This window comes from Magnolia sinica, chromosome 17, assembly GCF_029962835.1.
Source record: "Magnolia sinica isolate HGM2019 chromosome 17, MsV1, whole genome shotgun sequence".
NCBI lineage: Eukaryota > Viridiplantae > Streptophyta > Magnoliopsida > Magnoliales > Magnoliaceae > Magnolia > Magnolia sinica.
Genome location: NC_080589.1, coordinates 64,884,724 through 64,948,584, shown reverse-complemented (window position 1 = coordinate 64,948,584; position 63,861 = coordinate 64,884,724). Strand labels below are relative to the sequence as shown.

Sequence of the window (63,861 nt, the reverse complement as noted above, 5' to 3'; positions counted from 1 at the left end):
TGCACATAACTTGAACTTCATTGCAGGAACGTTCTAGGTGAGCATGTCTGTCGGATCAGAATCCACGTGCCCAACCACCTTTGCTTCTGTCTTCTCAAAAGGAAAGACGTAGTCTTCTTACCATCTCACCGCTACCCAATATTGCTTGCTGGGTATTTGCTTACAATATTGATAGCCCGTGAAATAACCGGTCTAATCCAGACCATGACATGCACTGCCAACAACATTTGAATAAGGCACATGAGACATAACCAGCCTTTCCTCATTTGATTTAGGACATTGTTCTGAGGAAAACTTTGAGGAGAGACGCGTCTGAGGAAAACTTTTAGGAGACGCGTAAGGAACATTCTCTGGCTTTGCCTGGTCCATCACATACTTGATTAATACCTACCCAAGGTATTTTGCTTCATATAACCAAAGCCTACTCCTCTTCCAGTCTTAATGTTGGGAACCATCTTTGCAGCTCCCCAATCATTTATCCTGAATGTCCCACTTAACCGAGAGTCTTCAGTATATTGACATCAGACATGTCATAATTGGTGATCTACATGTCATCAACATACAACACCTGACCCACCATGAAGGAATCAAACTTTATACCATTACCTAGGCGACAGGTCGTACTGCGACCTCCTGCAAACTTTTTTCTCAGCCCCTTTAACTTCGAACCGCTCTGGTTGTTTCATGTAGATCTGCTATTCCAATTTTCCGTACAGAAGTGCAGACTCCACATCTATCCTTCCAGCTCAAGATCACATTGGTTAACCAGCGCTAATTAAAGATCTAATAGACACCTGTTATACCGTTGGCGCGAATATTTTTGAGATGTCGATCCATTCTCTCTGAGCATAACCCTTCGTTACTAACCTCGCCCTGTATCTATGCTATATCCTCGTGAAGATTCACCTGCATCCAACCGCTTCCCGGCCTACTGGAAACTCCACCAGCTCTCATGTGTCGATCTGGTACAACGAGTCCATCACATCGCCTATAGTCACCCTCCACTTCTGAGCACCATGCTTACTTAGAGCCATTTGAATAGAAGATGAATCTCCTGCGATATTGGAGTCATCCATGTACTTCGCTGATATCCTACGATTATGTTGTGTGATTCTTCTCATAGGTGGCTGCTCCACCTGCTCTGTATCCCTGTCTGCGCGTATCAGCCTTCCTGTCGTACCTGCTTATGTAGCCATGCCCAGCATGCCACACACGTGCAGAGATGGAATCCGCTACAACCACTGCAGCTCCACCTTTTGAAGTGCTCTCGATTAACCTGTACATGTTACCAAGTCGTTGCGCTTTTATGATTACCCGTGCCCCCTTAGATACCTTAAGAGCACCATCAATACCTGTGAACTTGCAGCCCATTACCTCAAGTACACCAAGAGAAATCAGATTCTTCTTCAAATCAGGAACGTGCCTGACATCAGTCAAGGTACGCTCCACCCCATCAACCATCTTGATGCGCACCGAACCAACAGCCACAACATTACAGGCAATGTCATTGCCCATAAATACCTGTCCACCATCGCACTCCCTGTAACTGGTGAACCAACTCCGATGATGAGTCATGTGAAAAGATGCCCCTGTGTCTAGAATCCACTTATCCTTACGATCATCGTATGGCCGTCTGATCGTAGACACAGATAAAATATTACCATCACATTCACTCGATGCATCTGACGTGGCAGCATTGGCTTCCCTATACGAAGCCTTAGAATCTTCTCTCTTAGATTTATGATTTGTACAATCCTTCTTTACATGTCCTTTCATCCCACAGTTCCAATACTTTATCTTTCCTTTGCCCTTACCCTTGGATTTGGACCTAGAACCTGAAGAACCTGTACCTTGTTTAGAATTTCTATCCCTTGTAAGCAGTGCATCAGAAGATATCCCCATGTTGATATTAAATTTTCTCATAGCCTTCCCTTGAAGGGCTGAGATAATGGTGTCGATACTTAGAATTTTATTCGTGGAGCACATTGTGTCCTTGAATGACTCATAAGACGCCAGAAGAGAATTTAACAATATACATGCTTGTTCTTCATCTTTTATCACTTCCTCCATATTCAGAAATTTACAAACTAATTTATTGAAGTTGCTGATGTGAGCCTCCAGATCTCCACCCTCTGCCATCTTGAAGTTATACCACTGCCGCTTCAAGTGTAGGCGATTTTCAGAGAATTTTTTTGCATAAACATTTTCTAACTTCGCCCATAATTTAGCCGCAGTTTTCTCCCTCATGACATTGTAGAGAACCTCATCTGTGAGACATAAACAGATCGATGATAAAGCCTTCTTATCAAGAGTATTCTATTCATCATCAGTCATAGTAGACTTTCGCTCTTCAAGAGCACCATCTTCACATTTCTTGATTAAGGAACTGATCATCTTGATCTTCCATAACTCAAAATTATTTTTTCCTGAGTACTTCTCAATATCATACCTAGTGCTTGCTATTATTACTGATCTCTTAGATTCAGATCTGTGCTTCAACAATTGCTCTGATATCACTTGTTGGGTATTTGTGCCGCGGAATCACACAGATCTAGATCTAGGATAATAATCCAAGAGCACCAAGCACACACAAGAGAATATGCAGATTTAACGTGGAAAATCCCTGCAGAAAAAAACCACGGCACAAAGCGACAGAATTCCACTATGAAAATATAAATTACAAAGAGAAAGGACTTATTCGATTCGAACAACCTCGAATCTCACCCTTGCTACACCCTTTAGAAACCTTAAAAACTCTTTTAGGAACCCTTGAAAAACTTTTAGAAAGCCTTAGAATGCCCTATAATAGCCTTAGGGACCCCTATTTATAGTTTAGGAAACTCCACTTACGCATCTCTTTGAAACTGCCTCAAATTTCCGCAGTCCGAGCAAAATTCGTGCAGAATCTGCGTAACCCTCGACTAGTCGAGATAAGGCTTCGACTGGTCGAGCAGCGCGGACACCCAAAAAATATACTCGCTGGACTTTGAGTCGAGTGGGCCTCGACTGGTCGAGCCACTCAGAAGATGTGAAGACATCTTTTCTGACAACAATATATACCAAGTTGTGAATTTAATTCTCCTTTAATATACAATATCTTTTAGTTACAGTAGTATACTATATAAGGTACTAACCAAAAGCTGAAATAAAATTTTGGAAGTGGTCTTTTATAAATTTCTATATATCAACTTTTTTTTTATTCATACTATATTGCATGAGACTTCCAATCATGGTATAGGCCATGCCAAACTATCCATTATTTGGAAAATATGTTTTATCACAAAATATATCTTAACAGAAGGTTTGAATTCACGAAATGTAGACTCCATTCCAAATAAGAGAAGAGTTGGTAGGAAACTGAATAAACAAGGGAAGAGTTGATGGGAGAGTCAAATCATTTGAATTTGGACTTCAACTCAACCCATGTTTTAGTTTTTTTTTTTATTCCCATTATTTTAAAGTACTTTTTCCATCTAAAAGTTCCCAATTCCACCAGCCACAAGGTTATGAAAATTGATAAAAAAAAATGAAGAATTTGGATTTTCATTTTGAATCCTTCAATTTGAGATTTTGTATGGATAAAAATAATTGTTCAATATATATAGTTTTGGATTAATTAGATAAGCTTTTGTTTTGAAAATAATAAAGGGTTTTTTCTTTCAACCATTTACTGGTAATGGTCTCAAATAAAATGGTGCACACAAGAATCAATTTGAATTCATGCACACAGAATGTTACTGTTGAGGTAAAGATTCAATTATAGAGCAAGATATTTTCACAGCGATCTGATATCCATACGGAGCTGTACCAGGTACACGGGTCATATATAAATGAGTAAAAGGCAAAGATTCCATTGCCACCAAGTAACTCTCGTCTAATCGAAATCGTCTCACTTAACTTCAAAGAAATCCATGCCTTACCCATGCACCTACTTTCATCTTTTCATAATCATATAGTTTTCACATGCGCCAACCAACAAGGGCTATTCCCTGAACGTTTCCCAACATCCAGAAAAATTTCCTTTGGTTAATTTGAAATGCTGTAAAAGATGCTCCAAACTGTTTCCAATCCTTCAAATACCCATTACACATATCAAACACACCCATTGATGTGCCAATAGATTGCAAGGTAACCATAACATGTGAAACAATAAGAACCTTAATTATGTCACAGAAAGAATTGACACCACACAATCTGTCCACATCTGGGACAATGACTTTTTTTAAAAGAATACATCCATGTTGAACATCCTTAATCCAATTTTATTTTTCTTCATGCTAAGGGCACATTTCTTCACTATATATCCATGCATCTATTTATACATGAGCTTCGAGTAAAAATGACCAATACATTTGCAAAAGTATTGTTTACCATCCACCAATTTTGACCACCTAGAAAATTTGTTGTTGTGCTCAGAAAGTTTGCATCACTTCCATAGTCAAAGAATAGAAAGCTATGATGTCAAATCTTGCTAGTGAAGGTAAATAATTATGCCTTTGTGACTCTGACCCACTTAATGCAATTGGAGCATATACAAGGAAGAACACACCAAAATAAAAGTTAAACGAGTAGTGTTAACTTTGGCAACTTCATCTGTAGCAACAACACTCACAGTAATAGAAAGCCCCGGAAACTCATAACCCTTAATTATACTACCAACAACATTCAGGGAAACAAGCTTTGGAATGATATGCGATGGAAACTCTGCCTTCTCCTGGTACTTTGTCATTATTGGCGTTATTTCTTTCTCCATAATCCCTTTATTTTTTCTCTAGATTGCTTGCTCTTCTGGAGTTAAAAAATCATCAAGCTAATAATAATTAGGATGAAAGAGATACGCCGGAGTTGTTTGACGATATGAACTCTTTGAAATCCTTAGACAAATCAACTTGGTTTTAAGAGGAAGAATAAGTCGTCATGGCGCAAGGGTGTAGGAGATCTAGCTATGCCGACAATAGAGAGAATAAGAGTTAATTATTGTCACAAATAGTTAATGCTAATCTCTTAAATTATAAAAAATATATGAATATTTTTCATTGATATTGATTGCACAATTCCTTTTGGTAAATCAAGTTTAATGTGAGCCTTTCAATTAGGACTAGGGACCATTACTTACTAATCATCTATTTTATTTCCTCTAATTAAATGCTCAAGATTATCTGTTTTTTTTAAGTATGTGCTCCATGGTAAAGGACCTCTTAAATGGATGGTTTGGATTGACATATATATATATATATATATATATATATATATATATATATATATATATATATATATATATATATATATATATATATATATATATATATATATATATGGCACATTTGTATTGAATCAATAATTACTGTTAGAAAATAATATCATGAAAAATCACTCTTCCATTTGATAAGACGCACTAAGAAAGGTTAGCTTATAAATACTAGGGCATAGTGACTATAAAGGTCGTGCTAGCAGAAAATAAAATTTTTGATAAAAATAATTGTATAAAATATATGATCTTGTATTAGTTAGCCAAGCTCATTGGTTTGATAAGAGATATTGCTTCTTAACATTGATTTTACCAACATAAATAGTTGCCATTAATATCTTAAATAAAAAATAACTCCATAATTTGAAAATGATCACTTATAAATTTATGTAAATCAATTCTTTTTATACATGTTATATTGCATGAGACCTTCAATCATAGTATAATATGGACCATGCCAAATTACTCATTATTTGAAAAATATATTTTATCACAAAAGATATCTTAACCGAATACTTTGAATTCATTGATGGGGTTTTCCTTCTCAGTTCAGAGGAGAGGTAGTGCAGCCGGTTGTAAAATGGATGTCTTTCACCGCGTTGCTCAACCAGTTGAGGCTCGCTCGACTCAAAGTCCAGCAAGCTCTATTTTTTGGGCTCGACCAGTCGAGGGTCAGGCTCGACCGATCGAAGGGGTCCTTTGACCAGTCGATGACCTGGCTCGACTAGTTGAGGGTTACGCAGATTCTGCGTGGATTTTTTGCGGACTGCGTAAATTTGAGGCGGTTTCACAGAGGTGCGGAAGAGGAGTTACCTAAACTATAAATATGGGTCCCTAGGGCTATTATAGGGTATACTAAGGGCATGCTAAGGTGTTTTCACGACCAAGGTGAGAGAGAGAGAAAAGAGAGAGAGGAAGCTTGTGGAAGGGAGGATTCTACTCGTAGAGGTGATCTATTGCGCAGTCGACGTTTCAGCGCTTCTACGTCCTCGTGATCGGTGAGATTTCTCCATTTTCATTATTCTCTTATTGTTCATCCACTTCTACGTGAGTGAAGAAGGTTTGATCCAAGCGGTGTGTGCTTGTGATCGGTTGTAACGTTCTACTTCATAGTGAATTGTTGCTCTGGACTAGGTCCCATGGTTTTTACCTCTTTGAGGGTTTTTCATGTAAAATCTCTTGTGTTGTGTGGTTTGTGCTTTGATTTATTTTATTGCTTTATTATATCCCATAATTCTAGTATTTTTGGGAGGCGAGATCCTAAGGTTTTTGTGCAACGCTCCCAACAAAGTGGTATCAAAGCATTCAGGTTGGTTGAATGGAGTGAGATTAGTTCTGAATTATGGAAGGTAGCTCATTAAGGATGATCAGTCTCAATGGTTCTAACTGGACCATATGAAAGGCTAAGATAGAGGACTTGCTTTATTGCAAGGACTTGTATGCTCCAATTCTAGGCATATCAGCAAAGACAAAGGATATGTCAGATGATGATTGGAAGAAGTTAGACCGGAAGTTAGCGGGGTTTATTAGACAATAGCTGGACAATTCCGTATTCCACCATGTGTCTGAGGAGACCTCAGCCGCTAGCCTATGACTGAAATTGCAAGGGTTGTATGAGAGGAAGACAACTGACAATGAGATTTTTCTGATAAGACGACTTGTGAATCTCAAGTTCAAAGATGGTGGTTTTGTGGCTGAGCATATGAATGAGGTCAACAATATATTGAACCAGCTCTCTGCTATGAAGATGGTCTTGGACGATGAACTATGAGCTTTGCTATTACTTAGCTCATTGCCTGACAGTTAGGAAACATTGGTAGTATATCTGAGTAACTCCGCGCCAGACAGAAAGGTGTCCATGGAACAGGTAACTAGTTGTCTCTTCAATGAGGAAGTCTCAGGGGTTCACTTAACAAGAGGCCCTTGTGACACAAGATCGGGGGAGAGGAAAGAACAGAAAGGGCAGAAAGGCCCAAGATAAATTAAGAGGTAAGTCGAGTGTCAGGAAGGATGTTAAATGCTGGAATTGTAGCAAGGACCACTACAATCATGAATGTTATAAGAAGAAGAATGACAAGAAATGAAAAGGAAAGGAGAAGGAAGATGAATCAGACTCCACTGCGGTCGCTTCAGATGGCAACGTTGTAGTTATTTTTTCAGCAGATCATGATGTTTGTCTCACAGCTACGAGTGAGGACACCAACTGGGTAATAAACTCGGGAGCCTCGTTTCATGCGATTCCATGCAGAGATTTCTTCACAAGCTACAAGTGACTTTGAGACTATGAAGATGGAAAATTCTGGCGTATCGAAGATCGTAGGGGTTGGTGATATTTGTGTGAAGACCGATGTGGGCTGCACATTGGTTCTCAGCGATGTGAGACACATTTCAGACCTTCGCCTCAACTTGATGTCGACGGGAAGGTTGGATGATGATGGCTATGAAAGCTGATTTGTTGGTGGGCGCTGGAAGCTCATCAAGGTTTCATTGATCGCAGGCAGAGGGAAGAAGTATTGCACCCTTTACAAAGTGTCAGCGTGTGCAAAGGTGGGTTGAATGCAGTGGAAGATTCAACTACTGACATGTGGCACATGCGTCTAGGGTACATGAGTGAAAAAGGGTTTCAGTTATTAGCGAAGAAGCGGCTCCTTCCAGAAGTGACAGGTATACCTCTCAAAATCTGTATTGTCTGTTTATTAGAGAAACAACATAGAGTTTTATTTGTTAAATCTGCTTCCCATATTAATAAAATGCATGTATTAGATTTGATTTATTCTGATGTTTGTGGTCCTATGAGGACAAAAACTTTGGGTGGGGCATTATATTTTTTTTACTTTTATAGATGATGCATCTAAGAGGGTTTGGGTTTATGCTTTGAAATCCAAGGACGAGGTCCTCGGTTTGTTTAAAATGTTTCATGCTATGGTCGAGAGAGAGACATGTAGATCATTAAAGTGCATTCGCACTGACAATGGTGGTGAATACATTGGTGACTTCCATGAGTATTGTAAGTCTTTGGGTATACGGCATGAACAGATGGTTCCCAAGACCCCCAGCATAATGGTGTGGCTGAGTGAATGAATCGCACCATTGTAGAGAGAATCAGATACATGTTATCCCATGTAAAGTTGCCAAGATGTTCCGGGGAGAAGCAATGCACACGACAGTGTATTTGATAAACAGGTCTCCATTAGCCCCGTTAAATGGAGAAGTACTTGAGAAGGTGTGGACTAAACAAGATCCATCGAACAGTCATCTAAGGGTGTTTGGATGCTGGGCATCCGTTCACGTACCAAAGGACGAGAGGTCCAAGCTCGATACGAAAATCAGGTAATGTGTGTTCTTGGGGTACGGTGATGAAAAGTTCGGCTACAGATTGTGGGATCCGACCGAGAAGAAGCTCGTTCGGAGTAGAGATGTGGTCTTCTTTGAAGATCAATGTATAGAAAACATTTGTAAGCCAGAGAAGTCTCAGCCTAGTTTAGGTGAGCTAGAGGACCTGGATCCGGTTATTCCTCTTGTGGTGTCTCATGACGGGGGAGTACAGTAAGATACAGAGGACGATGGAGTTCCTACATAAGATGGACCAGGGGAGCAGCCCCCACTTGATCCACCTGTTGAGCCACATGTGAGGAGGACATCTAGGGATAGACACCCATCTAAGAAGTACTCGCTACATGAGTACATTATGCTCACTGATGGGGGAGAGCCAAAAGATTATTCTGAGGCCCTAGCCGACGAGCATAAGGGGGAGTGGTTGAAAGCTATACAAGAGGAGATGAAATCCTTACATAAGAACCATGCCCATGATATGGTGAAATTGCCTAAGGGTAAGAAAGCTCTGAGCAACAAGTGGGTGTTTAGAAAGAAGATTGAGCAGAAGAATTCACAAACGAGGTTCAAGGCCAGACTTGTGGTGAAAGGGTTTGGTCAGAAGAAATGTATAGACTTCGAGGAGATATTCTCACCAGTGGTGAAGATGACATCCATATGGGTGTTGCTTGGGTTGGCGGCTAGCATGGATCTGGAGATAGAGTAGTTAGATGTTAAAACTGCTTTTCTCCATGGTGACCTGGAAGAAGAGATCTACATGCACCAACTAAAGGGGTTCGAAGTCAATGACAAAGAGCATATGTTGTGTAGGCTTAGGCAGAGCTTGTATGGGCTGAAACAAGCTCCAAGGTAATGGTATAAGAAATTCGACTCGTTCATGTTAAAGCATGAATATGACGGAACGGAGTCGGACCACCGTATGTTCACGCGCAAGTTTTCAAATAGTGATTTCTTAGTTTTGCTGTTATACGTTGATGACATGCTCATCATGGGTAAAGACATCAAGAAGATTGACAGGCTAAAATAGGAGTTGGGCAAGTCATTTGCGATGAAAGACTTGGGCTCGGCTAAACAGATACTAGGAATGAAGATAACCTGTGACAGAAGCAGCAAAAAGCTTTGGTTGTCACAAAAGCGGCATATTGAGAAAGTCCTAGAGTAGTTCAATATGAATGTAACGAAGCCGGTCAGTACTCCACTGGATGGTCACTTCAAAATGAGCGACAAGCAGTGTCCAAAGATGAAGTCAGAGGTGGATGAGATTAGGAAGATACCCTATGCATCAGTGGTAGAAAGTTTGATGTATGCAATGGTGTGTACATGCCCAGACATAGCATATGCGGTTGGTGTTGTCAGCCGGTATCTTGTCAATCCTGGTAAAGAACATTGGGCAGTAGTGAAATGGAGACTACGATATCTAAGAGGCTCATCTAGGTTTAGCCTATACTATGGTGACGGAAAACCTGTGTTAGAAGGCTACACAGATGCAGATATGGTATGTGACATAGACTTTAGGAAGTTTACATCAGTGTTCATGTTTACATTTGCAGGGGGAGCGGTCTCTTGACAGAGCAAGCTACGAAAGGTCGTAGCATTGTCGACTACAAAGTCCGAGTACATTGCGGTCATAGAGGCATATAAAGAGATGCTTTGGATGAAGAAGTTCCTACAAGAACTTAGCCTGAAGTAGGAGCAGCACGTGGTCTATTGCGATAGTTAAACTACTATACACTTGAGCAAGAATCCAAGTCAGTAATCCAAGTCGAAGCACATAAAGATTCGGTATCACTAGATCAGAGATACTTTGGAACAAAAGGTATTACAGCTTGAGAAGGTCCACACGGACGATAATGGGTCAGACATGATGACCAAGGCATTGCTAAGGGCAAGTTTGAGGTTTGTACAAACCTGGCTGGCTTGAAGAAGGCAAATTCCTCTTGAGTTGGAAAGGGGAAGGTTTGATGGGGTTTTCCTCTTCAGTTTAGAGGAGATGTAGTGTAACCGGTTGTAAAACGGATGTCTTTTACCGCGCTGTTTGACCTGTCGAAGGGAGCTGCTCGACTCAAAGTCCAGCAAGCTCTATTTTTGGGCTCGACCAGTCGAGGGTTACGCAGATTCTGCGTGGATTTTACGCGGACTGCGTAAATTTGAGGCAGTTTCACAGAGGTGTGGAAGAGGAGTTGCCTAAACTATAAATATGGGTTCCTAGGGCTATTCTAGGGTATGCTAAGGGCGTCCTAAGGCATTTTCATGACCAAGGTGAGAGAGAGAGAGAGAGAGAGAGAGCTTGTGGAAGGGAGGATTCTGCTCGTACAGGTGATCTATTGCGCAGTAGACGTCTCAGCGCTTTTGCGTCCTCGTGATCAGTGAGATTTGTCCGTTTTCATTATTCTCTTATTGTTCATCCACTTCTACATGAGTGAAGAAGGTTTGATCCAAGCAGCGTATGCTTGCAATCGGTTGTAACGTTTTACTTTATAGTGAATCGTTGCTCTGGACGAGGTCTCGTGGTTTTTACCTCTTCAGGCGTTTTATACGTAAAATCTCTTGTGTCGTGTGGTTTGTATTTTGATTTATTTTATTGCTTTATTATATCTCATAATTCTAGTATTTTTGAGAGGCGAGATCCGAAGGTTTTTGTGCAATGCTCCCAACATTCATGACATGTATAATCCATCCCAAACAAGAGGAGTAGATGGGGGACTAAATTAATTTGTATAAACAAGGGAAGAGTAGATAGGAGTGTGAACTCATTTTGCATTTGGACTTCAACTCAACTCATATTTTAGTTTTTTTTTTTTTTTTCTCATTATTGAAAGTACTTCCATTCAAGTTCTCAATTCCAGCCATAAGGTTCTGAAAATTGACAAAAAAAAAAGAAAGTATCTTTGATTTCCCATTTGAATACTTCAAGTTGAGATTTTGTACGGATAAAAATAATCGCTCAAAATATATGATTTTGTATTAATTAGATAAGCTTTTGTTTTGAAAATAATAATGGTTAATTATTGTGCATTTTATTCTCACGAATAGTCAAGACTAATATATTAAATTATAAAAATACGTGCCTTTATTAATTAGATAAATGAATATTTCTCATTCATATTGAATCTACAATTTCTTTTGAAAATTCAAGTTTAAAATAAACCTTTCAACTGGGAGTAGGCACCATTACTTATTAATCATTTATTTTATTTTCTCTAATTAAATACTCAAGATTATTTGTTATTTTTAGGATATGCTGCATCGTAAAAGACCTCTAAACTGGATGGTTTGGATTGACATATATGTATGCCACATTTGCATTAAATGGATAATTACTGTTAGAAAATAATATTATGACAAATCACTCTTCTATTTAATAAGACACTAAGAAAGTTTAGCTTATAAATAGTAGGGCATGCTGAATATATAGGTCATGCAAGCAAAATTTGAAATTTTTGATAAAAATAATTGTAAGAAATATATGGTCTTGTATTAATTAAATAAACTCATTCTTTGGATAATAGTAATTGCTACTTAACATTGATTTTACTGGTATAAATTATAGTTATTGCTAATATTATCTTAAATAAAAAATAATTTCATAATTAGATAAATGCATGCATTTCTGATTAATACATATTGGATGCACATTCTCTTAGTAGTAATTGAAGTTTAATGTAACAACATGCAGTTTTGAAAAACTATTAAAATATTTTGATGGAAAGAAAATATTAAAAAGAAAATAAAAAACTTTGATAAAATAAAAATATTGAGTTAAGAAGTAAAGTAGTAAAAAAAATCACTCACAGATTTTCAATTTTCTCCAATGATTCATCTATCATGCAATCACAACTTTTTATGATGACCTTAAATGCAAAAGTATATTAATGAATAATTAGATAAAATGTATTTAATTATTAACATATGTAACATTTGCAGGATCTGTATAACATAATGAGTAGTATAATAATGATATAAAGATTAATAACTAGTTTTTTTTTTTTACAATACGCATTTTGTAACTGAATGTATAATTAAATTTATTTTTAAATATCAATAAAAATTCATTTGTAATGATGAAAATTTATTAAAACTTCTTTGAAGTATTTGTATTAATATTAATAGAAAATAAAATAAGCCTCTATATTAGAAAAATAAATTACAATTTTTTATATATTACGAATAGTCGAGTATGAAATATAAAGAATCGAAATATAAAGAAATATTTCAATTTTTTTATATATTAAAACTTCTTTGAAGTATTTGTATTTAAATGATGAAGATTGAATTGTAAATTGTTAGCATTTTCTCAATAAATAATAAATCATAAATTTTTTTTTACCACAAAAGCCGTTCATCTTAAGAGAAATGCAATTCTTTATATTTCATACTCGACTATTCATAATTAAAAAAAAAATATGATTGATTAATCAATCATATTTTAACATTTTTTTTCCTTTTTAAGTTTATGCCTTTTGACTTAACATAATTCTTATTGAAATGTTAAAAAGAAATTTGTACGAAAAACTTGCGTGAAGTAAAAGAGAACTGATCAAACACAACCAATAGTTCGCTAACTTGTGGTGCAACCATATCTTTCTAGCCTGACTTGTGGTGTAGGAAACTTATACCATGAAAACAATGTGTCAGTAGGAAAATTGACTAGTGAATATTAGGCCGATGTTCATCATTAAAAATAATGAACAACCGTATGATTTAACATACAAGTGTGGCCTACTTAATGAGTGGATATTTTTTATTTTTGTGCTAGCATGATCTTCAAGTGCAACACAAGGTCATGGGTTCGAGTACCCATCGTGGTGAAATCCCACTGTGGTGTGAGTTCGTAAATGTGTGTGGGGTGTGAGTGCGTGTGTAAAAAAAAGATCTTCAAGTGGGGTCTGTCACTTGCATGGTATGAATGTTCTACATAAGTGGCATGTTGGAGGAAAGATGTGGTGGTATATGATTAGTTTCTCTAAGTGAAAATATAAGTCCATCTCATATGCGCTATTAGAAACCTAAATATGTAAAAATAAAAAAATAGAAAAATGAAAAATGAAACACTTATACAATGAAAGCTTTTACTTTTAGTAAAGCAACAACACTTAAACCCCATATTCAACTACAAATCAATGTATAAAATATAAAGAGATCAGTCAAATAGCAGTGTCTAGAGGATGCTTCTTGAATGCAAATGGATGCACCAATTTTGTAAATTTAAAACAAGACTAATGGAGTCATGCATGAAAACCATCACCAATGGAGTCATGAAGTTCTCATGAAAACTGTTTAGAACATGACTATGAGCATGAAATGAGAAAAACAAGAGTAAGAATTTAAAACAAGACTAATGGGCGTTGATAGTGGGGCTGTCAATCAGCTAGGCTGGCTCGTTGGGCTTTTGGGTATGGCTCGCGTCAAGATGGGCTTGGGTTGGAGTATCAGGTCCAAGCGCTAGGGTCAGGCTTAGAATTCAAGCCCGATTTTCAATTGGGCTAGGTTTGAACCATCTACAATAGCTCATCAGCCTGGACGAAATCTAGCCGCGGCCAGACCATTAGAGTTTGCAAGGGCAATTTGTAGTATACTTATTCATCTTATTGATTTGGCCTATGCTCTCATCTCTCCTTTCTTTTTCTTTTTCTTTTTTTTCTCTCTCTCTACACTCCCACTGAAACAACCCTTAACACATCTATTTGATATTTTTTGCTTTTATCTGTTTAAAAGAAGACCATTTGTGTGAACATTAACATTAATGGAGTCATGCAGTCCTCACCTAGATTTTGTTACAGATGGGAGATAGTATGATAGAGCTGGTTGAACTGAAATAATGCAAAGCCATCTCTCCATAGTATATGTGGCCGAGCTACTTATTAATCGGGACTTTATATTTTGTGGAATATTTATGTGTTGGCTCATATTCAAAAACTTATATGACAATCCTAACTATTAGTTATTCTTTATTTAACAAGACTTTTGCTTGGACCATTAATGAGTTCTGTTTTTATCTTTCTTAAGGGCATTGATAAGATATCTATGAACATTTTATTCATGCGTATCTTGATTTAACATATAAATAAGAACCATCCATCTAGATATTCCTACACTGATTAGCAAATGGCTCAAAGCATACATGGATAGAATGCTATTAGATATTTGATTAGCGTCCTTCAAGGTGACAATAAAAAATAGCTAATAGAGTGAAGAAAAGAGAGAGATTAAGATTGTCTAATTAGTATTATTTTTAAATGATGAGCAATAAAAAAAACTGGGACTTAGTAAATAAATAGATAGTGAGTCACCTTATCATGTATAACAAGGTGAGATGTAGAGGTGTACATGAGTCGATCTGAGCCGAGCTTTGCCCAACTCGGCTCGAGTCGGTCAGCTAGAGTCCTCAGCTCGAGCTTGGCTCGGCTTGGTCATCGAGCTTGAATTGGCAACTCGGCTTGGCTCGGTTAGCAGCTCGGTCCAGTTCAAGCCGAGTTTGAGTTTAAGTTTGAGTTTTCGAGCCACCAATGGTTGGGTGGGGTTTGAGTAATTTGATTGTCCGATTGGGCCATAGCCACTTGGCTAGTGGTCGGGTGGGGTTCGCTAATTGGACGGATACAACTTGCCACTCACCAGTCGCCACACCTCGACTGGACAGACGCTGGAAAAATAGATAGAGAGGAGAGGAGACTCACTTTTCAGTTGCCGGTCGTCCAAACAGACGTTGAAAAATAGAGAGAGATCAAGGAAGGAGAGTAGTCGCCGGTCGGGCGCTGGAGAACGACGAGAAATAGAGGAGAGGAGAGTGGTACTGGTCGCCGGTCGCTGTTTGAGTGTTGAAGAGAGCCGGGTTTGAGCTGGGGTTAGGATTTTTAGGGTTGGGCGAACGACCGAGATGAGAGTGGGCACTGAGGGGTAATGGTTTTTTTTTTTTTTAAAAAATAAAAATAAAAAAATTAACCGTCCAATTACACACACACACACACACACACACACACACACATACACTCAAAAATTGACTCGAGCTCAATACCAAGTCGAGCTAGGTCCAGCTCGGACTTGACTTGAAGAGTTTTGAGCTCAATAAAACTAACTTGACTCGGCTTGAACACAAGTTTGACCTGAGTCGAGTCGAGCTTTTCCGAGTCGATCCGAGGGAGCTAATGAGCTAACTCAACTTGTGTACACTTCTAGTGAGATGGCTATAATGTAACATAGTTCAATTGTATCTATGGCATCATCTCCGTAGATGGTTTTGAGTAATCAGAAGATCTGACACCCCTTCATTTTCTTAATTCTATTGTTGATGATGTATTAATTAATTAATTTATTATTATTATTATTTTTAAATTTAAAGAATATGATAATATATATGAACCAGATTATAGTCATGGGGTGTCGATTGTTCTTGATGTTGATTGGATCAAATTTTGGTCATACTTGGGCACTTGTGCAGATTGGATTTTAGGCTTAGAATTGGTCCACTTTTGGATATTAAATCTGTTCTTGCTCTTGGTTGTTAATCAAGACTAGATTTATATGCAACAATTTTGGGTACAAACAAGGCATGCCCCACGTCTCAACAAACATTAGTGAGTTCTCTTTGTACTTGACTCACTATGAAAAATACCTCTCTCATCTTGAGGAAGAATGGTCATTTATAATTCCAGTGAGTGCTTGAAATTCAAGGCTTTGGTAGTGGATAGTGCAATTAATGGCCATTTCTTGTCTATTTTCCGGTAGAATGAAATGCCCTATCACCTTGGGATTCTTTTAACTGCTTTCAGGTGAGATCTTGCTTCCTTAGCTCTCTTGGAGTCTGTGGGAGAAACATCCTCGGTGCTTGCTTAAGGCCATATAATGTTTTCTTCAATTTGCATAGTTGTCCTGGTCGATTGTTAAATCTAAGTGGGGGCTCTATGAATATCTCTCTATATTCCACCAATCTATCACTCCCATGGTTTTATGAATTTTATGAGTTTTAGACTCCTAGCCGTCTTGGACTGGTTTAGACCCAGTCCGCTTCGGTACCGACTCGGGTAAGTTAGACCGATTCACCATGACTCAGGTGAGTCACAATCCATGTTTCATATGCTATAGCATCTATTAAAATTAAAGGGGAAATAAGATTAAAATAGAGAGAGATAAATACCACAAATGTAAAGTTAGTGGACCGTCAACACCTGATGAAATTAATAACCGTAATCCACTACCATGTGTACCGGAAACAAAGTTACTATGTCAAACCTTAGGGGTCCTTTGACATCTTGGATTTGGAGGTAAATGGGTTTATTTCATATCTAAATAGTTACCTTTTATGTTTGGCAGCTCTGGATATGGAGGTAAAAGGAATCGAGGTATTTCTAATACACCCTGGTGGTGTATTTTGAAATCTCAGCAACATGCTAGGATTTTGGTGTAATTCAAATGAAATGCCTTTTTTGGCTCCTTTGAAAAGGCAGGAGAGTCTCTCACATGTAATGAATGTGTCGCTGGACTACTAATCCACCGGCTGCATGTGATGCCGATGATACTCGAAATCATCCAAATATTGGTTGTATCACTAAAACCACATCAATAGAATAATCCCAACCATTTAAACTATGGACATCTAAATGGACTATTAAAATAATCGCTGAGTTGCTTTTTAGTGATCCTTATGTTTGTGGCCCACCCAAGGCTTGAAATTTCTGCATTTTTGGCCAAAGTATATATTTCAATGGGCTTATTATAATCATTCTATCAAATATTACACACACACAAAAATTTATGATAGAAAGTTGATTTAATTAATCAAATCCAGTTCCTGTAGATATACTGAAGAATTCCAATGCATAGAAAATACAATTTTAAAACAGAAGATTTGGATTCCAATGCATTTCAACTAAACACATCATAAGATTTAGAATCACCTTAATTCCAATGTATTTGTGATTTAGATTCCAATGCATTCCAAATCCAAGCTCTCAAACGGGTCATTAGGATTATCCAGAGGATTTTTGGTCCATGAGCCATCCTCAGTGACGCCCATAATATAAAATCTGTGCGTCACATAAACGTGGCCCAGCCCATTCAGCAATATAAGCATTTAGGTTCAAACATTGCCAATGCCCACCCTAAAGTGGGCCATCCAAGTCCAGGCCGGGCTGGATTAGTTATTAGACGTAGAAACTCCTGCGCACGTCCAGCCCAAACTGGATCACTTATGGTCTGATGGCAGCTGCTTGGCGAAAGAAATTCGCTCCGCAAATGTCAAAATGCACGAACCTGGGCCCTTTATCAAGTGGTGGGGCCTGGGCTTGTTTGTATCCAACAAGCTAAATAGCGAGGGGCGCCACACCTGATTGTGGGATCTGGACCGTTGGTTGTCATATATCGATCATCAACATTTTTCGTATGTGAGTAATTCCAACATAGAGTAGACTTGCCTGATTTTTCCACAAGTGTCAAAGATCTCACATGTGTATGATGTGGGGTACTTGCACTCGGTGGGTGGTGTAACTATTGCATGTTCAGGAGTTAGGACGGTAGGAATATCAATGGACCAGGCCCAGGTCAGGCCTAGCGGTGCCGATGGGCTGGTCCGGCCTGCTGGTCGCTTTTGAGGTGGGTTCAGGTCAAGCTAAATGGATAGTGGATTGGGCTCATGCTAGAAATACGACCCGTCTAAATAAATGGCTTAGGCTTGGGTTGAACCCCACCAGATCCGACCCGACCTGACCCGACCTGACTTATCAATGAGTTGGGCAAGATGACCTGACCCAAAACTACCCATAATCCAAAACCTAAAACCCAAAATAAAATTAAGAAAAAAAAAGTATAGATAATAATAATAAAAATTATTTTTTCATTATGTATGTACATATCCATTGCCTGGACCAGGTTGTGCATGGCCTTATTGTTATGTTCCTTTCTTGTACCTGAGTCAGGTCATGGTGGATTGTGTTGGGTCAGTTGAGCCCGATCCATTTATAATCAAATGGGTCAATTGGGTCAGGTCAGGCTCGATGAATTTTAGTTGGGTCAGGTTGGGTCGGAAGGAAATTGGTCATGGGTTAGGTATGTGCAAGAATTTTTGGCCCAATGATAAATGGATCTGGCTCGGGCTAAACCTGACCTAGACCGAACCTGACCTATCACCAACTCTAGCCAGGCATGGTATCAAGTAGGGATGTAACTTGGGTGACTTCAACCCAAATCCGATTTGCCCAACCTGAACTTGAGTCTATCCTTTATTCCATTCAAACCCAACCTTAAATGTAGTACATATAAACATGAGTTATGACTTAATATACATTTGTAAGCATAAAATCCTGCCGTAGATAGAAAAATATGTTCATGCAAGTTTGATATACATGATCAAGAGCTTGTTTTGCCCTGTCCTGACTCAGGATCTAAGGTATGTTGCTGCTCACTGGGCCCACACGAAGAACAGTCTGATCAACTGGCTGTGTGTTGGGGACTTTATGCTATATGGGGCCAACATAATAAACTTACATTGAATGGATGATGGTGACTAACACAATGAATGCCTCTCATTGAATCTAAAACTTAAAGCCTATTACCATCGGTGAAGATTGATCATAGGACGATAGCTTGCTTATGTTCGCAATGATAACATGAGTTCGATGTTTGATATATGATTAGATTAAGACACTTCAAATAGGTGTTAACCAGATCCAACCCATCCGTTCTGCAGGCAATTGGTAGTTTAGGACCTTCCAAATTTGGAGACATTTGAGGAAATCGCAATCAAAAGTATTCTGCATGCCGGATCAACGGTTTGGATCGGTCGAACATGACCCCACATCCAATTATTATAATCAAAATGTAACCAATAGCAATATTTTGGGATTGGAGTTGTCTAGAAGCAAGACAAGCCTACAAGCCCGATGGGTCAGGTGGGCCCATTGATAGACCTAGTCTTGAACGGTTGATACTCATTAAATAGGAGGGTTAGTAAGGGACAGATCATATGCTCTATGTGCCTTACATGTACACCATCCATCCATCCATTTTGACAGCTCATTTTAGGGAATGATCCTAAAAATGAAGCAGATCCAAATCTTAGGTGGGCCATACCAAAGGAAACAGTCTTGATTGAATTCCACCATTAAAAACTTCATAGGGTCCACAGGAATGTTTATTTGCCATCCAACCTGTTGATAAGGTCAAAATGATCTGGATGAAGAGACCACACAAATGTAAGCTTGATCCAAAACTTTTGTGGGCCACGTGAAGTTTTTAATGATTGATTACCACCGTTTCCTGTATTATGGTCCACATGAAATTTGGATCTGCTTCATTTTTGAGATCATGCCCTAAAATGAATTTTCAAAATGAATGGACGGCATGGAGATAAGGCACATACATCACAGTCGGCCTCAAAGTCAGGGATCCACCGCGCCCTGTACGAAGTCCGGCGTCTTTTCCACTTTTGTGAGGGAGGATTGCTAGAAGCCTATAATACATCCTGACCACAGTTCTAAAACTCGGTGTATCGACTCAAAACTCGCTCAGGTCAACCTGACTTGATATTCCAAGTCGCTTGAGTTGAATCAAGTAAAAAACGGGTCCGAGTCTTCAAGTTGAGCCTGAGTACTCAAGCCTCACCATCGATGGGATGCCAAAAGAGTACTATCAAAGGGTATTCGGATTGGTGGTGACACTAAAATCACCCCACTTGCTGTTGGAATAGCTCTGGGCTCCACCACGATGTATGTGTTTTTACTGAAGATGCCTATCTATTTTGTCAGCTCATTTTAGGGGATAGATCCAAAGCTTAAGCGGACCACACCATAGGAAACAGTGGGGATTGAACGCATTAGGACCACGGAAGTTTGGATGTCAAATAAAAATTGTAATAGCCTCATGAAATTTTCAATGGGCATTCAATCCTCACTATTCCTGTTGTGTGGTTCAGTTGAGCTTTGTATTTACCTCATTTTTTGGTTCATGCCCTAAAATGAGCTAGTAAAATGGATAGGCTGCATGGATAAAACACATAAGTCTTGGTAGCCCACAAAGCTTTGACACCAAACCAAGAAAATGTGCATTGGATCGTCGAGTGTAATCAAGCAAGCAGGAATAAAAGAGGCGAAATGCCGGACGGATGCAGAGTCATGCAGACGGTGGGACCCACAGAAAAATCAACTGGTGCAGTGATCAGGCTAGTCCACCGATCAGGCGGGCCCCACCGTCTAAACTAAATCAATGGAGAGATCCAATGGTACGGGGCTTGGCGTATAGGATAGGCCGAACTAGTATATCGGGTTGATATCCGAAAAGGCTAATCTTCACGGTTGGTCCCACCTTTTGAACCCGTCAGCGGATGCGGATTAGCTACTGAACTCGACAGTAGCGAGACCCGCTGCTGAAGTGACGTCACCACGTTTTATGGGCCCCGCCATGATATATGTGTTGTATCCACACCGTCCATCCATTTGGAAAGATCATTTTAGGGCATGAGCCAAAGAATGAGACAGATCCAAAGCTCAAGTGGACCCAACCATAGAAAACAGTGGGAGTACTTGAACCCCTACCATTAAAAACTTCCTTGGGCCACAAGTTTTCGACCAAGCTGATATTTGTGTTTTCCATTATTCTATATCTGTGTTAACTTATAAACAGGTTGAATCTCAAATAAGGATCATGGTGGGCCCTAGGAAGCTTTCAACGGTGGGAATCACTGTCCCCACTGTTTTCTATGGTGGGGTCCACTTGAACTTTGGATCTACCTCATTCTTTGGCTTACGCCTTAAAATGATCTCTCCAAATGGATGGATGGTGTGGATACAACACACACATCATGGCGGGTCCAAATAATGCGGTGACGTCACTTCAGTAGCCAGACTCGCTACTGTCGGGTTCAGTAGCTACTCTGGACGCTGATCCGTCCAGGCAGAGATCTGCCGGGCCCACCATAATATAAGGGTTTTATCCACCCCGTCTATCCATTTTGGAAGGTCATTTAAGAAGATGAATCCAAAACTGAGTTAGATCCTAGGCTCAAGTAGACCACAGAATTGGGATTAAACGGCCACCATTAAAATTTTCTCAGGGTTCACAGAAGTTTGGATCAAGCTTATATTTGTGATTTCCATCATCCAGGTCCATATGACCTCATGAACAGGTTGGATGACAAGTAAACAATACGGTGGACCCTAAGAAGGTTTCAACGGTAGGCATCATTCTCACCGCTGCTTGGATATGGCTCATTTTTTAATTTGTTTCTTGGAATGGGAAACGGATTGGCTACTCCCCCTGTCACCAGCCCGGTGGCTGGTGGTCAGTGCTCTGTGGGCATACCATAATGTATGTGTTTCATCGATTCTGTTCATCCGTTTTTACCTATTATTTTAGGGCTTGATGCCAAAAATTAGAGGGATAAAAATATCAGGTGGACCACACCACAGGAAAACAATAGAGATTGGACATCCAATCTATTTATTAGGTCACACAGTCCTAGATGAAGGGAAAAAACAAATATCAGCTTGATCCAGAACTTTTATGGCCCCAAAAAGTTCTTAATGGCCCACGTTCATTCAACACTGTTTCCTGTAATGTGGTCCAGTTGAGATTGCAATATACCTCATTTTTGGTCTAATTCCATAAAATAATATAGAAAAATAGATGGGCGGCATGGATGAAACAAATAAATCATGGTGGGCCCCACAGAGCCCCGAAAGCCATTGTCTGGTGGCGCCAATCCGTTCCCCTTAAAATGACTTCCAAAATGAATGGATGGAGGGGATAAAATCCATACATCACGGTGGGCCCGGCAAAGCCCTGCCTGGACGGATAAGCGTACAGGCAGTGGCAGGACGCAATCAGCGTCCTCCGTCAGCTGTCCTCCATATACGACACGTTGGCAGCAAGGCCGAAGCTCCGTGCTTTTTAGTTAATAATTATCAATTCTTCGACCAATCACCGACGGCAGGCCTACATTCTCGCATACTTGTCTATTGGGTAAGAAATCAGACTCGTGGAAAATGTGGGCCCCATAAATAATCCCACGTGTACTGAAAATCAGAGCTATCCTCTCATTTGGTGGGCCACGACTATAAATTGAGTCAGAAAGTCAGCCGTCCGTTTATTTTAACATTGCGGCTCTCTTGGCGATTGGATCACCGTGAGTTTTGCAGGAGGTGATCTTCAAGGTGTGGTGACCCACCGTTTGGAGGGCTCAGATGTCCAACACGACTGACACGATGAGCGGAAGGATTATGCCGCATGCAAAACCGATGCTGTAGGTTACTCAAGTCAGTACTAGTTTGACTCGAAGTGCTCATTTTAATGACTGAAATACCCCTTCTAAACGAAATCCCAATGACTGTCAACACCAAAGCCTAACTGTTGCTGGATAATGACAAAAATACCCTTCCATATTAACTTCATAATTACAGAGTACATGCCACTGCCACGTCACAAAAAGATAAAACAAACCCAAAATGACTCTCAAATCATTTGAGTTTGTTAATTCCACACGCGTGGGAGAGCCCCTGCCAATCCACACGCACACATACGTGCCAATAAGGTAAACGCGTGCAAGATCTGAGCTTTCCACCCAGAATATCAGACTGTTTAGCTCCTCAGATTGGCCACGGTTTAAAGACTTCTTTTTTAACTAGCCGTCGATCCGTTTCGCACGGTGTGAACCACCTTAGGCGTAAGATAGCCTGGTTCTTTTAGGGAAGCTCAGATCTCGCACACGTGTGCCTGCTTGTGAATTGACGAAGCTCCCCATACAGAGGTATGGAACGAGCATGCCTCATTTCTCATTTCATTCAAAGGAAGGAAATTAATCAAAGGAGAGCATGCGTGTGTGAAGGAAAGCTAACCTGACGGAAGGCTGAGATCTCGCAGACGTTTTCCATGTCGCCACGTGCAGATAGGAAGGGCTCGCTGACGCGCGTGGAATGTTAGTAAGGAAAGAATAATTTAGAAGAGAGATTTGAGCGATCGAGCCTTCACACGCTTCCTCACTCTCTTCATACGACGATCATGACCATGATCATGGTCATGGTCATGGTCATCATGATCTGATGACGATGGTAATGGTGATGATGATGGTGATGGGATGAGCGGAACATGGACATCATGGAGCTGATTTCCTCCTCTCTTCCTACCCCACAAAGGACCGAAGCCAGAGTAATAGTAATAATAATCTGAATTTGACGAAAATGCCCTCCCTTGATTCTTCCTTCCACGCCTCCCTCTCACTTCATCCTTTTCTCCAACTTTCGGGCAAGCGTCCAACTGAGATTGCCCTTCATCTTCCTCTTTATTACAAGTCTTACCCTTGCTTGGAATCATCTCTCTTTCGGCAGCGATTCCTCTCTCCTCTCTCTTCTTTTTCTTCTCCTCTCTCTCTTCCTCCGAAAATTCCCTTTCCCCACTGCAATAAAACCTTTATGGATTTCAAACCCCTTACTTTTGATAATATACACCCCCCTTTCTTTTCTTTTTTCTTTTTTTTGTGCCTTTTTGTGTATGTTAAATAGATAATGAAAAGAAAAAGAAAATGCATGCTCATATTGCAAAATGTCTGCATGGAGGTGGAGGAAGCAAAAGCCAGGGGTTGTAAATTTCATTTCACTTTTAAGAATCCAGGTTTGCCTAAAGTTACAATATACACAGGTGGGTCCCACACGGGTAGCCGTACTGAAAGGTTATCCGCTCATCAGGTGGGCCCCATTGCTAGAAGAAAAACGCCAACGAGCTTATAAGCCTCATCATCTTTTTCTTTTTTTTAGTAAACTGCGCCTAATCTGATGAATGGCCACGACTAGTTTAAGGATCTAAACTGTGGGACCCACCTGATGGACGTTCTGGATCTCTCATATCTGTACGCCATGCTCGCACGTGGTAGCCTGTAGATGGCTTTTCGTATACATGCTGCCACGTCATTTTTTTTCGAGCTGTATTTTATTAAAAAGTAAAAAAACTCGAGTTCGTTTGGCCTGTGTCGTGGCACGGGATGACTAGCATGTGTCGCTGGTCGGGGCCACATGCAGATGTGATCCGATGATATCAACCGTCCATCTTCTCGATCCTACTTCCATTAAGGAGCTATGTTGGAATAACCACACTGCAGAAACAAACCTGACCTTTGATATTTGCAGTGGAATGTGAGCAATTGAAAATGTTCTTTTCAATGTTTGACATTCATCTGTACATCGCGATGGCCAGAATCATCCGTTCATCATATGTTTTTGATATGATGGTCGGTATAGAGTACCAACCACAAAATCGACGGTTCTGATTATTAGACCATCACAGAAAATGGGCCCCAACGCAGCGACATTTTCTATCTGATGTAAATCGCGGCATAGGAAAAACGAAATAAAAAACCCTAAAACACGAACTTGTAACTGAAAAAATGTCGTGAAATTTCCTGATTATTGTTGTGATATTTACATACCTGCCATCAGCAGCAGCAATAGATGAAACGCCATTTCCCATTCCCATCACAGCTTCTTCTTCTTCCACCTCTTCTTCTTCTCCGTCTTCTCTCTGCATCAAATCAAATCCAATCAAACCAAACCCTAAAACACGAACCAAACGAAAATCTGTAGAATACGAAGAAAACCCAATAAATATTTTCTTATTTTTTTTCAATAAAAATGCGATTTTTATAGTTTTAGATTTAGGGTTTTTTTTTCGTCTACTCGCTTTCCTTTCATACCAGAGCAGCCGACCCAAGAAACCCTAACAAGAGAAACAAAGAGAGAGGCGAGCAGACACCCCCAAAAGGTCAAAACCCTAGAAAGAAAAAGAAAAATGACGAAAAAGGGCAAAACCCTAGATACAGAGAATAGAAATGCAGAATGGAAGTCTTTGTATGGCAGAAGGGTATTCTGGGAAGATCTGAGTAAATAACGGCCTGCTAACCTGGTATGGATTTGGGTGAGAATGGCCGTCGTATTGGAGAGGGAAAGGTATGACATCCCATGGCGACCTGTTCAGCTCGCACACGTGTGGATGAAGGGTGGTACGCGTGCTGAGAGATGGGGAGAGAGGTATGTTCGCATGCTTCCGGATCCTCATACGTGAGAGAGAGAAGAGAGAGAGAGAAAGAGTGAGTTTCTTCAGATCTCACAAAACACGAAATGAGGGTTAGGGATCGTTTGGTTGGCCTCCTTTTATAGTGGAGTTATTGATACTCTGACAGAACGTGACGCTTGATACGCAGTCACCCAGAAATCGTACAGGTGGCATGCATTTACTCGGACTAAACAGAGAAAATTGTAGAACCCTGAATTTAAGTCCCAAAACCAACACCAGATTGGCTGAAAAATCCTAGCCTCTGATTCGTTCTTACTTGATTATGAAGTAAGACCATGGATATTTCATCTTAACCGTCTAAGTAAATGTCCATCAATCCGATAATTACATCATCGAATAAGCATAAAATTTCGTTGATTATCCATCAAAATGTATTATAATAACTTGGACGGTTTAGATTGAATTATTATATGCCACGTATGCAATTTATAAGGGCTACGTACCACCCATCACATTCTACCAGAGCGTCGTCGTTTTTCACCTTGGGAATAAAAACTGATACTCTGGCAGAGTGTCGTGGCTGATACACAGGAACTGCGAAACTGAGTACGGAGAATATATAAGCTAAAGTTCAACTGTCCAAATAGTGAAAATTTAAATATTCTGACTTTTAAAACCAAAAATAAATTTAGTTAATTTCTAAAATTTCTGATTGGTGGACATTTAATGGACCGTCAAGATGAAATATGCCGATTCATCAGAGGTTTTATTGATGAATCTGTCTAAAGTTTGTACGTTGACCTATCTTCTCTGATTCCTTAAAGTTTGAATTTATAGTTTTGAACTTACACAAACCACATGGACAATTATTAAGTGCCCGCGCATCAACCACCACACTAAGCCAGAGGATTTTTGCGTCGTCCTATAGATTATCGTACTAATTATGTTTTATCATTGGACTTGGAAAATAAATCTTAAACACTAAAGTAAACTTTTATGTGTACGAATAACTTAGAAAGATGAAAACATCCTTACTTTTTTCAACTATTTTACCATAACAGGTAAAAGTACTTTCATTACAAATCAACATTCGCACCTTAAAAATCTCTTTCGAAGAAACATAACGTAAAGGCCCATCTACCGTACTAATTTTTTCTATAAATTTTAATTATAACTCTCCTTTCATGTACGATGTAAGGTGATACAATGGAGCTGGGAGAACCGGAATAAGGTAGATCCATCTATCTACAGTACACGTGGCTGTGTGATATCAAAATCAGGTCCGCCTATATGCAGTGATCTAGCATGGATAGTTAATATTTTAAAAGGCATACCCATTAGACAATCCTAATCGTCTGATCATTTCCCATTAAAGTAACGGTGACGAATGCACTGAGATAAAACTGTACAAAAGAAGATTGGCTCATGGGTTTAAATTTTAAAATGTAAACCATCCATCTTCGTTCCAGTGTATGGATGGACCAGATGGACGCGGATTGCGTCCTACCACCGCCCTCTCCAGCCGGGAACGGGCAGGAGCTTTGAGTGGCAACCGTGATGTATGGATATTACCCACACCGTCCATCTATCTTTTCGTATCGTTTTAGAATATGAACCAAAAAATGAGGTAGAAACAATGCTCAAGTGTACTATACAATGGGGATTAAACTCTTACCGTTGAAAACTTCCTGGGGCCACGGAAGTTTTACATGAAGCTGATATTTATGTTTTCTCTTCATCCAGGTGTATGTAACTTTATGAATAGGTTGGATGGAAAATAAACATCACGGTGGGCGGTAGAAAAGTTTCAATGGTGAGAATCATTATCATCACTGCTTCCTGTGGTGTGGTCCACTCGATCAATGGATCTACCTCATCTTTGGGTTCATATCCTAAAATAGTAGGAAAAAAAATGGATGGACAGTGTGGATAAGAACCTTACATCACGGTGGACACTGAAAAATCCTGCCCGTTCCCAGCTGGAGACGGGCGGGGGTAGGACGCAATCCGCGTCCCATATCCCGATACGATTATCTAATGAGGTCTGCTGAAATTCGTCCGAGACACACCACCCTTACAAACGCACCTTTATATGAGGTACGTGTGCAAATATGGCGTGCGTGCGATACATCTGACCGGTGCATAAGGTGGGCCTATCATGGAGATGACCGAACGCAGGATTCGGGCTGGTTCGGTAACCGAGCGGCACATAGGTAAGCGATGAAGGTGATCAATCTGATCTAAACCGTTCATTTGTCGGCCACGGGCGAATCAGTTGATCATCCTGATTTTTGCCTATTTTCATCTTAACGGTGGGGTCACCTTATTCATCCGTGCCGTGAATACGGTGGGCCAAGCTGTGCAGTTGACCTGGGGCAACGATTAGGCACGTGCGCTGATCATGCGGGTCAGTCCTGTGAGACACGTGTCACCGACGCTCCAGATTCAAACTGCATGCTTAGACCACCTGATGACCTGGCTGGCCTGATTTCACACTAGATCATATAAGATCATGCGCCCTACCATATCCGCTCATCAGATGTTCAACTCACGTGCTATCTTGGCGTACGTGCCACGCGTCCAAGAAAAGTGCGTGTGAAGCTTGAATGAGAAACTTTTATACTCTGGCAGACCGTGATGGATGATACACGGGCACTTGGAAATTGAATAAAAGGCCTAAGTCAAAGTCATATTAAACTGTCCAAAATATGGTTCCCAGTTTAGATGGACCGGAAACAAAAATCAAACTTAATTGCTTATCTGACTATTGGATTGGGGGACATTTTTTGGACGGTTAAAAATGGTCCTTTTTCTACAAACAAGTATCCACGAATCAGAGGTTTAGATTGTTATTCCGATCGGATTTTAGGTACGTGATTTATATACATTGGGTTCCACAATTTAGCCGGTTTACTTTGAGTTAATATATTTCACGTATACAAATTCTAAGTGGCTGTGTATAAAGCGTCATACGCTGCCCGAGTATTATAGAACTCCCCCACAGCTTGAAAAGCTCTATTATTTATAAGATTTTGGGATGAGGTTAATGAAATGCCACTAACTTTATAAGTAAATTTCTTAAATGCCACTACTAGTTACCCGAGATAATACTTCCTTCTAGCTAGGGTTTTTGGGCCTGACTTTTCCGAACAGCTGAAAGCGAGTGCTGTCAGAAAACTGAACTGAGGAATAGTAAGATACTCGACCTGAGGCAATGCACTGTGCACTCGCTCTTTCATTTTTTAAATTTTGGTGTTATGATTCTATAATCAATGCCGTTGAAATGTTTTCTAACACTATGATTGTCCCAAAGACCAAAATCCTCTTCGAATATTAAAACCTAACTTTTCTATTTATGGTCACTAAGTAGACGGTTAAGAAGAGAAAACACTAACTCTCCACATTCCACTGAGATTATTTTTTTGTTTTTTGTTTTGTTTTTGGTTGTTTGGGTTAGCTGGTTAGTACACACTCCATGTTAGCCACCCCAGCAAGGGATCGATACTAAGACCTCAAGTGTTGAAACTAGGTATCTCCACTCAGTCTGCCAGTTGAGCTATGGATCTGGGTGTCCACATTCCACTGAGATACGTTTAGGGCATGTTTGGACCGGCGGCGTCTGATGGAGTAGCACATATTAGGTGGGATAGGGTCCTCGAATCCCAGGGCGTCAGAATAGCCATTTGTTTGGGCGGGTGGTGGATTCACGACTGGTAAGAAAATTTCCTGGATTGCGAGGGATTTGGTCGCTGGATTCTAGGGGTTATCAGTGGTATGGCGCAATCATGTGGGATCAATGCTGGATAGGGGTTTTCTCTCCCTACCATTCTGCTTCCCGATGTCCATCGTATGACTGAAATCCGGATCGATTTTTAGGTGATAGGATTTGGCGGGAGGGTCAGGAAGAGATGGTGGCGGGAGATGTTTATTGTTGGCGCAAAATGGGGTTATAAGAAGCCGTTTCAGGTTGCGATGGCCGTCACCAGTCGAGTTGGCACTGCCATCGCGAACTGACGGTCTTCTCGGGCAGAGGTAGGTCATCTTCCTCGCCCAAATTCTATGATTAAACCCCGATTTTCATTGCATGTACCAGTATGGCCTGATATGTGTTGCGCCTGAGAGGGATGAGGTGGTTTTGCATGCATGTGATATATGCGGATTTGTCACAGGCGAGACAAGCCTTCCGATATGGAGTCGGCCTGTGTCGTTGGCTGCGACGACATTGTTTGACATTCTGATTTATGCGGGGGTGGATTTTCAGACAATACGTTATATACCCTGATGTTTCGCTTCCTATTGTTGTTGTCTTTCAATGCATGCATCTGATTAAGTAAGCCTTCTTGTTGGATTTTCTATTGTTAGTATATCTCAAATGGGTTTTCTGTTGTTAGTATATCTCGGATAGTTTTGCATAGGTGTATCTCAGGTACCTTTTCTATTGTTGGTATATATATTGCTTGATTTTCTATTATGGGCATATCTGAGAGAGATTTTCTGTTGTTGGGATATCTGAGAAGGATTCTCTGATATATCTGACGTGGATTTTCTGTTGGTGGTATATCTAATGCTGAATTTTTATTGTGTATCTTTCATATGGATGGTCCCCAAGGAGATACACTCGGTCGTATGAAGCATACATCCAACAGATCATCGATCTATCTCATCGGTTCTTTCATCTCACATGGAGGTATGCGATACGTCGGTAGAGATATAAGTGCCTCGCCAGGCACTAGGTCAATGGTAAAATCGATCTCGCGCTGAGAAGGTAGTCCAGGTATCTTTCTGAACACGTCCGTGAAATCCTGAACTACTGGCATGTTCACAAGTGTCAGAACCTGAACCTCTTTCAACAAGGAAGCATAACATAGGACGTAGAAAGGGTAACTGACCTGAACAGGGAAAGTAAAGGCCGCACCCTCAGGTCCATGGGTTGTCACCAATCGAGTATCGCAATCGATCTTTGCTCTCATCTCGGTGAGCCAGTCCATGCCGAGAATGACGTCGTAATGATACAGCGGGTTGACTATCAGGTCAATGCGTATCGTTCTGCTCCCTAAGTCTATCAAGTAACCCTCACATAACTTAGTGGCATCTGTAAAAGTTCCTGCCGCTGCGATAACTCTCACCCCAACCATAAGGGTCGTATTCAGCCCTAAGCACTTGACCGTAGAGCATGATATCATCGAAATAGTGGACCCAGTGTTGCATTTTCTTATGTCGGTTTTTCTCAGATGGGTTATACAGATGTCGGTATATCTGAGATGGGTTTTTCTGTATCTCTCAGATGATTTTCTGTTGTTGGTATATCTACTGATGGATTTGTCTGTTGTTGCTATATCTCAAATGGAATTTACACATGTTGGTATATCTCAGTTGTATTTCCAACATGTCATCAGATTTCAATGACTTTGTTTTATGTTTTTTAAGTATTCTAATATCACATTGTTATACATCTGTGCATGTGTTTCTTGTAGCCTATATAGTTTTACTTGAATATTCTTGCTTTTTCCTGCTTATGGGTAGCTAACTCCTTTTAAATTGCGGTACTTAGTTTACTTAGCCATTTTTCGATCTTATTTTCTCTGCTGAGAAAAATATATTTTAGATGTTCTTATGCTTTATTTTTGTCTTTTGTTTTTCTTCATTTCCTGTTCTTTTTTTGATTGAGTCTATGGTATCCTTTTCTTTTATAATGAGATGGTTTTTTGGTATATCTTAGATGGTTTTCTGGTATATGTCATATGGATTTACCAAGATTATCTCAGATGGTTTTCTGTGTTGGTATATCAATTGCTGGATTTCTCTGTTGTTGCTATATATCAGATGGATTTTCTGTTGCAGGATTTGACACTTGCACATCATAATCTTATTATCAATAATCATGTTCTGTTGATGAATTGTACATGTATCGATGATAGTTTGATCAGTGTATAGATAACAATTATGGATTTTGAAGGATTGTTCTAGGAATAGACTGTATGCCTTGGAATCCAGTTATGAAATTTTATGTTTTTTAGTACATGTATAGATGAGAGTCTAGGAATGTATAGATGTAAGCTGTTTAATTTAACACTATTCTTCTGAGTATAGACTGTTCTCCTTGGAATCCAGTTACGAATTTTTCATATATAAAGTACATGTATATATGAATTGTTGATCAATGAATATATGATAGTCATGAATTTTTTTTCCCTTTTTTTGTTCTCATGAGAATAGACTATCCTCCTTGTATTCTAGTTATGTATTTCTCATGCCTAAAGTACATGTATAGATGACAGTTTGATCAATGACCTTAGTTTTTTTTTTTTTTTTTTGGTTATATCTGTTCTCCTTATATTCCAGTTACTTTCATCAAACAAATGCTTGGAAATTAGATTCTGTGGAATTTTTGGGATCACATTGTGTTTGACAATTGTGAAAATCTGTGAACCGTCCTCATTTGGTGTCTGTTTGGGTTGCATCAAGTGGATATTTGTAGACTGTTTGACAAGATAATGATTTCTTTGGAAATTAAAATAGACATTTAGTTTCTGTTCTGTTGAGAATAGACCGTTCTTTTGGAATTTCACAGAAAGTAGAGACGTATACATTATAGTATGATCTCGATAGCCAAGACAGTTATGGATTTTTCCCTTCATCTAGGAATAGTCTGTTCTCCTTGGAATCCATTTATGAATTTATCATCTGGGTAGCTAACTCCTTGCAAAATGCGGTACTTAGTTTATTTAGCCATTTTTCGATCTTATTTTCTTTGATGTGAAAAATATATTTTAGTTGTTCTTATGTTGGTGTTATTGTTGACTTTTGTATTGTTTCATTTCCTATAAATCTTTTCCTTCTCTTGTTTTGATTGAGTCTATGGTATCTTCTTCTTTTATAATGAGATGGTTTTCTAGTATATCTCAGATGGTTTTCTGGTACATGTCACATGGATTTCTCAGGATTATCTCAGATGATTTGTTGTGTTGGTATATCAATTGCTGGATAAGTATTACGTCGTCTTGGTGGGACATATGCCTGGAATATACATATGTTGGGACAACGCTCGGTTGGAGGTGGAGGGGTTTAGTGGAGCGAGACACCGCGCATTCAGGAACTAAAAAGAGGCAGTTGCATGCTGGGATGAGCACTTCAGTAAGGCATGTGCACTGTCGAGACCTTGTACGACATCTCATGCGGTTCAGGTCGCCGCATTTTCTGATGAGCTGGACATCCACCATTCTTCGTCCATCTGACAGATGATGCAGACGACACAGGCATCACAGGCCATGATTTCTAGGGCCGTGTCGATTGATGATCTTCCCCCATTAGCCCGATCAGATGGAGCGATATTTTGCGCTCTTCTAGTTGGCGTCGGAGTCCTTTTTCTTGCCTTCCTTGTGATTTTTAAATGCTAGCCCAACACGGATGACTGCAACTTTGTATATGTCACTTGTTACTTTTTCTCTCTTTTTCCCGCACTACTTAGGTTTCTCATGTTTTCTTACATCTCTATTTTAGACTGCCATATATTTTTTGGGATCTATCTCTATCACACCACTGCCACATGATGTGATCCATGCGGATACGTGGACATGTTTCATGGTGATAGTAATATTGATTGAATTCACTAGATTTTCCCCATTTCATGAGACATACATCGGTGGGCCCCACACAATTTTATGACCTGAACAAGCTATATGTATGTCAAGGTAGGCGACGGGACTTGCTACTCCCACTAACACCAAGTAATGGCTGGTGGCCAAAGCTCTGTGGGCCCCACCACAATGTATGTGTTTCATCCTTGACATCCATCCTCATTTGCACATCATTATACAATGTGATTTAAAAAATTACATATATCCAAAAGTCATGTGGACCACATTACAGGAAAGGAAACAGGGTTGATTGAGGGTCAACTGTAGAAAATACCAGTGGGGTCCACATGCAGTTAATAGTCTTTGATATCTGTTTTATATCTCCATCTGGGCCTGTATGTCATTCATGAATAGATTTGATGTGAAATTATCTGGTAAAATAATAGGCTTGATGTTATATCTTAATGTGGTGTGGTTCACCTGAGATTATAGCCCTCTAATTTTTGGGACAATGGTGTAAGATGTCATGTCAAAATGGATGAAGGGCATGGATGAAACATTTTCATCATGGGGTGACGCAGAGAGCACGGACTCCCCTGCCATGGAGTTAATGGCAGGACACCAATGCAAGGGAACGGATTGGCCACTCCCCCTGACACCAGTTTCAAAACTGGTGGTCGGTGCTCTTTGGAAACCATGATGTATGTGTTTCATCCTTTCCGTTAATCCCTTTTTACAAATCGTTTTATTGCTTGATCCCAAAAATGAGAGGTATATACAATTCAGGTGGACCACACCACATGAAAACAATATTGATTGGACATCCATCATTAAAATCCTCCTAAGGCCCATTGTATTGTTTATTTGATATCCAATAGGTTGATTAGGTCAGACAGCCCTAAATGAAGGGAAAAAACAAAAATGACCTTGATCCAAAACTTTATGGCCCCAAATTGTTTTTTAATGGTCGACGCTCATTCAATGCTGTTTCCTGTAATGTGGTCCATATAAGATTGGGATATAACTTATTTTTACTCTCAGATCGTAAAATGATCTGTTAAATTAGATGGACGGCATGGATGAAACACATACATCATGGTGTGTCCCACGGAGCACCGACCACCAGCCATTGGCTGGTGTTAGGGGGATTAGCCAATCCGTTTCCCCAATGGAAATCGTCCATTGGCGGGAGACGGTTATAACTGTCCTTTGCAAGTAAAGTTAGCACGGGTAGATGAATCCCATGGATGGCATGCAATCCCATGCCCGTCCAAATACAATCACTCCATGCTTTCCCGATGGCCGTCCGCCCGTCCAAACACACCATAGCTGGGCCGCTGGATATAGCAATCTAGTGGGATTGCATGTAATCTACTGACGCCATCTTGAAAGCCGTGCAATCCACCCTAATACAACCCAATCCCATCCAAGCCGCCCATCCAAACAGGCCCTTAAAGAACTATGGTTAGGATCCTTTTATCCTAAATAATTTCGGGCAAATGTTATGGATTATGAAACCATGCTCCCCACTTGTTAGAACAGAGCCAAAAATATGCACCATGATGTATTGTTTTATCCACGCCATCCATCCATTTTTCTATATTGTTTTAGGATATGAGCCAAAAAATGAAGTAGATATAAAACTAATTTGGATTACATCATAAGAAACAGTGGGGATAATGACACTCGTAGGGTTGTACATCAAGCTGAGCTGAGTCGAGTTGAGGTGGCCAAGCTTGGCTTGACTCATCCATGCTCTCCTCGACCTCTAGGTCAAACTCGAGTCGGCTTCGAACTTACCATTGGAGCTTGGCTTGTTTGCCAAACCTTTAGAGTTGATCTCGAAGCGAGCTAGAGTCGAGGTAAGCTTACATCGAGTCGAGTTGAGCCTGCTCTCAATCCAACCCAACCTAGCACCCAACCTGCACCCGACTCAACCCAACTACCTGACCCACTCGACACCGGACTCAACCTAGCCACCCGATCCAAATAACCCAGCCCAACACATAAATCAAATATTCAATTAATAATATATATACAATATTAGATAGAGCTATAGAGGTACCTTATTGTTGGTGCTGAGGGAGAGAGAGCTTGGGGGAGTAGCTGAGTGCAAGCGGTACGACTGAGACGAGTGGGGCAGACGCTGAGTCAAGCTCAAGGGAGTGGTGAAGTGGAGAGAGAGAGAGAGAGAGAGAGAGAGAGAGAGGACGAATAGGGTAGGGTTTAAGTTTTAACTTTTTCTTTTATATATATATATATATATATTCGAGTCGAGCCGAGCTCGAGCTTCGAGCTGAGTCGAATTCGAGTACAACCCTAGACACTCACTGTTAAAAGCTTCCTAGGGCCCATCATGATATTTATTTGCCATCCAACAAGTTCATAAGGTCAAAAAGACCTGGATTAAGGGGAAACACAAATATGTTATTCATCTAACACTTCCGTGGCCCTCAAGAATTTTTTAACGATAGCCATTCAATTCCCTTTCGTGCAGTGTGGTTCACTTGATTATTAGTGTTGATGAGAAAACTGGTTAGCCTTCGCTGAACCTTAGAATGCATGGACAAGGAACGGACAAAGGAGACCCTGACTACAGTAGGGGACCCTCTGATGCCAAAGTCAAGTTGATGAATCTAGGTCTATTCGAGAGTAGAGTTTTAGGCTTAGAATTTTACGTACCTTTCACCATTGGTAATGGAGGTGCTTTTATTTATAGGTGAGAAAAGGCGGTGGCGTAGAGGAATCTCCCTATTTGGTAGGAGTATGTTATAGTAGGATTTAGATCCTACACAAGTTGTGAGGATTTTCTTAGATTCTTGGCTGGATTCTCGGGTAGATCCAGATTGCGGTTGAATTCCTAGATCTTTGGTTGTGGTTTCGAATAGACGCGGTTGGGATCAGGTCAAAACTGACAGAAGGTGGATTGTGCTGACATGAAATTGTGACGATCTGGAATTGTAGCATTCTGTCTCCTCTAGCAGGTAGTTGAGCTTCTTTCGGTGCCGAGTAGACCAGCGAAACTTCCGACCTACCGATGAGATGCTGAGCTCGACCTCATCTCTTTCTCGATCTAGGAATCAGTGGATCTTCTGACCTGCCTATGAGATACTAAGCTTGACCTCATTTCTTGTTCGGTACGGGGTCAGAGGTTGGATTTTTAGTTGTATTCGTTGTCGTTTAATCTGGCGAGATGCACGGGTCCCGACTTGACCTTTTTTTTATTAGTCAGTCCATTTTCCCCATAATATTTAGATATGCTTTAATTTTAGGGTCATTGTCTAAAATGATTTGGAAAAATAGTTGGATGGCGTGGATAAAACAGATACATTACGTTGGGCCCATAGAGTCTTGTCATTGGGGATATCTCTGGTGACCTAGTTTATAGGGAATTCGTGTCCGAGCATATGATGCTCTTCACTCGGAGCAGATTCAGTTAGGTCCGGACAAAGTTTGGTCAGGCCGTAATGGGGGCCCATCTTTACTAATTTTTTTTAAATATCCACGCTGTCCATTTGTTTTTCCAGCTCATTTTAGGATGTGGGCTAAAACATAAAGCAGATCTAAATATCAAGTGGACCACATTACATGAAATAGTAGTGATAGAACGCCTACCATTGAAAATTTTGTAGGGTCCATCGTAATTTTTATTTGCCATTGAACCTGTAGATAAGTTCAAACAGACCTGGATCGATGAAGAGAAAACACAAATATCAGCTTGATCTAAAACCTAGTCGCCCACAGGAAGTTTTTAATAGTCAATCACCAATGTTTCTCCTGTTGTGGTCCACCTGAGATTTCGATCTACTTCATTTTTTTACGAAGCATTTTTCGAGCCAAGTCCTAAAATCATCTGAAAAAAAAGTATAGACGGTATGGATATACAACACATACATGTAGGTGGGCCCACTGTCACGATAAGTTTGGTTAGGCCCTACTGTCATGGTAATAAGCTTCGTTACTATGGAGATTTTGCTACATGACGAAAATACCCTTTAACTTGTGCATTGTTTGGATTGTTAATGGGCTGGACCCTGGCCTGAAAATTAGAATTTTAAATAAAGATAACCTGACGGCTCGGCTCGAAACAGTTCAAAATCCACACCTGACAGGCCCAGCCGGTTGACAGCCCTATGTATTATCATGGAAGAAATGCTTTGATAGTTTCATATGCGGGTACATACAAGCAGTATATGTCATATGTTATTAACTCAATTTAAACTGTTGTGGGTAAAATTGAACTGACCAAACAATCAGGATGAGATAAAAAACAGAAGGCAGGTAGCGTGAAAGAGGAGGTCGAGTAAAGAGCTCGATCTCGAATACTGAGCACGACCTTCGCAACCAACTCAAGCACTAACCAGTAACGATGGCCTCGGTCGCTTATTTAACATTTTGCTATCACAACTAATAAACGACTATAAGTACCGACACAACCTTATAAATAAGCCCCAACTAGGATCAACAGTTAAGTTTGGTCTACAAGACCTTGACCAACCTGACTTAGAGGTTGGCATCAATTGTCGATCACGACCTCTTTGGATACTGACCACTGGGAGATCTCCGTGTACAGGAGGATTACCTCCTCGAGATCTTTGTCGAGAATCACGCCGACGATAACACCATATATCCCCAAAAAGATCCCTTGTGGAATACGCGATTGAATGACAGACTCATTGCCATATACGTAAGGAGAATTAAGAGACTATAAATAAGAACCTTACCTACAGTAGAAAGTATGCACAAAAATCCTAATTCAACTAGACCGAGAGTGCTTATTCTAACTTACGCATCGGACGGTCCCCAGCTGCAACCAAGGCCCACTTTGTTATTTGGTTTTGCAGGTACACTAGGGGTTTGTAAGGCTGACCAAACCTCAGCATCAACAGTTTGGTGCTGTCTGTGGAAACTGACAATAAAGCCATTACAAACCTATTTCACGTACCTCCATTTGCCGGCCTAAGAAATAGTAAAAATGAAGAAATGAGGCGTTGGTTGCTATCGCTGCATTGGCTCCTACACCAGTAGAGCCGCTTACAGATCTTTAGGATCCACCCTTACAACATCAGGTTGATTCCACTCCTTTGGTGCCTGCACAGAGGTCTCGTAATCTGGGAGGTCAACTCGTCTCCCTGGAAAATCAGGTCGAAGCTTAATCGGTAATATGAACCGTATAATACAAATACTGGAGAGGTAGAATCCACCTCTCAACCACAAGGTGAGAGCAGACGCAGCAACTGAGTTGTCTCGACCTCCTCAAGCACTCGACGGCTTGCGCATAGTCAAGCGGCGACCAGGGCAATATAGTCATGCACTCACGCACATCGCGGGAACCACCGCGCTCACTGAATTCGACCTACGCCATACATTGGAGAAAAGAAAGCGCGGGAAAGCTCTTGAGGTGATTGCCGAGAATGAGGTCCCGTGGGAGAACGAGCTCAGGAAGATTCGAGGACAACTCGTGACATTCAGTAATCGTACTGTGCTTCGATTATGGCCTCATTTGTGGCCATGTTGGAGGAAATAGAACCACCATTTACCGATAACATTATGAGATCTCAACTTCTGCTGAGATTCTGGATGCCTCATTTCACTCCGTACTTCAGAGTTGGAGATCTGGCCGAGCACCTGAAATTCTTCAGGGCATGGATGGAGTTACATTGTGCTTCTATTTCAGTGATATGTTGGAGCATCGTGAAAAGTGGTGCAGGTAGTTGAAACCGAAGTTAATTAGCTCATTCACTCAGCTTAGTAAAACCTTCATCACGCAGTTTATCGGAGGAAAAGATAGAAGGAAGTCAGCAACCCACCTCCTTACTGTTACCTAAAGGGAGGACAAGCTATTTAAAGACTACATTATTCGTTTCAACAACGAGGCAGTGTAGGTGGACGGCTACTTCGACCAGATATCTCTAGCTGCAATGATATCTGATCTATGGGAGGGTAAGTTTCTCTTCTCAACTGACAAGAACCCCCTCCCTCCCCACCACTTTGGCCAATTGTTGAGGGTCAAATATTGCATATTAGACTCCAGTTAGTGCCTGGATTTACGAACATGGTACTGTTTAACGGCTCACTTTAATTGTGTTTGTGATGCAAGTTGTATTTACGAGCTTGGACTGAAACAGGGTGCTTAGAGCATGGATTTAACGCTCTGATGACACCAAAGGCAAGGGACAGACCCCAGGAGACCAAGTTCGATGGATTTACACACTAGAGATCCGAGAAAATTAAGAAATTGAAGCTCAAGTGGCCTAAAATTGGTTTAGAATGCAAGATTATAGGGTTTAAATCATCTGTTCAGCTCGAAACTTCATATATGGCCTTAGGACCATAAATTAACCACACACGTCAAAATTTAGCCCTTGGATCAGTGTGTGAGTAACCCGATGGATAAGATCAGACAATAACCATTAAGAAAGTATCTTGGACATCTTTGGGAGATCTGGACCCAAACTAAACTGATGGAAAGAGCACGAAAAACGGTGGATATTTGCCAAATTTTACTTCTTTTGGATGGTGCAGAAGGGAGGAACGAACGACGGATGTTTCTAGAAGGCAGAGTGGCAATTCTATAAATATAACGAACTCCATATGCATGCATGTAACTGAGAAGAGGCTTGCTTCAACGATGGGTAGTGACTCATCACTTGTGGATTGTGTGGCCCACCTAGTGTTTAGATTTACTTCATACTTTGACTTATGGGCTTACACGTTACTGAGAAGAGGATGAACGGAGTAGATTTCCGAGAATGCCATCAGAAGTGGGCCCCACCTATTTTTTGTACAAAACATCCAAATAGTGCCAAAAACATCCAGTGACGGACGTGCTTGCAATTGGGTTTTGACAGTGGGCCCCATCCATCATCCTTTTTCATGATCTAGACCGTCCAATGTGTCTTAGAGGGGGGGCTTGACCCTCTCCTAGATGGAGGAATTGTAGAAGATAGCGTGAATCGGATCTCAACCATTTAAACGGAGGATAGACGGCAGAGGGAAAAATCCATGGGCCACACTAAATCCAATCCAAAACCGTTCACTCTTGACTGGTTTTTCGAGGGTATTTCAATGGACGGCGCTGATTCTTCAAAAAAACATGGCATGTGGGTCCCACAGTAACGCAGAATCAGAGTTTCCGCCTCTGTTATGCAAGCAACGGACTCCGAAAAGACCCGGACACTGCCGACTCCAGTGGACCCTTATGTTATCTCAAGGATGATCGGATTGATGATCCAGATCGTTCAACCTCTTGAGAAATGGGCTTTCAACCCCACAAGGAAGTTAGATTACTTAGATGAGAGGATCTCTTCTCTCAATCTTGATCCAAACACGGCTGCAGAACAGAGTGCGCGGTTTGGAGTGTGCAAAGGAGTTTTTAAAAAGGCCTTGCTGCGTAAACTTACGCACATAAACCACCTCTTATGCGGAAACTCTCCACTGACTTTGCTGGCTCTTATAAAAGAAAGACGAGGGAGAGAAAGAAGGGGATCGAATCAGGGAATCTTGGGCCGGTTGTGGTATATGAACAAGGATCAAGGGAGCGAGAGACGGACGGTCAGAGGAGTCATTATCTTCCTCTTTATTCTATGTTTTTCTTCTTTGATGTTAGCCTAATCATGTTGGGCTAAACCTCTTAGCTAGGGCTAAGAGGTGAAGCTTATAGCGTGATGAGAGACTCTTTGCTTGTGCCTTTTGTTTAGATTGAACTGATGTTGATTTTGGTTTAATTAAGCGAATGTTTTTAGTTTTTAATGGTCTGTTGTGACTAAAATTACAATGGGTCTGCGATAGCTTTAAGCATGTTCCTTTACTTTTTATATTTTTGACGTCAGGAAGCCTTGTTGTTCACCATCGTCTCTTGGGCGTGGTCAGATGACGGTACCCTTCCTAACCTTCATACATCAATGATTGGTTGTCAATTAGTTTAATTCTATTATTTGCTTTGTCTCCTAGGCATGGTTTGGTGATGGAATCTATTCTAATTCATACACCTTTCATCTCTTGAAAACTATATCAAAGGAAGTTCAGTCTTGATTTTCATGGTTACACCCTTCAACTGGATGAAGATAGACTCCAAGTCCAGATAAGTTTTTAATGCAGACATAAGATTTCCCTGATCTCTACAAGTGGATCCTCTGAATCCCTAGTTTCCTACCTTTGAATTCTACATATTTTAGTTTACTATTTCATCATTATTCCTCAAATCCACCTGATTTAGATTTCATCTTTTTCTAGTTCTAGTTATTTTCAGATTATGTACAAGGTTCAGTCCCTTGGGATTCGACCTCGGTCTTACCGAGTGTATTACTACATCACAACCCTACACTTGGGGAGTGAACAAGTTTTTTGCGCCGTTGTCGGGGATTGACTGTTATGTTTTTCTAAGATTAACTAGTTTTAGGATTAGTTTAAGATTAGGATTTTCTAATTTTAGGAAGTTTTTCCCTTTTTAGAAACTAACCCTACTTTCCCGTTTTGTAGGATTCTGAGATAGGTTTCTAAATTGGTAATTTCTTTCTTAATTTCTTCCTTGCTATTTCTATATTAGGATTTGTTTTTTTTATTTTTTAGTAAGTTTCTAATTCTAACTCTTTTAGAATCTAACTTTATTTCCTAATTTATTTTTAAAAATTTTCTATTTGTAGACTTTTTTAGAAATTAACCTTCCTATTTTATAGGCTTTTAAGATAGAAATTTCTAATTCAGTAAGCTCTTTCTCTACTTTCTATTTTTCAGATCTCTTTTAGTAACTTACTTTCTAGTTTAAGACTTTCCTAATTTATTTTAGAAATTTCCACTTTCTTTTAGAAATTTCTTCTTTTAGAAACTAGTTTACTTTTATCTTTCTTTTTAATTCTAATTTTAGACTTTCTCTTTAGAAACTAACTTGTTTTGTTTTCTTTTACAGGTTTTTAACTTAGGGACTCCAATTTGGTAACTTCTTTCCAACCCTCTTTTTCTTTCTAGATTTTCTTTTCCTTTCTTAGGATTAGATTTCGAATTTGATTGAGGGCTGCGAGTGTTTCATGCCCAAGTGGGCCCGTGACAACACTTGATGTCTCTTGACTGAAGGAGGATTGGTTGAGGGGTTGACTATTCATCGCAGGACTAGACACCACTCGAAATTCCCTGAGTTAATTGAAGTGATGGCTGAAAACCAACCTCTTCTACCCCAACCTAGGGTGGATGACATTCAGGATGAGAATGAAGTGTATCAAGCAACCCCGCCTCGTACTTTATGAGATTATTTACAACCAGCGGAGGTGAGTACGCCCTCATGTATGATTTTTTCTGAAAAAACAGGACATATGGACATCAAGCCAGTGGTTATCCAACTCCTTCCTAAGTTCCATAGGCTTGAATCTGAAGAACCATATCTACATTTGAAAGAGTTTGATGAGATCATAGCCACTTTATATTTTCAAAATGTGTCTGAGGACACAGTCAGGCTGAAACTCTTTCCTTTTTCCTTGAAGGAGAAGGCTAAGACGTGGTTACATTCACTGCGTCCTAGATCCATTGGCACATGGAATGATATGCAGAGGGAATTTATAAAGAAATTTTTTCCACATCATAAAACGATTATCCTTAGAAAAGCAATCATGAACTTCACCCAAAAGGAGGATAAAACATTTTACCAATGTTGGGAAAGGTTCAAGGATTTGGTCAGTTCATGCCCACAACATGGCTTTGAAACGTGGCGCATTACAAATTTTTTCTACGATGGACTGACATCTTTCATCCGCCAAATGGTCGAGACAATGTGTAATGGAGAATTCATTAATAAAAATGTCGACGAGGTATGGGATTACCTCGATAGTCTTACGGAAAAAACACAATCATGGGATTATTACCCAAAATCGAACACCGCGTCTAGGCTGACTCAATCTAAGGAGAAAGGTGGATTGTATCTCTTGAAAGAAGAGGATAATCTCAAGTATAAAGTGACTACGCTCATAAGAAAATTTGAGGCCATGGAAGGAAAGAAGGATAAGGTTAATGAAAGTGTTTGCGGCATCTGTGATTGCAACATTCACACAATTGAAAATTGTCCTACAATACCTGCCTTTCGAGAAGTGTTGAATGAACAATCCAATGCCGTAAATACTTATCAAAGACCTTTCAATGGACCGACCTTTAATACGTACAATCCTAGTTGGAAAAATCATCCAAACTTTAGTTGGAGAAATGGACAAACTGCTACCCCTCAAGGTTTCTTCAATCAAATTCCAAATCAAGGGAAACCTCAAGAGGATCCAGTTCAAAAACATATTCGAGAACAAGAGCTACTTAATCAAAATTTGGCACAAGCGTTTCATGATGTCCACACAGCATTAGGAACACTTGCGTCGTCTATTCAAAGGATAGAGTCACAATTAATAAGTGGAGGGAAGGGGATGCTTCCTGCTCAACCTCTCCCCAATCCCAAACCACAATATGAAATAAGTGACCCTAGCTCTTCAAATCAAATGGAGCACGCTAAATCCATCACCACTCTTAGGAGTGGGAAGATCATTGATAAAACCCTTCCGGTTAGGCCCGAAAAACCTCAAGAACAAGCAGAGGACAACAATGATGGACCTAGTGATGCCCCACAAAAATTAGAATCGAAACTTCTAGAAAAGCCAGTTGCTCCATTTCTCCAACGGTTGGTCGCACCAAAACCTCTTTCTAACTCTCAGGATATCCTAGAGGTGTTGAAACAAGTGAAGGTCAACATTCCTCTACTTGATGTCGTAAAACAGATACCTTCATATGCCAAATTCCTGAAAGACTTATACACGACCAAACGACAATAGAATATTCAAAAGAAGATCTTCTTGACCGAGAAAGTGAGTGTCATCCTAAAGGAAGATGTGCCACAGAAATTCAAAGATCGTGGTAGCCCAACCATATCATGTGTAATCGGAGACCATCGAATTGATCATGCACTTCTTGACTTAGGAGCAAGCGTCATTCTGATTCCCTACTCGGTATACAGATAGTTAGGTTTGGAAGAATTAAAACCCACCCTAACCTTACTACAACTTGCTGATCGCTCTGTTCGTGGACTAAAAAGGATAATTGAGGATGTGTTGGTCCAAGTTGATAGATTTTACTACCCTGTAGATTTTATCATCCTGGACACCGAACCCATCAATAACATGAGCACTCAGATTCCCATCATTCTTGGTCGCTTATTCCTTGCCACTTCAAACGCAATTTTCAATTACAGGAATGGTGTCATGATTATGTCTTTTAGAAATATGACATTGGAGTCAAACATGTTTTTCAATAATGGCAGAAACTTAGAGGATGATGACGATTTTCATGACATTAATATGATTGACTCTTTAGTGGAAGATACGACACCTCTGACCTTATCCTCTGACCCTCTAGAGATGTGCCTGGCCCACTCCCATGATTTTGATGATGATATGATTAGGGAGACGTGTGCCTTACTTGATACTGTATCGGTACTTGAAGTTAACCGGTGGAGGCCACAATTTGAAGAATTGCCACAAACCGATGTAATGCCTCTACCGTCTAACCTCAAGCCACCGAAGCTTGACCTAAAACCTTTGCCCTCTGATTTGAAATACGCATATTTAGGTCAAGATGAGACATACCCAGTGGTGATCTCTGCCCACCTGGAGAAAGAACAGGAAAGTATGCTCATTTCTACTCTCATTGAGCATAAGGGAGCCTTGGGATGGACGATAGCGGACCTCAAGGGAATCGACCCCTCGATTTGTACTCACCGCATATATCTTGAGGATAATACGAAGACCGCTCGGCAATCACAACGTAGACTAAATCCAAACATGAGGGAAGTGGTTAAGGCCGAGGTTCTTAAACTATTGGATGTAGGTATCATATACCCCATATTCGATAGTCAATGGGTGAGTCCAACTCAGGTGGTTCCTAAGAAGTCCGGGATCACCATCGTAGCCAATGCCAATAATGAACTCATGCCAACTAGAGTTACTACTGGTTGGAGAATGTGCATTGACTACAGGAAGCTGAATACCGTCACGAGGAAGGACCACTTTTCTTTGCCCTTCATTGATCAAATCTTGGAAAGGCTAGCTGGTCATTCCTATTACTGTTTCCTTGACAGGTATTCGGGCTACAATCAGATTGAAGTCGCCCTTGAGGACCAGAAAAAGACCACATTTACATGTCCCTACGACACATTTGCCTACAGAAGGATGCCATTTGGATTATGTAATGCCCCTGCCACCTTTTAGCGACGTATGATGAGTATCTTTTCTGACATGGTGGGAAAATATCTAGAGGTCTTCATGGACGATTTCTCTATTTTCGGTTCATCTTTCAGCAAGTGCTTAGAGAGTCTTAAATGTGTGCTGAAAAGATGTGAAGAAAAGAACTTGGTACTTAATTGGGAGAAGTGCCATTTCATGGTTCATAAGGGAATTGTCCTTGGACATATTATCTCATCTAAAGGAATCGAGGTGGATAAGGCAAAAATTGATCTTATCTCTAACCTACCTCCACCTAAGAACATTAGAGACGTGCGATCCTTCTTAGGACACGCTGGGTTTTACAGAAGATTTATAAAGGACTTTAGTATCATCTCTCGTCCTTTATGTAATCTACTTCAAAAGGATACATCATACGAGTGGACTGAGCCATGTTAGGAAGCTTTCACTAAGCTTAAGGGCAAGTTGACTAGTGCACCCATCATACAACCACCCGACTGGGGCATTCCTTTTGAACTTATGTGCATCGTGTCTGATTATGCTCTGGGGCGGTTCTAGGCCAGAGAAAAGATAAGAAACCCTACGTTATTCATTATGCGAGTAAGACTCTAAATCCTGCCCAAGTGAACTACTCGACTGTGGAAAAGGAACTCTTGGTTGTTGTGTTCGCTTTGGACAAATTTCGGTCCTACTTGATCGGATCCAAGATCATTATTTACACTGATCACGCAGCGCTCAAGTATCTTCTGTCTAAGAATGATGCTAAGCCCCGCCTAATACAATGGATTCTCTTACTCCAAGATTTTGACCTAGAAATAAAAGATAAAAAGGGAGTAGAGAACGTAGTGGCTGACTATCTTTCTCACCTCTTTGATTCCCTTGAAACGACACATATCAATGACATGTTCCCTGATGAACAACTGTTTAGAGTCTCCCATTCACCTTGGTTCGCTGATATTGCTAATTATCTTACCATAGGTTCCATACCGACACATTGGACTGCACAAGATAAGAAGAAATTCTTTACCGAGGTGCGTAAATTTTTCTGAGACGATCCATATTTGTTTAAATATTGCCCAGACCAGATCCTAAGGAGATGTGTGCCAGACGATGAGCATCAGAGAGTCATCTTTTTCTATCACTCACAGGCCTGTGGTGGTCACTTTTCTGCTAAAAAGACCACGGCCAAGATTTTGCAGTGAGGCTTTTGTTGGCCCACTATGGTCAGGGACACTCATGAATTTTGCAAAGCTTGTGAGCGTTGTCAGAAATTGGGAGCGTTGTCCCGTCGAAATATGATGCCCTTGAATCCCATTCTTATCATCGAGGTATTTGATTGCTGGGGCATTGATTTCATGGGACTATTCCCCCAATCTTTTGAAAATTTATATATTTTGCTCGATGTAGACTATGTCACTAAATGGGTTGAAGTGATTCCGTATCGGAATAATGACCATCGCACGATAATTAAATTCCTAAAAGAGAACATTCTTTCCCGATTCGGAACGCCTCGAGCTATCATTAGTGATGGGGGCTCACACTTTTGTAACAGGCCATTTGAGAGTTTAATGAAGAAATACGATATCTCTCATAAGGTGAGTACCCCATATCACCCACAGACAAGTGGGCAAGTTGAGATTTCCAATAGGAAGATTAAACACATTTAGGAGAAAACGGTTGACCCTGACCATAAGGATTGGTCAATCCGATTGACTGATGCCTTATGGGCTTACCGTACTGCGTTTAAAACCCCTATTGGAATGTCTCCCTTTAGGCTTGCTACTTGCCTGTGGAGTTGGAACATAGAGCCTACTGGGCAATCAAAAAATTGAATTTCAATCTGGACAACGTTGGCTCGCTACGCAAACTTCAGTTGAATAAACTCGAAGAAATTCGGAACGATGCATACGAGAACTCGAGAATTTATAAGGACAGAATGAAGGCGTTTCATGACCAACGTATTCTACGAAAATCATTCACACCTGGTCAGAAAGTCTTTTTGTATAATTCTTGATTACATCTCTTTCCAGGTAAGCTTCGATCTCGTTGGACTGGTCCTTACATTGTGATCACTGCGTATCCTCATGGGGCCGTTGAGATAAGAGATCCTGACAATGGCAAGGAGTTTAAAATAAATGGACATCGCTTAAAGCCATTTATCAAGAAATTTGATTCAGAGGACATGTCCATACCTCTGACTGATCCTGTTTACCAGGATTGATCTCCTAGTCTGATGGAGGTATAGGTAGGTTTCCTATTTTCATAGGACTAGGGTAGTTTGCTTTATGCTGTTCTAGGTTAATTTGCTTTCTACATTGTTTTAGGATAGTTTTTTTTTTGTTGGTTTCTCTCTTGTGTTGACTTGCTTTCATGTTAAGATCTTTGTGTAAAAGCTTCTTGAATCCCTCGTCCAGGTATAATCTTCCCATCACTTCTTATTTACTTTCATTGTCTCATGTACATTGCGAGCATATCTTTTACATTGAAGACAATGTAGATTTTTAGTTGGGGGTGGGAGATTAGGTTACCTAATCACCAATCTCCTCAACCAAGCTCATAAAATACTCTAACGTATATGAACTCTTCAGCTCATGGAAAGCCACTCAAAGCACAAACATCTCAACTAAGGACAGAAAGCACAAGGAAGAAAGGTAGCTGCTCACCGTCAACAGTAAGAAGAGAAGGGACGACGATTCGAGCAGAGGCTCACACCCTAATCGACAACCGGAGAGCAGGTTCCGTTCCTACACCCTGCTAAATGCTACTCTTGAACAAGTTCTTATGGAGGTTAGCGATAAAGGGATCCTGAAGTGGCCGAATAGGATGAAGGCCAATGCGGATAAGAGAGATAAACGGAAGTATTGCTACTTCAACTATGATCACGACCATACTACTGCCGATTGCTTTGATCTTAAAGAAGAGATCGAGTCGCTCATCTGGAGTGGACATCTGTGGGAGTATGTCCACAAGAGAAGGGATGAGTGACTAGAAAAGAGAGACGACCACCAAGGCGACAGGAACAACAACGAAGCGATCGGGGAGATGCGCACAATCTTCGGAGGACCCGTGGGGGGCAGAGACTCAAATAGAGCACGCATGGCTCATGCTCGGAGCATCAGTAGCAGCAGAGCACGGAGCATCACATTTATCTCACAAGTAAGGTTGCGAAGGAGCAGAAGATGATTCCCTATAATTTTGCTATTTTTGGTAATTACGAATTTTGGTTGAGGGTTTTTTTTTTCCTTTTTAGTGTAACAGGAACACATACAGATTAGACAATTCTCTATCAATCAAATTTCAAATTTTTAGAATTTATTTCTATTTTCTTATTTTCCCTCGTAGATTCGAGGTATCTCTGTGAGGAGTCCAGAGAAACTTCATGGACTCTGTGAGGGCCCACTTGATGCAAGACTTGAATGTATCTTGAACCGTCCAATTTTGCATGTGTGGCCATATGTTAATATGTGAATGTCTAAGTAAATCCTAACAACCTAATTAAGTTTGGTTAAGTTTCTAATTATAGTTAGAAATCTAACCATTGTTTAGCTTCTAAAAACCATAGTATTTCTAGATGATAAAATCTAATATTTTAAGATAATGGTGGAATTTTATTTTAGAAACCTTGCCATTATATAACTTATAAAAATTAAAGTTTTTCTATCCCATAGAATCTAATATTTTAATGTAATAGTGGGAGTTTTATTTTTTATTAAAATTTTATTTTTCAAATAAAAAATAGGTACCTAATGGGTAACCAATACATTCAAACCTCATATAAATATAGATGCAATATGTTATGGGTAAAAATGGACTGGCTAACAGTTCGGACATCTGGGCTCGTCGCGTGATTAGTCAGCGACAGCCATGACCAAGGAGCTCCTAAGTGGCCAGAAAGCAGTAATTCACTACTGGGGAAACAACCTATTTATCGAGCTCGGCCATCAGAAGATGAAATATGTCCATTTTTATCAGACGCCAAGCTCTTCCATGGTTCCATCCATTTTTGAGCTGCTGCTCGGAACACCTCTTAGTAAGGGCTCCCGAGGTATGACCCTGCATGAGGCAAGACTCCAAGATGCTACACTCAGGGAAACCCTTCCCCGTATGGTAAGATGAAGAGGTCTATATTCTATTAAGGAAAAAAGTTCGATCTCAGTGGTCGAACGTAACTCCCAAGGGCAGGTTGGTAGGTTAGTAATTTGTTCAGTGCTTAGGAAAAACTCGATCACAGCTCACTAGGAAATTCAGGTTGGTAAAGTACTATTCGAAACATCTATATAGGCCACTTTAGATGCTCGACCTCGACATCCTAATATGTGTTTTCTCTGATTCCGACTACCTAGATCTTATCGAAGGGATCTATCTAGGATCTCAGCCAAAGATCTCAGAAGATATCTGTGACATGACTCTGTCCAAGATCTCAGCCAAAGATTTCGGGAGATGTTTGCGATACGATCAAGATACGAATCCCTTTACAACATGCACCTACTAAATAAGGAGATTGCCCTCTATACAACCACCACTTTCAAGCATAAGTAGGAGCACCTCCAATGGTGAAAGATACATACAATCTAATGCAGAAAACATACCCTAAAATCTTACATTCTACTAGACCTAGTTTGCCTGTCTGACTTTGGCATCGGAGGGTCCCCTGCTATAGCTAGGGTCTATATCTTTGTCTTCTCTTGCAGGTATCAAGTGGTCAAAGGAGGACGTTCAGATTTTTGCATCAGCACAATACTTATTAATCATTAAGCAGGTATGGGTTGAACATCTTGTACTTGACTTGATCCCAATTCATTGAAACATAGTACCACACGCTATACCATGCCGGTTCATTGAAACATAGTACCACCTGCTATACCATGCCGACACTCACATTCATCCGCATATGGGTAATCAAAACCTTAATTTACTTAGAATTAGAGAGAATGAGACACATTGCAAAGGTTCTTTTTAAAAGGCCCATATGGGAGACTTCAGAAGATCTAATGATATTTACATGATTTTAGAGACTTTCGCATAAAGTCAAAGATAGAACATAGAACGTCTCAGGTCCAACGATCTACCGAACTGTTACGAGAGCCAAACGGATTTAATCACCTTTCTAATTCTATGATTAAAATGATCACTAAACACGAGTAATTATTTAGGCCGTCTAGAGATAGTGTAATGGACAATGGATATTCTCTTGTCATTCTTCTCCCAATGTCCTCACTTGAGAATCTCTCACCATGCATTCACTTGGAGAATTCTAAAGAGAGAAATTAAGAGAATTGGGAGGAGTTCCGATATGATAGGGCTCACATCTGATCTCTTTCTCTTATCACAATTCTTTCCTGTTTAAGTTTGAATTTTGAGAATGCGTCAAGAAATAATCTTGTGGGACCATCCACTGGTGGTTGCTCACAAACCTTACATGCCCATATCCAACACTTTAAACTAACTTTTTTTCTTTCTTTTATTTTCTGTAATACTCTGTTTGATGGTCAAAATCATCCTTTTGATACATTTCTAGATAATAAGCCACTCAAACTAGAACCACTTGAGAGACTGTTCTAATCATCTATCCATAGGTGTATGCAAGCCCCATCTAGCAAAGCATGCTGATGAGCATGAGTCTTAGTCCATGTAAAACAAACTTATCAAATGCTTCATCCCACTTGTGTGTACCCTGATTCTAACATGTACACGTGTGGGGACTAACTGATCATAACCATCTATACATGTGTGGGCCATGGGTGGGATATTTCAGAAATTTGGACCATTCTTGAAAAGACTGACAAAACATGAGATGTGATTTTCACCTAGATTAATGCTCCCGCGATTTCCGCTTATTCTGCAATGTGTCTTGCTGCATTTAATGCAACTAAAATAAGGAGGGTGTAACAAAAAAAAACATTAAGATGTGGGGCCCATTATGATGTTGTGAAATCTTTGATTACATCCATCATTTCGGTCCTCTCATTTTAGGGCATTAGCCTAAAAATCAGGCCTAAGTGGACCAAATTATAGGGAAAAAAGAAAAGGAATCCCACCATTGAAACTTCTTAGGGTTTACCAAAAATTTTAGATTAAGATTTAGTTTGGCTTATGAATGGGTTAGATTGTATATATAAATCTTTGTGGGACCCATGAAGATTTCAACTAAAGGTGTCTCCAATCCTATTATTATCTTTGGTGCAGTGCACTTTAGTTTTGGATGGGTTGTGCATGTCTTAACATGAGAGGGAGAAACACACCAATGAGGTAGATTTTACATAAACATTATGGTGAGCCCTGCAATGTAGTGCCTTTTAATATGAACACCTCTTGAGTCCAATATGGCATTGGATCTATTGGGTCCAGCACCATGTGTGCATGTACAAGCATGTAACCTATAGTGAAATGGGTAAATTGATAATCTTATGTAGAAAATATTAAATTTTTTTACTATAGGTTTCATATCGTACAAGCGCACATGATGATTTTTCATTAAAGTTGGACTGATTACATCTAATGCACCGCTGGATGCAATCCACTTCCTTTTATTACACGCTGGCCCGCATATGAAAAGATTTTATTCGCGGGCAGCAGATTGCCTGCCAGCAAAAGATTTTGCTCACATTAAATATAGCGGGACACGTGTCGTACTGCGAGGTTGAACCACCACAACTAAAATCTATAGCATTTAAATTGCATTTTATAAATCAATCAAAAATTGGCATTACAATTTTTAGGAATAACATTTTCCCAACTCTTGGGAGGAATCCACATCCTCTTCTTGCTACAACATATTTTTTCTGTTTTACTGCATTGTGATTGACCCACATCATCACCGTGTTATCAACACTACTGCATTGAATACAACATGTGAGAATGTGGCTCAATCATATTACAACTGACAGTTTTCCTGTTTATGGAAAGTAAATGATCCGGATTCCTTGGGTGGAACAAAGAAATCATAATTACAAACAATGGATGTATCAGGTTGCAATGGATTGGAAATATTTATGTTGTCCTTGTGGAAATGGATTGGCTACTCCCCCTTCCCACCAGCCAATGGCAGGTGGTCGGAGCTCTATGGGCCCCAACATGATGTATGTGTTTCATCCATGCCATCCATCTATTTTCCTAGATCATTTTATGTTACGAGACAAAAAAATAAGATATATCCCATCTCAAGTGGACCACATTACATGAAACAGTGTTGAATGTATTTCAACCATTAAAAACTTTTTGGGCGCCATAAAAGTTTTGGATCAAGCTGATCTTTGTTTTTTACCTTCATCTGGGTCTGTCTGACCTATTCAACATATTGGATGTCAAATAAACAGTACAGTAGGCCTTTGGAGGATTTAAATGGTGGATATTCAATCACTATTGTTTTCCTATAGTGTGGTCCACTTGAGATTTATATCCCTCTCATTTTTGGGACAAAGCCCTAAAATAATCTTTAAAAATGGATGAACTGAATGGATGAAACACATACATCATAGTAGGCCCACAGAGCACCAACCATCAGCCACAGGGCTAGTGGCAGGGGGAGTAGCCAATCCGTTTCCTGGGTTGAGTCCCATTGGCTAATTTTAGTGTGGAGAGTTGAGGTTGACTCAGCTAAGGCAGGCTGAGTCACCTTCTACTCTCATTAATAACTCGAACTCGGCAATCCAAACAACCACTCGGAAGAGGATTGGCTGGTCTACCACACACCATCGACTTTGCTGGTGTGGGTATGTGTCGTGCAGATGAGCACTGACGACGCTCCTCGAGCTCAAGTTGTAGGAACGGTTCAAAGGAGATCAATGTTACATGGGCCCCACAATGATGTATTTATTATATCCACACCGTTCATCCATTTGGAGAAATCATTTTAGAACATGCCCCAAAAAATGAGCATATCCAAAGCTCAAGTGGGCCACACCACAAATATCAGTAGGACAATGATTCTTACCACTAAAATACTTTTAGGGCCCACCATAACGTTTATTTTCCATCCATGCTGTTCATAATATCACATAGACCTGATGAGGATGAAAAACAAATATCATATTGATCCAAAAATTGTGTGACCCACAAAAGGGTTTTTATGGTAGACATAAAATCCCCCATTGCTTTTTGCAGTGTGGTCCTATTAATCTTTGGATCTATCTTATTTTTCGGCTCAAGACTTAAGGAGAGCTGGCTAAATGGATGGACGGTTGGGATATGACACATACCTCATGATGGGACCCACCGAACTTGGTGACGTCAACACACCAGCCAGGTCGGTGGTATGTGGTACACCAGCCAATCGGCTTCCCCAGCCACTCAGGAAGCGGATTGCGTAGTGAGTAAGTCACTATGCTTAAGGGCGTGTTTGGCCCGTCCAATTGCATGGGATTTGAAGGGATGAAATTGCTGAAATGCAATCATTACGAGATGTCAGTGGACGTCCAAGGATTGCTGAGAACATGGGTTTGTGGCTGGCTTGTTTGGATAAGTGGAAGTTGTTAGACACACCTAATGATTTTCATGCCATTTCATGCTTGGATTGCTAGTGGGATTTCACGAATCCTATGAGCTCAGGGTCTGAACACGTTTGGCGGATGTGGGTTTCAGTCAAATCCTATGAATATGGAATATGAGTGTTTGGAAGGGTTGGTAATATGAGATGTTAAAAAGGTATCTCTCCACAAACAAAAATTCAAGGGACGTTTTAAAATCATCTTCGTTCCCAGATGAATTAAAATCTATCATCTTTTCATGTAGGATTGGATCTATTATCTCATAATACACTTCTAATCCATAGATCTATGAACTTGCTCTTATACTCTGAAAACAATTCTTCATTACACCCTGTATTTTGCTCTAGTCTACACATATGTTGGGATGGTAGTCTTTGATCGTGGGCCCCTCATCCAAGTAGCTGCACATGTTGTGATGGGTCAGACAGATGTAAACTTCACTAGCAGTTTGCACAGTGCTTCAATTTGGTGCGGCCCCACCCGTATCCATTGTAATATCATTGGTGGGCCCATACATACATTTTGTGATGGGTCCCATGTGACCTATACAATAAAACAACAAATTGCAATAGATGTAATTTATAGAAGGAAAGAATCCACCCAAACCTTTCCATGCCAAAGTACACACAACAGAAACCCCTTGCCCATTGCTTGTGAGACCGAATCCTGCCTTGCGATTAAGGGTCGGTCACTGCTATATAGAGGGTGCTCTGCAAGATGATAGTCGCCATGCCACATCATCGACTGTCTTAAGTACATCCATATATAATTTTGCACTACATGTATTGAAGGAAATTGATAATAAACAGGTAAAGTGATTACGAAATGATAAGGACGAGATGAACAACCATGAACAACCATGAAGAAACAGTTCAAAATAAGTATTCTCTAATCACGTACACAACCACTAATACCTAGAATTTAAAAATAATAAACAACACAAAGAAAAGAACCAGGATGGCAATCAGAAGTGCACAGAATCTCTCTCCAAAAGACAGGGCGGGATCATCAGTCGACGTGGCCTTAGAAACCATGGCCCGGGTCGTCTGTTGGATAGACGAAATTGATGAATGATAGATATCAACCTCGTCAGAATATGTGGCAACATATCTCGCATAAGATCCTCGTCCAAGTCCCGACTGTGCACTGGTAATACCGAAGTGACTGTCCCAATATGCAGCAGCTTCCTTCCAATTCTTGAAAGCTCGATGTCTGCTTCCACTGTATCCCTCGACTTCCAATCTAGCATCATCCCATGATAGATATATGCCCGGCTGATACCCCAACAATACAACGCGGTACTTTTCTTTATCTATCTGCATTGATATGTCCATTATCGAAATGTATACTAACGTATTTAAATAGAAACACGTATAAAAATTATGAGGTATAGCCAATTGACATAAAAAAGATATTGTTTGTGATCAAATGTATTGAAAAAGTTGTGAGTACGTACCCTTTCTCCATTCGAAGTATGTGGTCATATATATCAAAATGTGCATACAGAAAGCATTTGATTATATCTAATTAAGATATTACATAACCAAAATTCATCCTTACCACACCTTGCATTTTGGTATACACTGTATACCAAATATACCAATCCAAAAAAAAAAAAACCCAGAACGAGTGTAAAAAAGTTATTACAGGTCCACAGAGAAATAGTTTTAAAACCTATTGAATCTGCTTCCATCAACTAGAAGTACCACCATCATTACCCTTCAAATCAGACAGAGTTTTTTTTCAGCCACTCAACACGACGTTTCGGTCATAGACTAATTAAAAAAGATGTAAGCTTGTCATCCCTACTCAGGAGTTGACCAACCTCAATAAACTTAGAGTTGGTTAGCCCCTGAACCTCTTCAAGGATGTCTAATACCCTACTTATTCGGTTGACATCCTTCTTAAGTCCAAAGTTACGCATTGCCTATGCTACAGTCATGAGAGACATGCCTAGGACGTCGCAGGAACGAGCAGGTCGCATCCATTTTATTGTCGTACTCCCACCACGAGTACTATCAGAATCAGTTCCACGAGTGGGAGTATTTTGGAATGGTCTATTTTTCCTTAATTGACTTTCAGTTGAATGACCATAATTTCCAGCTGATTCCCCGAGATTTTCTTCAGAGATGTCCACAGTAGCATCAGTATCATCGTCCAGTTCTGTCCATGCTTTGTTCAAATCTCTATGAACACACGACGAAGACGCGGTCAGGTTCCTACTTCCTTGAGCGTAGCGTCCCATAGCCTGGTCAGAACCTACAATCACAGCTATATCATCTATCCGTTAGATTCGCTTGCCATGCAACCTTTCAGCTCTCGAATGACACTACAAACAATGAAGGGAGTTTGACAATTAGATTGGACACGTTGTTAATAAAAGGAAAATCTTGAAGGTGTATTATTTGACCTTCAATATTATTAAATAAAAGTTTGAGGGATCCTTACCTTCAGATACTCCTCCCAAACTTCATCTGGTGCCGTGACGACCATCGCTCATTGTCCCAACTAAAGCCGCTAGCAGCCACCATGTCCCTTACATTGTTGTACTCTCTCTTGTGGTACCTCAATTTGTTCTGGACATTTTGCCAGCTGACAAGGATTTGAGTACGTTTAAACACCTCATCGGCGGCCGCTTGATAGGCTTCTCTTTTGAAGTCATTATCAGCTTTTCGACCTAACACAATTTAGTCAATTAAGGTGTCAAACAATACTTAATCCATAGTTTTGGTCCATTTGATTTTGATGGCGCAAGAGGAAGGCTCTTCAAGGGATTTGATGGACTTCTCACGTGGAGAACAACGCGTTAGGAGGACCAAGGTTCTCATCGATGACTGCGTCGGAGTTTGTGTAGAACCTCTCCAAATGTCCGACATCTCACCTATGTATACATGAGAAGACAGTTACAAAAGAAAATGGAGGTGAGTTGTGTATCATTCAATTAGCAAATATGTCAATGAGAATGAAATAAAGGCTAAATAATGTTTTATAGTAAATTATCAAACCCGAATATAAAGAACAAATAGTAACATGTAGAACTTATACAAAAAATGGAGTATTCATTATGTCTACGTTAAGAGTCAAAGTACTTAAGCAATTGAGTACGCCTATCGTATTGTACTGTTGTTTTGGGCGTCTGCCCACATGCGCTCTGCAATCTGGTCACGAGTTCTGATCCATTCATCTTTCTCTTGTTGAGTGACTTGGACTAGCCATTGCCTCTTATCAATTGTTAATACCTCATTTATGGTAGGATTAGTCTTAACGTCACCCACAAGTATACTAACATCATGCAAATCTTCGTCCAATTCATCTTCTTTAAGTATGAAATTATGAAGCACATAATAAGCAACAACAATTTTGACTTGTGTATCAAAAGGATATTACACAGCCGTCTTCAAAATTGAAAATCTGCCCTTCATCACACAGAAACATTGCTTAATTGTATTTCACAATTGCACATGTTAATAGTTGAATAATTCCTTCATATTCATGGGCGCTCTCCCGGTACAATACTCTTGCAGATGGTATCGAACTTCACTATAAGGGGACATGAAGCCTGGTGAATGAGCGTAACTTGTGTCGACAATGAAGTCTTTTCCTACATAATTGCAAGAATTATTCTTTTAGTCTTTCAGCAACACGATTTTACACAGCAAATGATGAGCGATTGATGGTGAAGATTCATTACCAGGTCACATAATTAGAGGATCATCATTTCGCGTCAGGGCGTTATGTAAGTCCCTTGCATCCGACGCTGAACCTTCTCATTCGGCTAACACGTATAATATTGACATATCAAATGAATAAGCAGCAAATACATTCTGAAACAATATACCCTTCTTGTATATGTGTAGGAATATGTATCTCGTCAATTGCACCAATACAATCCTATATGGAGGGAGTTTTCAAGCCCATAAGATTAGTATTAATGATGCAAAATTTAACTTTTAACTTTACGAAGGAACCCTTGGTCGATAATTGTACGTTGAAGTATGTCGCTTAGTGTGGATTTGATTGAATCTCATTCAGGGTTTCTGCGCCAGCTTGCTAGACATAGTCAGGGTATAGGGAGACTATTACGTCCAAAACTTGGTGAAAGTGACCACTTATAGTTTCACATGAACGATAGAACTTGTGTCCTATCACGCGATTACGCACATTATGTCCGAGTGTATGTAGGAACACGACTAGTTGTTCCTCCAAACTAACATTTCGTATATCACGTAGGGTCATCTGCTCACGCACTACTTGGCATAGATGAAAAAATGCATCCTGCTTCATCTTGAGTTGAGTAATACAGTCCATGTCACCTATGCGAATAAAAAAATTGATAAATCTGGCCCGCGCATCATCCCCTTGACGAGACGTCTCTCTCATCATGTAGTGCTAACAGTATTCCCCAATAGCTGCAACGTATGCTACCATTGCAAAAACAATGATGAACTTAGCCATCTCTTCCTCATCCTGGTCTTCCATCATCTATATATCACGTATGTATACAAGTGGAAGTAGAAGACTTTAAAGCTGCTTCTTCTATGCCTAACTAGTGCATGCAGTGCATTCAATAAAGTATTCCTCTGTTATATTATATGGTACAATCATGGAAACATCTATCTGTGGTAGGATGTTGTTACTACATTAGATTATGTGACACAATAATGGAAACCGACATCTTAAATGTTTCATAGAGAAGATTTCTTCCAACAAGGAACTAGATATTCCAACTTCCATACATAATTGTGCTTCGCGTGGTTCCTTTAAGAAATTAACATATTTAGTACATACCTGGAAAAGACCTACAAATATATGGAAGATCAGAATTCCGGTAGCGATTGTCTAAGATGAATCTGCATAACCACAAAAATCAAAATATAAAAAAGAGACAATAAGACATCTTAATCATTCGATCTAATTACCTGCTCGCGAGATCTTATTTGTAACAACATGCACCCATATTCCCTACTAATGTAGAGTAGGATAGTTAGAGTTGACCTCAGTTTTTCAGCTGCTAGACATAACCATATATGAATTAGATAGAGTAGAAAGCAATAGAACCATACATCTATAGGGCTCACAGATGGTTAGTAATACAAATAACCATTACAAAATAGTACACACACACACACACACACATTTCCAACAGTTGTAATACAAATATTCGTTAGAAAAATTCTCACATATAAGGCTTGTTTTTAAGGCATACTCAGCAATCTACCACAAAAAATGGTAGTAGACCACCTAAAGTTTATAAAACAAAAACCCTGCTTCATCTCCTACCACGAGCACATCTATCATCTCCTACTTCCTATGTGGTTGCAATAATAATCTCCATGTTCTTGAGAATGCCCAGGAACATAACCCTAAACCCCAAACAAACAAGTAGCAGGAGCAACAGTTATAGCCATTTTGAGTCTCCTTGTTGGAAAACAAGGAGACTCAAGAAGCCCATTGGGCGAGAGGTGCTTAAAACAATGAGCTTGGACAGATTTATAATACCAACAAAACCAGTTTTCATTCTCTTTTACCAGCTGTTAGTTATTTAATAATTTTCAATCTTCTCATTTACCAGCTATAACCTGTTGCTCATTGTCATGGCATCTGTAAATAGCGCATTCATCGTCCTATTAACAATGCTTCTGGTAACCAAAGATCTTACACTATAATCTTCACCATGTTGGGGGTCCGTACTACTTATTGATGCATATCCATTAAATTCAAAATATTTTTAATTCAAATCAATCACATATCTTGATGCAAATTAGGACGTTCAATTAAAAGGCCCTTGTAGCCATGATCATCAACAAAATGAATAGACAAAATAACAATCGACAGTAGTAACAAAATGCTTCATGAAATTCCAGCCACACATGGATCCAAAAGAAAAGAAACTGAGTTCTTAAAAAAATAGAATAGTAGAAAAGGTCCATTTCCAAATTCCTATCATAACATGCCACTGATTTACAGATTACGATGATGCCAAAACCCATAAAGGAAAAGTAAGAAGAACTTCAATACTGCAAAACAAATTCAGCCAATGAACCACAGAGGCTCATGTGCATTGATGAGTGCACCATAAGCTGCTACAGCCACTACGCACCTAATAAGCTGGATCCATTGATTACTACTATAGCCACTTCTCACCTGAGGTGTGTTGGCTTCAAAACCACATATAATGAGAGATGACACTTTCACCAACCCATTTTAACCATCGAATCTACAACACTCTATTAATCTGATGGTAAGAAAATGATCCCAACAAGGCAAATCAGCTGCCAAGCTCTATATGCAGTTACGATCAACCTGACGGTTGTCATCAACCATGAATCTTTAGCAAAAGGGGTATGAAGACAATAACCCCTATTTCGATACCTCCAATAAGCTACCCTAACACTCAAATCCCCATGCCGGCAAAGTCCTATGAATCTCCAGGGAGCCGGCATGGGGGTATCGATTGTGTCATAGGGAGATCTATAAGTATAAGGAGATCTCAAAGATTCGGCAAAAATCAATGAATCAATACAGAAGGACACACATACATGGACTAGCCAATCACTCAGAATCTTAGCAGCCGAACCCCATACCTACTCCAGCACATAGACAGACCCGCAACAAGGAGATGTAGCCCAACTCTATATAGGCGAGCATTCACACATACTTGGAGACGATGCAACGCCTGTAGACGATGGGACCGGACAAATCACGTCTTCATCATATACGAATGGCGTCGACTGCAGGACCTAAACGACAGGATATGAGAATTGCCTCAAATCCCTCGGCTGGATTGCAGGGATGGGCTCGAGGTTTGGGATGGGATGCAGTTCTCATCCGAGTCTCTCACCATTGAAACCCTCTTTAACCCATGGGCTTTGACGGTTCGGCTATATCCGTCTATCCAAACGCGCACATGGGATTACTCAATGGGATCGTGTGATCCCGTCCCACCTACAACCACCCAATCCGTCTGTCCAAACAGGCCCTTAGCATACTGAGTAAACTCTTTGCGGTCTACCATGATTTATGTATTTTATCCAGTCGTCCATCCATTTTCCTAGATAATTTTATGTCTTGAGCCTGAAAATGAACCACACTACAGGAAACAGTTGAATTGAACTTCTACCGTTGAAAATTTCGTAGGGGCCACATAAGTTTTGGATCAAGCTTATATTTGTTCTTTCCATTCATCCATGTCTTATCTTTATAATCTTATAAATAGGTTGGATGAAAATAAACATTACTGTAGGGCCTAGCAAGATTTCAACGGTGGAAATCATTATCCCCACTATTTCTTGTGGTATAATCCACTTGATCTTTGGATATGCTTCAATTTTGGGCTCAACCCCTTATTTTAGATGGATAAACGGATGGACGGCATGGATAAACCACATACATTCAAGGTGGGCCCAATTGAGTTTACACAATACAATAACGGCGTACTGAGTAACTCAGTAGGCAATCCGATTTCAACCCCTCATGGTTGAAACGAATGCGGATTTCCTGCGAAAGCATTTTGCAAGAAGTTCCTGCACAAGGATGTTGGGTGGGGCCACTGCAATGTATGTGAGAAATTCAATCTGTCCATCCATTTTGCTAGCTCATTTTAGGACATGCAATCAAAATTTTGATGGATACAAAACTTAAGTGGGTCACATGAGAGGGAAAATTAGGGAAAGAAATTCCTACCATCGAAACCTTCCTGGGATACACCTTGATGTTTTTATGCTATCAAAACAGTTTATAAGGTCCCATTCCCAGTGGGATGAAGTTAAAACACCCAAAACATAGCCTGATACAAAACGTTTATGGCCATAAGAATGCTTCAACAGTACTCACTGAATGCCCACTGTTTCCTCTCGTGTGGCCCACTTGAGTGTTGGATGCACCTAATTTTTTTCGTACATCGTAAAATTAGCTCGAAAAAAGGATGGACGGGGTGGATTTCACAAAAATAGGGGCGTACATCGAGTCGAACCGAGTTGAGCTGGCCTCAGCTCGACTCAGGTCGGCCACTAGCTGACCTCTACTCGAACTTGGCTCGGCTTGGTCCTTGAGCCTGTCTCGCCAGCTCGGCTTGGTTAGGTCAGCAGCTCGGGCCAGTTTGAGCCGAGTTTGAGCCAAGATCGAGCCGAGTTCGCCATTGCAGCATTTTCACAAACACCTGGACTGCACCTTCAAAATCTCACTATATTTGAGACGGCAACAATGGTTTTACAGGTATTTTATCAAACACCTTCTGAGCAACATAAAAATCAAGAAAAAAGGGTGTTAGTTTCATATACATACCTTTCTTGCCACCAGCTACACTTCTTTGAGTCATTTCATCAAACACTTGGTGAGCAACATCAATATCAAAGTAACCGAGTCACTGAACTGGTTCGATCCAAGTTCGATTCGAGTTGGGTTCAATCCGAGTCGAGTCGAGCTGCGGCCAGCTCAAACTCAGCTCGAACTCATTTTCGACCTCAAAAAATTAGCTCGACTTGGCTCGAACTCAACTTCGAACTGAGTCGAATCGAGCTTTTTTGAGTTGAGTCGAGCGAGCTAGCCAAGCTAGCTCAGTTCGTGTACACCTCTACTCAAAAACATCTCGTTTAGCCCCAGCCAGCATCCTTGCGCAGGGAGTTCCAGATTTCCTGCTAAAGCATTTCCCAGAAGTTTCAAGATGTTGGGTGGGTCCCACTGAGATGTTTGTGAGAAATCTACCCCGTCCATCCGTTTTGATAGCTCATTTTAGGACATTCAACCAAAAATGAGATGCATCCAATACTCAAGTGGGCCACATGAGAGGAAACAATGGGCATTCAATGAGTTCCATTGAAACATTTTTATGACCACGCGATTTTTGTATAAAGCTATCTTTTTGGTGTTTTCACTTCATCCCATGGGGAATGACCTTATAAACGGTTTGGATAGCATATAATTAAACATCATGGTGGAGCCATGAAGGTTTCAACGGTAGGAATTTCTTTCCCTACATTTTCCTCTCGTGTGACCCACTTGAGTACTGTATCCACATTTTTTTGTTGCATGTCCTGAAATGAGCTCTAAAAATGGATGGACAGGATAGATTTCTCACAAACATCTTGGTGGGTGAAAGGCTTTCACCATATCATAGGAAACAATGGTGATCAAACCCCCACCGTTAAAAACTCCCAGGAGGCCGCAAAAGTTTTGGATCAATCCCATATTTGTGTTTTCAGTTCGTCCATGTATGAGTAACCTTATCAACAGTTTGGATGGGAATCAAACGTTACGGTGAGCCCTAGAAAGGTTTCAAAGGTAGGTGTCATCATTCCCACTCTTTTTGTGTTATGGTCCACTTAAAATTTTCATTTGTTTCATCTTTTTACCCATACCCTAAAACCCTAAAATAAGCTGGCGAAACAGATGAATAGGTTGGATATAAAACATGCACCATCACAGTATCCAACACCACCTAACTCTGGAGTGCTGTGGTTACCACCCAATTCGGCTACAAGAGATGGTAAATCCATCTCAGGGGTCACCATGAGCAAGAGCTGCCCAAAAAACGAACTCTCTGACCTGGATGAAGGGAAAACACAAATATCATCTTTGATTAAAACTTCTGTAACCTCCAGCAGTTTTTAATTGTGGGCATTCAATCCCTATTATTGCTGCAGTGTGGTCCATTTGATCTTTGGTTCTATCCCAATTTTGAGTTGATAGCATGAAATGGGCTAGCGAAACAGATGAATGGATTCGATATAACATATACATCACAGTAGGCCCCACAGAGCTTAATGCTGCAGGAATCCCAGCAGGTGCTGCAGACAAACTTCACCTCTGAAAATAGGCTGGTGTGCTAATCAGATCGTTCATTTTGCTCGCATATGTGCCCCGCCTAGTGAGTAGACCACGCTTATTCTTGTGCCATTGGATGCTAGCTCATCACAGATCCACGTGATGGCCCGGACATTTCGTTACAGGGACCACCATATGAACAGCTTGGATCACTCAACAGTTTGAGCCGAGTTCGAGCCTATGCTACATTTTCTCAAACACATAGA

General features: G+C 40.2%; 1 protein-coding gene, 1 non-coding gene and 1 pseudogene across 2 annotated transcripts; all 3 read right to left on the bottom strand.

Moving 5' to 3' along the window:
• Positions 1-3,753: 3,753 nt before the first annotated feature.
• Positions 3,754-23,436, bottom strand: LOC131230586 (acyl-coenzyme A oxidase 4, peroxisomal-like; annotated as a pseudogene).
• Positions 23,260-25,663, bottom strand: LOC131231682 (uncharacterized). The gene is made up of 3 exons (XM_058227968.1): positions 25,454-25,663; positions 24,984-25,075; positions 23,260-23,957 (listed from the first exon to the last, which is right to left on the bottom strand). Exons 1-3 carry the CDS (start codon positions 25,607-25,609, stop codon positions 23,501-23,503), a joined length of 705 nt encoding a protein of 234 aa, XP_058083951.1. The 5' UTR covers positions 25,610-25,663; the 3' UTR covers positions 23,260-23,500.
• A 17,065-nt stretch (positions 25,664-42,728) lies between these two features.
• Positions 42,729-42,835, bottom strand: LOC131232043 (small nucleolar RNA R71). Its single transcript, XR_009164648.1, has one exon. It is a non-coding gene; the product is annotated as a small nucleolar RNA R71 (small nucleolar RNA).
• Positions 42,836-63,861: the final 21,026 nt, after the last annotated feature.

Coding starts and splice junctions, on each gene's coding strand:
- LOC131231682 (XM_058227968.1), bottom strand. CDS start 25,609: ATGAGGATCCGGAAGCATGCGAACATACCTCTCTCCCCATCTCTCAGC. Junction 25,076..25,453: donor CTCACCCAAATCCATACCAG/GTTAGCAGGCCG, acceptor GATTTGATGCAG/AGAGAAGACGGAGAAGAAGA. Junction 23,958..24,983: donor ATTGCTGCTGCTGATGGCAG/GTATGTAAATAT, acceptor GTTTTATTGCAG/TGGGGAAAGGGAATTTTCGG.